Source organism: Bos indicus, chromosome 16 (genome assembly GCF_029378745.1).
Source record: "Bos indicus isolate NIAB-ARS_2022 breed Sahiwal x Tharparkar chromosome 16, NIAB-ARS_B.indTharparkar_mat_pri_1.0, whole genome shotgun sequence".
Lineage (NCBI taxonomy): Eukaryota > Metazoa > Chordata > Mammalia > Artiodactyla > Bovidae > Bos > Bos indicus.
Window position 1 is genome coordinate 40967180 of NC_091775.1, and position 72089 is coordinate 41039268.

Genomic DNA, 72089 nt, shown 5'->3' on the forward strand with positions numbered 1-72089 from the left:
ACTGAAGCGACTTAGCAGCAGCAGCAGCAGTGCTCAGTTGCAACCCTGACTCTGAATCTGACTCTGCAACCCTGTGGACTGTAGCCTTCAAGGCTCCACTGTCCATGGGATTTCCCAGGCAAGAATACTGAAGTGGGTTGCTATTTCCTTCTCCAGGGGATCATTCTGACCCAGAGATGGAACCCGTGTCTCTTGTGTCTCCTGCTTTGCAGGCAGATTCTTTACCACTGAGCTACCAGGGGAGTCCCAATAACTGGCCTGGAATAAACTAAAGACACAAATGACCAGGAAGATTGAGTTCAGAAGTCTGGATCAAAACCAAGATAAATCCTGACACGTATTTTATTTCAGGAAAATTTCCCTCTTCTCTAATGACTCTCGCTTATGGAAGAATTACTTCACATCAAAGAGGTGACCCACCTGGAGGAAGGATTTTTCTTGAGCAACTCAAAGACTGAGGACACATGTGGGATCCACTTCTAATTATTCAAAAGGTTTCTCAGATGGTGGTTCCAGGTGTGTCCCTTACAGTAGGGGGGAGTATGGTGTAGAGTGTGAATCTCTCTGCCTAGGGATCTGATGGGTCTCCCTGGACCCCCAACCTTTGAGAAGCAAGGGTCTGGGATGGAAGTTCATCTGAGCTTGGAGAAGGTTTCTGAGGAACCTGAAAGTCCCTGCAGAATTTCAAGCTAATTGGTATTTGTCTTTGGCTTTTATCAGTTTCTCAAAGGACTCTCTCACTCTCAAATAAGTTTAAAACCCCAAGTTTGATACAATGTATTTTAGGTCTTTCCTGCCCCTGCCCCTGCCCCTCCCCTTTTTTAGGGTCAGGGTCGGTGGTGGGAACAAATCTGGTGGAGTTTCTTTCTTTTTTTTTTTTTTTTTATTAAGAAAGTGATTTCCTTAAAAAAATTTTTTTTTTAATTTATTTATTTGGCTGTGCCAGGTTTTGTTGCGGCACGCAGGATCTTTATTTCAGGATATGACGACAGAGTCGGCAGAAAAACTGCATCTTGTCTCAGCCTGGAGAGGTAAGAAAAGATATTCTTAAACAAAGTAGGGAATGTGGGCTGGTTGCCAGAAAGACAACCCCCAGTTTCTGGGGAAGGTAGAGGGGCTGGAAAACCCCATGGACGGAGGAGCCTGGTAGGCTGCAGTCCATGGGGTCGCTAAGAGTCAGACACGACTGAGCGACTTCACTTTCACTTTTCACTTTTATGCATTGGAGAAGGAAATGGCAACCCACTCCAGTGTTCTTGCCTGGAGAATCCCAGGGACGGGGGAGCCTGGTGGGCTGCAGTCCATGGGGTCGCACAGAGTCGGGCACGACTGAAGCGACTTAGCAGCAGCAGTAGCAGCAGAGGGGCTGGAGATTGAATTAGTCACCAGTGGTCAATGCTTTACCTGATCACACCTACACAATGAAACCTCCATTAAAACCTCCTAATCAATGGTGTTTGGAGAGTCTGAGATTGGTAAGCACAAGGTGTGCTAGGAGGGTGGTGTGACCTGAAACAGCATGGAAGCTTGAACCCTGTTTTATAGCCAGTCAGAATTATGGGAGGCCCAGGGCTTTTGACTGGCACCTGTCAAAAAGTGGAACACAGTCTGTGAGACTGAGCCCTTAAATGCTGAGGGACTCTGGGAAGTTAGTGTCAGAACTGCATTGAGTTGTTGAATACACAGTTGGTGTCTGGAGAATCAGAGAATTTGTTGTTGGTGGTGGAAAATACTCCAGAGTGAGACATTCATCATAGTGATTCTCAAAGCACATTCCCATGGAACAGTGGTGTTTGTGGAGCTGACTGAGGTTTTCTGTGGTGATTGGTATTTGAATAATGATAGTTTTTAAAATTTGCTGGAAAAAAAGTGTAGAGGTTCTCAAATTGTGCTTCATGAAAACAAAATTCAGAGATCCACTTAACACCCAGTCAGAGAGGCACATTCAGTGCCTGACCTGATATGAAATAACATCTGACTTGGTATCAGAGAACTCTGTTCAGCAGCAGGGAGTCCAGGTATTCTAAGACTAGTATGAAAAAGCAAGTAGAATTTGGTTCTGATTTTGATTTGGCTATTTATAAACATTTTCACCATGTGCAAATGTTTGACCATTTCTAAGCCTGAGTTTTCCTTTCTTTTACTAGTTTTTCTTTTCTTTCACCTAGTTTTTCTTTTCTTTCTCTCTCTCTTCCTTTCCTCCTTTCCTTTTTCTTTCTTTTTCCCTCTGTCCCTCCCTCCCTTCCATCAATTATTACCTACTATCATCTATCATTTCCATCTATCCATCTATGGTAGACAAACTTCTCATCAGTATCTATTTTCTTTTACTTCTAGGCATTTAGAACATATACACACACACCCTCCCTCTCCCCCTCCTTCCCTCCCTCACTGAGGAGAGGTGATGACTTGTGCTCTTTTCAGCAGAAACACTGAAGAGCTGGTGACAGTGTCCATCTTGCCTTCTCCCTGCTGACAGTGTAAATGTGATGCCTCAGCTGACTAGGGTCCCTGAATGAAGACATAGTGGAGCCCAGCCATTGTGGACTTTCTGTGCATGAGAAATATGCTGTTGTGTTAGGCCAGTGAGACTTGGGGGTTATTTGTTGCTTAACCCACCTTCACCTGACTAATGCATCATCTTGCCTTGTTCCAAAAAGAAGTTAAAGTAGCTTAAAAGAGAAATTGAGCACAGTAGGATAAAAAAATAACTGAGTAAATTAAGGATAATTTATAATAGCATTTACCTCACAGAATTATTGGGAGAAGACATAAATATTTATCAGTTGTGATTGACAGTAGAGGTAACAATATGAGACTTTAGTTCATTTTTATGTTTGGATCTTTCTTTTGTTTTTCAAGATTTATGACATTCTTTAATGATAAAGAAAAGGGAAATTCCAAAGCTCTTGTTCTTACTTTAAAAAGAACTTCACAAGTATTATACTTTTCAGAAAACAGATAACAATTCAAATATTATTACAAGGGCAATGAATTATTAAATGAATCAGTCAGAAATGGAGAATGTTAGAACTTACAGGTTACATTCACAGGACAAAGTGGGTCTTTCTATATGATGGTCCCTCCCCATCCCAGAGACCTCTTTCACTTTCTGCTGTGCTCAGGGAGCCCTTCCTTGACCCACTTACTTATAATTACAACCCAGTTTCTTCCACCCCACCTACATTATCACCCTAGCTTACTTATTTTTTCCATTGTACTTATCACTATCTGCCATACTACCTCTTTTTAAAATTTATTTGCTATCTCCTCCAACACTGGAATGGAAGCTCCATGAGGACAGAGGCCTTTATCTGTTTCTGTTTGCTGCTGTATCCTCAGCACCTAGAACGGTGCCTGCCATTTAGTGTCAGTGCTCAATAAAGTTTTTTGATTAAGTTATTGACTTGATAGGAGTTTCCAGAATCCTTAGTGTAGGCACCAAAATGGAGAAAATAGCCAATTGCCTGGCACTCTAGAGTTCGTGTGAGCAAGACATACACACCACACTGAGAAATGCCTTCTCCATGTACACCCTCCTTGACCCTGTCGATCCATACCTTCCCTGTCTCTTCCCTTTTCAGTGTTCTGGTTGTGAAAGATGCTACCCACTAGACAGACTTCAACAACAGTAGTAATGAAAAGTAAAATTAAATAATGGTTAACATTTATTGAGCACTGATGATGCGCTTGCTTCAAGGCTAAGTACTCCCATTCATAGTTTAATTTGAATTTCAAAAACTCTAAAGTTAGTACTATTATTGATATTTTCCTTATTTTAATGATGAAGAAATTGAGGCTTGAAGATGACAAATGATATCCTTAAGGCCATATTCTGAATAAGTGGCAATGTGTGTGTTTCAGTTACCTTTGCTCTGTAACAAGTCACCAAAAACGCAGTGGCTTAACACAGTTTACTAATATTTGTCATGGTTCTGTGGGTTGAAAGAGTTCAACTGGCTGGTTCTCGCTTGGAGTCTCATATGATGGACCTCTTTGTATGTAGTTAGATGGGTTCTGAGAGTCAAGATGGCTTTCACATGTCTGGCATCTCAGGTGGGACACGAGGGGACTCTGTCTACATGGCATCTCCCCATTGTTAGCTTAGGCTTCCTCCCAGCACGAGGCCTCACGGTAGTCCGACTTCTTGTGTGATGATTAGCTTCTTATGAATTGTCCTTAGAGTCACACAATGTCACTTCTGTCTCATTCTATTTGTTGCATTGTAACAACTCAGTTTCACTGTGGGAGGTCATAAATACTGGGAGGTATGGGTCATTGGGAGATTATTTTGGAGGCGTGCTATCATGTTGGGATCTCTAAACCAGACATTCTGAACTCCAGCTGCTGCTGCTCCTGCTGCTAAGTTGCTTCAGTTGTGTCCGACTCTGTGCGACCCCATAGACGGCAGCCCACCAGGCTCCCCCGTCCCTGGGATTCTCCAGGCAAGAACACTGGAGGGCGTTGCCATTGCCTTCTCCAATGTAGGAAAGTGAAAAGTGAAAGTGAAGTCGCTGAGTTTTGTCCAACTCTTAAAACCCCATGGACTGCGGCCCACCAGGCTCCTCCATCCATGGGATTTTCCAGGCAAGAGTACTGGAGTGGGGTGCCATTGCTTTCTCAGGAACTCAGGCTAAGAGGTTGGAAACCCATTTATCAAGATAGAATAGCAGGTGACATGTGAAGAAGGAAGCCTTAGCAAGACAATTTAGATTGGAAAAGATACTGGTGAACTCAGATCAGATCAGATCAGTCGCTCAGTCGTGTCTGACTCTTTGCGACCCCATGAATCGCAGCATGCCAGGCCTCGCTGTCCATCACCAACTCCCGGAGTTCACTGAGACTCACGTCCATCGAGTCAGTGATGCCATCCAGCCATCTCATCCTCTGTTGTCCCCTTCTCCTCCTGCCCCCAATCCCTCCCAGCATCAGAGTCTTTTCCAATGAGTCAGCTCTTCGCATGAGGTGGCCAAAGTACTGGAGTTTCAGCTTCAGCATCATTCCTTCCAAAGAAATCCCAGGGCTGATCTCCTTCAGAATGGACTGGTTGGATCTCCTTGCAGTCCAAGGGACTCTCAAGAGTCTTCTCCAACACCACCGTTCAAAAGCATCAATTCTTCGGCGCTCAGCCTTCTTCACAGTCCAACTCTCACATCCATACATGACCACAGAAAAAACCATAGCCTTGACTAGACGAACCTTTGTTGGCAAAGTAATGTCTCTGCTTTTGAATATGCTATCTAGGTTGGTCATAACTTTCCTTCCAAGGAGTAAGCGTCTTTTAATTTCATGGCTGTAGTCACCATCTGCAGTGATTTTGGAGCCAGAAAAATAAAGTCTGACACTGTTTGCACTGTTTCCCCATCTATTTCCCATGAAGTGATGGGACCGGATGCCATGATCTTCATTTTTTGAATGTTGAGCTTTAAGCCAACTTTTTCACTCTCCTCTTTCACTTTCATCAAGAGGCTCTTTAGTTCCTCTTCACTTTCTGCCATAAGGGTGGTGTCATCTGCATATCTGAGGTTATTGATATTTTTCCTGGCACTCTTGATTCCAGCTTGTGCTTCATCCAGCCTGGCATTTTGCTTGATTTACTCTGCATATAAGTTAAATAAGCAGGGTGACAATATACAGCCTTGACGTACTCCTTTCTCAATTTTGAACCAGTCCATTGTTCCATGTCCGATTCTAACTATTGCTTCTTGACCTGCATACAGATTTCTCAGGAGGCAGGAAAGATGGTCTGATATACCCATCTCTTGAAGAATTTTCCTCAGATTGTTGTGACCCACACAGGTAAAGGCTTTGGTGTAGTCAATAATGTAGAAGTAGATGATTTTCTGGAGCTCTCTTGCTTTCCTATGATCCAATGGATGTTAGCAATTTGATCTCTGGTTCCTTTGCCTTTTCTAAAACCAGCTTGAAGATATAGAAATTCTCAGTTCATGTACTCTTGCTGTCTTGCTTAGAGAATTTGAGCATTAGTTTCCAAGCATGTGAGATGAGTGCAATTGGGTGGTAGTTTGAACATTCTTTGGTATTACCTTTCTTTGGAATGGGAATGAAAACTGACCTTCTCCAGTCCTGTGGCCACTGCTGAGTTTTGCAAATTTGCTGGCATATTGAGTGCAGCACTTTCACAGCATCATCTTTTAGGATTTGAAATAGCTCAGCTGGAATTCCATCACCTCCACTAGCTTTGTTTTTAGTGATGCTTCCTAAGGCCCACTTGACTCTGCACTCCAAGATGTCTGGCTCTAGATGAGTGATCACACCATTGTGGTTATCTGGGTCATGAAGATCTTTTTTGTACAGTTCTTCAGTGTATTCTTGCCACCTCTTCTAAATACCTTCTGCTTCTGTTAAGTCTGTACTCTTTCTGTCCTTTATTGTACCAATCTTTGCATGAAATATTCCCTTGGTATCTAATTTTTTTGGAAGAGATCTCTAGTTTTTGCCATTCTATTGTTTTCCTCTATTTCTTTGCATTGATCACTTAGGAAGGCTTTCTTATCTCTCCTTGGTATTCTTTGGAACTGTGCATTCAGATGGGTGTATCTTTCCTTTTCTCCTTTGCCTTTTGCTTCTCTTCTTTTTTTTTTTTTTTTTGCTTCTCTTCTTTTCTCAGGTATTTGTAAGGTCTCCTCAGACAACCATTTTGCCTTCTTGTATTTCTTTTTCTTGGGGATGGTCTTGATCACTGCCTCCTGTACAATGTCATGAACTCTGTCCATAGTTTTTCAGGCACTCTGTCTATCAGATCTGATCCCTTGAATCTCTTTCTCACTTCCACCGTATAATCGTACGGGATTTGATTTAGGTCATACCTGAATGGTCTAGTGGTTTTCCTTACTTTCTTCAATTTATGTCTGAATTTTGCAATATGGGATCATGATCTGAGCCACAGTCAGCTCCCAGTCTTGTTTTTGCTGACTGTATAGAGCTTCTCCATCTTTGGCTGCAAAGAATATAATCAAGCTGATTTTGGTATGGACTATCTGGTGATGTCCATATGTAGAGTCTTCTCTTGTGTTGTTGGAAGAGGGTGTTTGCTATGACCAGTGCATTCTCTTGGCAAAACTCTATTAGCCTTAGCCCTGCTTCATTTTGTACTCGAAGGTCAAACTTGCCTGTTACTCCAGGTATATCTTGACTTCCTACTTTTGCATTCCAGCCCCATATTATAAAAATATACCTTTTTTTGGGTGTTAGTTCTAGAAGGTCTTGTAGGTCTTCATAGAATCATTCAACTTGAGCTTCTTCAGCTTTACTGGTTGGGGCATAGATTTGGATTACTGTGATATTGAATAGTTTGCCTTGGAAACAAAATGAGATCATTCTGTCATTTTTGAGATTGTATCCATATACTCATTTTCAGACTCTTGTTGACTATGAGGGCTACTCCATTTCTTCTTAGTGATTCTTGCCCACAGTAGTAGATATAGTAGTCATCTGAATTAAAATTGCCCATTCCAGTACATTTTAATTCACTGATTCCTAGAATGTCGATGTTCACTCTTGCCATCTCCTGTTTGACTGCTTCCAATTACCTTGATTTATGGACCTAACATTCCAGGTTCCTGTGCAATATTGTTCTTTACAGCACTGGACTTTGCTTCTATCACCAGTCACATCCACAACTGGATGCTGTTTTTGCTTTGGCTCCGATCTCTTCATTCTTTCTGGTGTTATTTCTCCACTCTTCTCCAGTAGCATATTGGGCACCTACCATCTTGGGGAATTCAACTTTCAGTGTCATATCTTTTTGCCTTTTCATTCTGTTCATGGATTTCTCAGGGCAAGAATACTGGAGTGGTTTGCCATCCCCCTCTCCAGTGGATCATGTTTTGTCAGAACTCTCCACTATGACCCATCTCTTGGGTGTTCCTATACAACATGGCTCAGTTTCTAACTCAGCCTGAGTTAGACAAGGCTGTGGTCCATGTGATCAGTTTGGTTAGTTTTCTGTGATTGTGGTTTTCATTCTCTCTACCCTCTGATGGAGAGGATAAGAGGCTGATGGAAGCTTCCTGATGCTGCTGTCTTATAGCTGTGCTCTTTCTTGTGTAGCCATTCTCATGCCCCTAAGACAAATATTTTGGCTGACATATCAGCCCACTACAGATGTTGTTCTGCACACAGAACAGCTCCTTATGATTCCCACATAATCCTTTTTAGCTCAAGGAAGTAGTGTACATGTGCATTCCATTTCCCTCAGATGTTTGCCTTTGTTCCTGATTTCTGGTCTTTGTGATACTCCACTGAGCTGTCAGATAAGCTTCTAATAAATATACTCTCAGCACTTTCCTCAGGGAATTACTCTTTCACGAGCTCTCCCTGCACTGTGTCTCATAATCCTGTGTGTTTGTGAAAATTATTTCAGTGCAACTCCAACAGAGGAGGGCATGGCAGCCCACTCTAGTATTCGTGTGTGGAGAATCTCATGGACAACCAAGCCTGGTGGACTATATAGTCCATAGGGTTGCAAAGAGTCAGACATGACTGAAGTGACTTAGCATGCAAACATTCATGGTGGCCCTATTTTTACCTCTGTACTGCTCTCCATAGTGACTGCACCGATTGACACTCTCATTAATGGTGTAAACGGGTTCCCTTTTCTCCATACCCTTTCCAGCATTTATTGTTTGTGGACTTTGACGATGGCATTCTGACTGATGTGAGGTGATACCTCGTTGTAGATTTGATTTGCATCTCTCTGATAATTAGAGATGTTGATTGCCTTTTCATGTACCTCTTGCCCATCTGTATGTCTTCTTTGGAGAAACGTCCGTTTAGGTCCTCTGCCAATTTCTTTATTGAGTTGTTTGTGTTTTTGATATTCAGCTGTATGAGCAGTCTGTAAATTATGGGCTGCCAGTTTGTAAATGCTGCGCCAGATCTCAAAGCTCATGCCCACACTCACACAAGACCCTCACGGAGGTGCAGGCTACTCTGCCTGACTGTCCAGTTTCATTTCACACTCCTGCCAACATCCATGTAGTCAGCAAGTGTTTATGATTCCTGCTACATTCTAAGTATGTTCTAGGTGCTGAGGGTATAGCAGAGAACAAAACAAAGTCCCTGCCATCAGGGGACTTACGTTCTAGTTAGGGGAGACAGACACAAGCAAAAGTACAAAATGACAGATGGCACCAAGTACCATAGGGAAAGTCAGCAGGGTAAGCTCCTGCCTGGCAGCCTGCAGAACACGCCTTGCTTTCCTGTTCTGCTCTGTGTCTGCTGGGAATGACTCTCCCTTCCTTGGGGCTTAGCTGCTCGAGACCCATCACAACCTCTGAAATATTTTCTATGACCCCCACCCTGCCCATGGAACATTGGTGACCCCCATCCTGGTTTATGTGGCACCTGTCCCTGCTCTCACCACAAGGTTTAAGTATATAATTACTTTTCAGTATCTCCCACCAGACAGTGTGTAATCATTCGAAGACTTCTGTATTTCCTTCAGTTCAGTTCAGTTCAGTCGCTCAGTAGTTTCCGACTCTTTGCGACCCCATGAATCCCAGCACACCAGGCCTAACTGTCCATCACAAACTCCCGGAGTTCACTAAGACTCATGTCCATCAAGTCAGCGATGCCATCCAGCCATCTCATTCTCTGTCGTCCCCTTCTCCTCCTGCCCCCAATCCCTCCCAGCATCAGAGTCTTTTCCAATGAGTCAGCTCTTCGCATGAGATGGCCAAAGTACTGGAGTTTCAGCTTCAGCATCATTCCCTTCAAAGAAATCCCAGGGCTGATCTTCAGAATGGGCTGGTTGGATCTCCTTGCAGTCCAAGGGACTCTCAAGAGTCTTCTCCAACACCACCGTTCAAAAGCATCAATTCTTCGATGCTCAGCCTTCTTCACAGTCCAACTCTCACATCCATACATGACCACAGGAAAAACCATAGCCTTGACTAGACGAACCTTTGTTGGCAAAGTAATGTCTCTGCTTTTGATTATGCTATCTAGGTTGGTCATAACTTTCCTTCCAAGGAGTAAGCATCTTTTAATTTCATGGCTGCAGTCACCATCTGCAGTGATTTTGGAGCCCCCCCAAAATAAAGTCTGACACTGTTTCCACTGTTTCCCCATCTATTTCTCATGAAGTGATGGGACCGGATGCTATGGTCTTCGTTTTCTGAATGTTGAGCTTTAAGCCAACTTTTTCACTCTCCTCTTTCACTTTCATCAAGAGGCTTTTTAGTTCCTCTTCACTTTCTGCCATAAGGGTGGTCTCATCTGCGGTTATTGATATTGCTCCCGGCAATCTTGATTCCAGCTTCTGCTGCTTCCAGCCCAGACTTTCTCATGATGTACTCTGCATATAAGTTAAATAAGCAGGGTGACAATATACAGCCTTGACGTACTCCTTTTCCTCTTTGGAACCAGTCTGTTGTTCCATGTCCAGTTCTAACTGTTGCTTCCTGACCTGCATACAGATTTCTCAAGAGGCAGATCAGGTGGTCTGGTATTCCGATCTCTTTCAGAATTTTCCACAGTTTATTGTGATCCACACAGTCAAAGGCTTTGGCATAGTCAATAAAGCAGAAATAGATGTTTTTCTGGAACTCTCTTGCTTTTTCCATGAGCCAGCGGATGTTGGCAATTTGATCTCTGGTTCCTCTGCCTTTTCTAAAACCAGCTTGAACATCAGGAAGTTCACGGTTCACATATTGCTGAAGCCTGGCTTGGAGAATTTTGAACATTACTTTACTAGCGTGTGAGATGAGTTCAATTGTGTGGTAGTTTGAGCATTCTTTGGCATTGCCTTTCTTTGGGATTGGAATGACCTTTTCCAGTCCTGTGGCCATTGCTGAGTTTTCCAAATTTGCTGGCATGTTGAGTGCAGCACTTTCACAGCATCATCTTTTCAGGATTTGAAATAGCTCAACTGGAATTCCATCACCTCCACTAGCTTTGTTCGTAGTGATGCTTTCTAAGGCCCACTTAACTTCACATTCCAGGATGTCTGGCTCTAGGTCAGTGATCACACCATCATGATTATTTGGGTCATAAAGATCTTTTTTGTACAGTTCTTCTGTGAATTCTTGCTACCTCTTCTTAATATCTTCTGCTTCTGTTAGGTCCATACCATTTCTGTCCTTTATGGAGCCCATCTTTGCATGAAATGTTCCCTTGGTATCTCTTGGTATTTCCTTAATATTTTATAAATATTTGACAATCAAAGGGACATCTTTGTGAAGGTCTTTAGTAAGGGAGTTGCCGGGTGGGAGGAGAATCCTGCTCTCTTTTCTTCATGCTCTTTCCCAGTAAGAAAAGCATTTTTTTCTGCTGTCAAATCACAGAATGGTGCATGTGGTTACCTAGAAAACCAGGTTAAAGGACACACATTGTTTGTGTCCTTTGGTTTAGGGGCAGCTTCTTAATGAGTGTAAAATACTGTCTTGTATTAGTGAGTCAAAGGAGGCAAAGCTGACTTTCCCTGGTTGTGAAACAGATACTAGTGTACCCATCATTTGCACATTCACATATCACATTTGCACGTTCATATTTGCATATTCACACACACACCACACACATAAGATGAAGAACATATGTCCTGTGCCAACAGGCTAGGACTTAACCGTGTGTACTTACTCGGTATGACTTAGGTAAACAGGATGCATATTTATGACTGACAAGCATCAAACACTGATCGCTGCTCCTGGCACAGCTCCACCTCTGACCAGCGCGTCTGACTTGCTGCGCGCTGTGGTCGCATCTGGCTGCCGCCGCCTGAGTTTCCGTGGTTAAAGCATCCTTTGTCTAAAATTCTGAGAACCCCAGTGCCGGTGCCTAGAGGCTGGCTCGGTTTTCTAGAAGACGCAGGGTTGGGGCTCCCTCTGCCCGTGTGCTGCCACCCCTGGAACAAGATGAGGGCTGATTTTCTGTTTCTTGAGTGGAGCACACTCTTGTTCCACTGCACTCTGGAACACCTGAGATCTGGAGCCAGACCACAGAGGGCTGTGGGCAGAGCAGCCTCTGATGTGTCTCATCTCTGGAAACCCTGACTTTCAAGCTGTGTCAGAGCCGCCCCAGAAGAAAGTGACCAGGCTTGAACCCCGGGTGAGGGGAGGAGGAAGGAGTGGCCTTGGGCAGCTGGGCAGCTGGCTGGGAAGCTTGTGCCTTGAAAGGGTGGCAGCAGGGAAAGGCTCACCGATGGGCATTACTTGTGTGTGCCTTACGTTGGAAGAGGAGGGCTAGTCATGGATGGGACAGTCAGGGTTGCAGCTGCCACTGACCTCGCTGCTGGGGAACGGGCAGAGCCAGGCTGGCAGGACTGTCCAGGGGTTCTGATCACACTGAGCAAGGGAGATTCGGGTCACAGATCAAATCTGCAGTTTGTCTTCTCTTCAATTGTTTATTTGCTTCCTATGAGCTTTAAGTTGAATGCACCCAAACTTTTTTTTTTTTTAAACATCAGGTTAAATGAGTGAAGGTAATTCTTTAAGTCCCATGTCAGAGTAAACCTCCTCAATGAAGTATTTCCTCTGCTCCCAGCTCTGTCCATTCCTCCACCCTCAGTCCAAGTAGGATTTATTCCTTTTTAATACAACACTAATTTTAAGGTGTCTAGAATATTTATCACACCTGTAATGCAGTTACTGTTACATGAGGACTTCTCTGCTTCAGCGCGGCTTTTCTAACCACGGGGAGCCTGAGCTGGAGGACTGGCTTGCTCTGTCTGCCTCCCTGAGGTGGGTGGTGAGGGCGTCACACGTAGGAGCTCAGTGATGAAGAAAGGAGCCAAGGGGCTCTGAGATGTGCTCCTTTCCCGGGCCCACTGCGGGTAACCAGCCACCAGCACTGTCCCCATTCAGGGAAGGAGATGGCCAGGAGATCTTTTAAAAATGTTTCAAATAAATGCGGTTGTTAGAACACACAGTATGACATGGCTTCAGAAATGTATCATGGTTTTTTTTTTTTACCATTTGATATTGTTTAATTATTAGGAATATTCAATAGAATGAGTGCTATACATCATATATAAGTATATACAAACACATTTGTGCATGCATGCATATTATATATATTTTTTTAAGTTAGTATTTTATGAAATCATAACTAATCGATGACATCATGACATCACTGTGAAGTCTTTTGACTGCCCCCAACTTTTATAGCCGTTTTATAATCTGAGAGCTACACAAAAGGTCCCCCCACTGGTGGTTTACTGTGTAAATTCCCTGAGGACAGGGTGTAGCTTGTGTCCACTGTATGCCTACGGTGGTTTGTAGTGCCAAGTGCTCGGAGCTGTTGATGGAATGACTGATTGATTCCTGGCTTTATGGTGGCACCTCAGTCTAATTTGTTTTTTCTCTCGACTTCAGATGCGGGGGGTTGGGGAGGAGGGAAGTGGGACTGATGATTATCAGGAAATCAATCAGGAAGGGCAATGAGAATTCAAGCCATCTGCCCAAAAAGTAGGATTGCAGTCAGTCATGAAGGTCTAATGTTGTGCTTTTATCAAAGGACTGATGTCCACCCTGTTTGTTCTGGATAAACACAGGGAGGGACAGAAGTCATAGAAAAGGAAGGACCTTGAGATCGGGGATAGCTTTTATTAAAAAAAAAACAAACTTGGGTTTTGAGCAATAGAGAAAATGTGGCTGATGATGAACCCTGATTCAGACGTCTTCAGGTGCCTCTAAAATACAAATTATGTTCTGGGGACCTGGAAAGCATTGTGGGAGTTAGAGGAGGTGAAACCTCATGAAAAGCAGTTTCATGTTCTCACACTGAATTTCACTGGAAGGTTAGGTGGGTGGAGGTCTCTCTGTCAGCTCAGGATGAGCCATGCTCTTCTGGTGAGCTCTGCTCTGCCACCTGGCAGCCCTCATTTTTCGGGCAGTGTTGACCTTTCCTCTTCTCACGGACTGGCAAGACTTAGGCCAGTTGCCCCAAACACTGTCACTGCCCTTTCATTACAGATCCTACTCTTTTTAAGCAGCCACAGAGATTTGCACTTTCTCTTGAATTGTTTCCTTGCTTCATATGAATGTTCAGTTGAATGGACCCAAACTTTTTTTTAAAGACATCAAATTAAATCAGTGGAGATAATTCTTCAAGTCCCACCCCAGAGTTAACCTCCTCAATGAAATATTTCCTCTGCTCCAACTCTGTCCATTCATCCACCCTTCTTGTTATGGGTTTATTAGGTCTGTTTTGGTTTTAAGTGACAGAAACCCAATTCAAATAGGTTTGGACTTAAAAATAAAATTTTATGGCCCTTGCAGTTTATAAAATTTAGGGGTAGATCTCCAAGAGTAAGGGCCCCTAGAATCAGATACTCTGGTAATATCCTCAGGTACTTACCTTTGCCCGCCTCTCAGCTTTGCTTTCTTAGACACTACCACATAGATGAGTAGACAAGCAGGTCTAGGCCTCCTCTCTATGTTACAAATAACCCCTGAAGAGCAAGAGTACTTCTTTCCTAATAGCTCCAGTAAGGTTCCAGAGCTGCTCAGTAATGGCCTAGCTTGTGGCACTTGGCCAGCTCTGACCCAGTCACTAAGGCCACTAAAACTCATGGTTTACTGACCAAGTCTGAGTCCTGAGTCCATCCCTGGAGTACGATGGCATCCAGGTGGAATCAGCTACAACTGAATCACAGAGACAGAGAGGGTGGAAAATTTCTCAAAGAAAATTGGACTGTTGTTACCAAAAATGGGGTGATGATTACAGAGTGAATTACATTACAGTGAAAAAGTGCAGGTACTCTGTAAAGATTTCTGCATCCTTCCTACATGCAAGAGTGTTCTCTAGAAACATGTCTTTCCATCTAAGCTTTAAGGGCTGGGCTCCTAAAATTGTGTCTCCCATTCCTCAATACCATCCTGGTTCCACTTAAAAGCTGGTATTTTTTTTTTTTTAAGAAAGTTGGATATTTTCTTGCAGAGGGTGTTCATCAAGAGGGAAAATACCATTTCGTTTTTTTTTTCCTATCCAGTGAAATAATCAAGAAGCACAATCTGTGCTCCTCAGTGAGGACAAACAAAGTTTCTGAAACCATCTGGGAACAAAAGATCATTATAGATTTATCTGAATGGAACCAATATGTCATGTGGATGGAGCCCCATATCCAGGGTGATCAGGGTGTTTGGAGCATGTGGTCAGATATACCTGGCCTTGACGAATGCTGGGAGACTGGAGGTTTTGGCCCTGACTCTGCCACTCACAACCTGGGTGAGACTGAGTAATTTACTTCTTTCCTGGTCTTCCGTTTTCTCATCTATAAATATTAGGTTTGGGACATTTTCTCTCTGGGGTACTCCATTTTCTTTCTGAAGTATTTGATTTTTGGTAGACACTCAAAATCCATAATGCTCTTAATTATGGAGTAATTCACTTCTTTTCTGGGCTTCCGTTCTCTTATCTCTAATGTTAGGTTTTGGATGTTTTATCTCTAGTGTACTGCACTTTATTTCTGAAGTATTTGATTTGGGGCTGACATTCAAGTCTACAATCCTCTGGGTTATACCTCCTCCATATTTGTATATGGCAAAACTTGAGCACTGCAAGATTAAATTTTAAAAACTCCTTTCTGCTAGATTGAAGAAGAGGAATGTGAGTGACAATAATGCTCAACACTTCTTTCAGGACAAGAGATGTCCTAAGTCACGGATATCTTCAGATCCAATGTGGGCTAGGCTTAGTTTCTGGGACACAGTCAACCAACTATCAATTGTCCACTGACCTTGTGACATGAAACTGCCCACAAAATGAGCAGATGCCTGCTGTGTGCCTAAACATGGAGGATATGAGACAGGAAGGGAGAGAGACATTTGTGCACAGGAAACAAGAAATTGTGTCTATTTCATGTTTAATCATTCTGAGATATTTCATTAATAGAAATGAAATACTGCCAGCCACGATGCTCATTTCAGTTTGGAAAGCTCTTTTATCTCAGATTTCCAACTGGACAACTAAGAAGTTATACTGGATGATCACACTGTTGAAACCCAAGGCAGGTCCATGCTAGATAGAGAGTGAAAGAAAGAAAGAATGAACTGATGGCTGGATGCTAAGATGAATTTCAGTTCCAGCTCCATGGCTGTGAGCACAGGGATCTCTCTTCAAGAGGGAAGACAGCACATAGGTACAGGAAGATATGAAAAAAAGTGGAGAAAACAGAAAATACGTGTCTATAAACTGGAGAAAGGGGCTATGGGACAGGAGAAGAGATGTTTGAACCGAGAGGTCATAATACTTAGCTTCTGCCCCTGAGACCTGTGAAAGGAAGTGCTTCCTGCCACCCTTTGACCACTTCCTCAGTGTCCCTCCCACCGCAGTCCCCTTACTCTTCAACTCTGTGGAGTTGGAGTTGAAACAATTGACCGAAGGAGTGTTGTGGAAATGAAACTGCTTTAGTGGCCATCGTCACTGGGTTCTTGTCTGTATCTTTATTCTCTGCCCAGCCCTCTCTGGGCCCTCCCTCTGTCCTGTGTGGTGGTATGGGTTAATCTGAGCCCAGGGAGAGTGAGCAGGGCCGTTGCAGGCTGTTAAACACACTCACATGTGCACACACACACACATCCTAACTTGTGTGTGAACCTGCATTCTGTGTCAGCTGTCAGAATGTAGGTTCACACACGGGTTAGGGTGCAGACGTGAGAGCAAGCCTTGCTGTGCAGGAACAAGGATGGTGCAGAGCTGCAAGATAAAGGAAACCCCAGCACCTCTGCTCTCCCCCCGGAATCCCTACCCTCAGAGGGTTGGAGCCCGAGGAGTGCCAGACCCAGGGCTGAGGTCTCCCTTTCTGTACGGTCCAATTACCTTGATATGTGAGTGATATGTGAAGATGAAGTGCATTGTAGGATTGGGGTTCTCACAAGTTAGGTATCTGCAGAGAGGAAGTTGATTCAGCCAGCGGGTCAGTCACTGTTCTGGGGATGCATTTAGGTATCTCAGTGTCCGTGAAAACCAGTTCCGTGAGGGGCAGGACAGACCTGCTGTGGACAGCAAGATGCAGAGGTTAACCTCTGTATGGTGATGGGGGCAGGTTTCTGGAGCTGGCAATAAAAAGACAGGCAGGCTGGCCTCTGCAGTGGTGAAGCATGGAACAGGAGATGCCAGGTAGGTGCCTTGGTAGATCGATGGGGCATTTACCAGGGGACTGGAGCAAGGTGCCAGGGCATGGCCCTGGAAGGAGAATCTGGCAGGGCAACAGGCCTAGGGAAGACAACAGCGAGCAAAGCAGGCCCGAGTGTGAGAGGAATGGGCATGAGGGCAGGGCTTCAGGGATGGGGGAACAAAACCCCATTCCTGGATGCAGTGTATTATGGACACTGGAGCTGGACAGCCTGTGTTTGAACCCAGGCCCTGCCACTCTTTTGAAAAATGATTTAATCTTTCTGAGCTTTGGTCTCCTTATTGCCAATGGGGATATTTAACCTAACTGGGTTATTTTGAGGAACTGATATGATAATCTACATAAAGGATCTGATTCAGTATCTGGATACTCTGTGACACTCAGGATCCTATTTTTTTGGCTATAGTTTATTATTTTATTTTTTTGAATAAGGACTTTCTCAGTTACCCATTGTCTCATAAAAGACACAAGAGCTAAATATTTTTATAGTGGCATACCAGATATACTCTCTTCTAAAAGTTACAGACATATGTTCTATTTGATTTTTAGCAAAGGTTAAGAGAATAGATGTTTTATTGGATGCTCACTATGTATTTTTTCATTTAATCATCAAATCACCACATAAAGTATATTGTCATCATTACCCCCATTTCACAGATAAGACATCTAAGGTACAAACATTACATAACTTATTCGTCATAATGTAGTTTAGTTATAGGTACAGATTTAAGCCCCGGTGTGACACTAGATAAGCATTGCTTGGGGCACCAGATGGTTGCTGGTCGATAAGAATAAGGGTATGAAGTTAGAGCACGGCCTGTAGCCCCAAGGTGACAGGAGAGCAGGTCTCCTGTTATTTCCTGTTCAGAAGTTGGTCTGGTCCCAGAGCTCAGCCTGCAGTGTCACCACCTATAACGTGCAGTAAGTTTTGGGTGAAGAGGTTAGACGGATTATGGAGCCATTGGGGCACCAGAGCTGGGAAGTTGTCTGCCCTCCCTTGGCTCCTTGTTGCTTAAGGACTGATGCTCCGGCGTGCTGACTCGGGGCTGGCCAGCCCACGGAACATGGGAAGGACCAGATGGCGCCACGCAGTAAGTGCTGTAACTGTGTTCTTCCGCGTCTTGGTTTTTGTCAGCTGCAGCTGATTTTCTGAGGATTTAGTTTCCTGTTTGGGTGGGAGATGCATTAAGTCCATTTTGGACTGATTTTTAAGAGCAGCAGCTTTCAGCATTTCAGTTTTAGTTTTCTGGATGACTTTGTCCTTATGGCACGGGATCTTGGGAATCTGATCATGCCCAGTGTCCACGCACCTGTCTCCCTCTTTTTGTCCTTCTTCTTGCCAGTCCCTCCAGTCTCCTTTCCCCAGTTTTCAGCCTCCCTTTCCTCACTAAATCTTTATCTTCTGGCTCGTGGCTCTTTCACCTCCACCTTCCTCTGTCCACACCTTTTCCTATCTGTCTTTTGATCTTTTAACCAACTTCTCCCTTATCATATATAGTCTTTGGAGTAGAGGGGACCTCAGAACATCTAGTGCAGCCTGAGCCCCAGCTCTCCGCCAGCACATCGTTATCCCAAGCTTAGGAATCTCCCGGAACTGGGAACTGACCCCAGCCCAGGGTGGCTCGAGCCGTGCTTACAGCGCTGTGACTGTAAGCACAGTGGGGCCCCACTGATGAAAGAAGTTGTTCCCTCTGCCTCTGAGAAAGTGGAACCTTCTACTGTTTGGTACTAGTTCTCCACAGGTCTATCTAGACAAGCAATACTCAGGGGATATTTATTGAACATTTCCTGTGTGCCAGCCTCTGGGCTAGAGATTACGGATTGCAAAATTGACTTGAAAGTGTCCCAAGAGTTAAGATGCTTTTGTTTAGGAAATAGACTAGATTTCCAATGACATGGTGTGTTGAGTGCTATAATAAACAAGCTGCAGGAACCTTGAAGGAGGAGGAATTCACTGTGCCTGGGAAGGCCTCACAGAGGAGCTGATGTCTGAGCTGACTTTGGGAAGAAGAGTTTACCAGGCAGGACTTGGGGATATGGGGCTCCATCAGGCAGCTTGACTAAGATCAAATAGAGTGAGGTATTTAACTGGAAGGAGTGAAGGAATGGATTGGACTGATAGATTCCCTGTGGAGACGGAAGAAAAAATCACGTGTAACATGATGTAGAAACCACACACAGGGAGGTGCGAGGAGGTCAGGGAGCAGGAACCCTGAGGAGTAGAGGTGTGGGGGTCCAGCACTTCCTGTTGTGAGAGGATGCTTTGCTGGGTTCCGGTTACCTCTTCTGTTAATAGAGGCGACAGAAATACCAGGCTGTCTGTCTTGTGGTGGAGACAGTAGGGGGTGGAGTCTGAGCATTCAGTCCAGGTCTCAGTCGTGGAGTACAGTGCATTTAGGGAGGTAAGGCGAGCTGAGCAGTTGCGAGTGTGGCTTCAGACACAGGTAGACCTTATGAAACAGGAGGCATGGAGAAGTGGGGACTAGGAGTTTAAAAGTGAGAACAAGAAACTTCCACATGGAATTCAGGTTCCCTAGAATGATAAATAGGGATTTTGATGGTATGTATTTGGGGAGGGGAACTTATTTGTCAAAGGCATGTGAGAATTTGCAGGGATGAGGGGGAAGTGATGAGAGGAAAAACCTAGCGTCACAGTGTGGTCTGGTAGGAAGACCTGAATTCATGTCTAAGCTCAGCCTCTTCATAGGTAATTTAGCCTCTCAAATCATTTGTAAAATGGAGATAGGATAATTCTTATCATGGAGGGCTGCTTGAGGGTAAAATAAGGTAATGTATAGAGTTCTTGCTTCCATGGGGGCTCAGATGGTAAAGAATCTGCCTGCAATGCTGGAAACCTGGGTTTGACCCCTGGGTTGGGAAGATCCCCTGGAGGAGGAAATGGCAACCCACTTCAGTATTTTTGGCTAGAGAATCCCATGCACAAAGGAACCTGGCGGACTACAGGCCATGGAGTCAGACATAACTGAAGCAACTTAGCATGAAAATGACCACAGGGACAGAACTCACCAAATTCAGAGCTCCTGAAGGAGTTGTGTTTGACCATGGCTTTGTCTTTGCACCCTTCCATGCTGCTTGGCTCCTGTTAGGTGCTCAAGACATGTATGGATGGAACTGAACAGAAACAAATGCTTCCTGTGTTTCATTTCCAGATGTAGAAGGTGTGGTAGGGAAGCACCAGGAGATAGGGTGGGATTTCTTCCTAGTTCTTCCTCCATACTGGTTGTGGTTTGGGGAGAATCCTCTTACCTCTCTTGAGCTCAGGTCCAAATCTGTGAAGTTAGGGACGTGAGTCAGTCAGCTCTTCCCTATTCCAGCATTGATGTTCTAGGACTTTACTGTAAGGTTTCAGACTGGTCAGACATTGCTAGTTTGCAAAGAAAGCTCAGTGGAGAATACCTCATTTATCAAATTGCAAACTGGTACAAGGCCTAGGGCTTTTCACTTACTGGGGTGTGGCTGTCCCGCCGTCGGTAATAGACAGTGAAACATATCCAGACTCAGAGGCAGTAGGCTCAAATTTTCTTCTCCTGAGACCCTGAGGTTAGAAGGCTCTTCCAGCTGCATAGCCCTGACTAACATCTGCTAGACACTCAAAGGAAACAGTGGGTGACAAAAACAACGACTTTGACATTTAAGTCAGTCCTTAGTACATGTGACCGTCCCACAAACCCACCATGGCACCATGATAAATGTGAGAAGCATTTCAAACATCAATAAAGGTTCTTAAAAGAGCCCACAAGACCTAGGTCTTTCCAGTCTTTTTGCACTTCCAGTTAATCATTGAGCTATAACTGGCATATAGCACTGTATATGTTTACGGTATACAACATAATGATTCGACATCATTATGAAGACATCATGAAATAATTATATACATTATATATACATCATGAAATAATTATCACAAGTTTAATGAACATCCATCATCTTTTATAGATGCAAAATTTAAGAAGTAGAAAAAAATTTTTTCCTTATGATGAGAACTGTTGGGATTTCCTCTCTTAACAACTTTCATATATAACACAGTGAAAGTGAAAGTTGCTCAGTTGTGTCTGACTCTTTGCCACCCCATGGACTACAGCCTGCCGGGCTCCTCTGTCCATGGAATTCTCCAGGCAAGAATAATAAAGTAGAAAGCTGTTCCCTTCTCCAGAGGATCTTCCTGACCCAGGAGTCAATATATAACATACAGCAGTAATTATATTTATTATGTTGTATATTATATCCCTTATACTTATCTTACAACTGGAAGTTTGTCCCTTTTAACTGCCTTCATCCAGTTTCTCCTCCCCCCAAAACGCTGCCTCTGGTAACCACAAATCTGATCTCTTTTTGTATGAGTTTGTTTGCTTTTAGTGCCATGAGCTACAATGCCATGTTAGTTTCTATTATTTGATATTTCTATATATACTAAAATGGTCACCATGATAAGCCTAGGTACAATATGTCTGCATACAATGATACTGCACGATTCTTGACTATAGTCTCCTCACTGTACACTTCGTATCTGTGACTCACTTATTTTACAGCTAGAATTTTGTACTTAATCTCCCTTACCAGTTCCTCCTCACCTGCCCCAACCCTCTTCTCTGGCAACTACCTGTTTTTGCTCTGTATATAGGAATCCGTTTCTGTTTATTCATTTGCTTTTTAAAAAAAAAAAATTTATTTATTTATTTAACTGGGGGATAATTACAATACTGTGATGCTTTTTGCCATACATCAACATGAGTCAACCATAGATATATGTGTCCCCTCCCTCTTGATCCCCACTTCCACCTCCCTCCCTACCCCGTCCCTCAAGATTGTCACAGAGCACCAGCTTTGGATTCCCTTCATCATACATCAAACTCCCACTGGCTCTCTGTTTTACATATGGTAATGTATATGGTGGTGGTGGTTTAGTCACTGAGTCATGTCCGACTCTTGTGAGCCTATAGACTGTAGCCCCCTAGTCTCCTTTGTCCATGGGATTTTCCAGGCAATATGTTTCAATGCTGTTCTCTCAAATTATCTCACCTTCTCCTTCCCCCACTATGTCCAAAAATCTATTCTTTATTTCTGTGTCTCCTGCTTTGTTTTTTAGATTCCACATAATAAGTGAAGTCAGATAGCACTTGTCTATCTCTGCGTGTCTTATTTTACTTAATATCCTCTAGGTTCATCCAGGTTGTCACAGATGGCAAGATTTCATTCTTTTTTATGGCTGAGTAATTTTCCCTTATATATATCTTCTTTATCCATTCATCTGTTTCTGGGCACTTAAGTTATTTCCATATCCTGGCAGTTGTAAAAAAAAGGTTGCAGTGAACATAGGGGTTCATATGTCTTTTTGAATTAGTTGTTTCCTTTTCTTCAAATAAATACCCAGGAGTGGAATTGCTGGATCATATGGTAGTTCTGTTTTTAATTTTTAAAGGAATCTCCATACTGAGTTTCATAGGAGCTGCACCAGATTACAGTTCTGCCCACAGTGCCTGGGTGGGAGTTCTCTTTTCTTCACGTCCTTCCAAGCACTTGTTGTTTGTTGTCTTTTTGATAATAGCCATTCAGACAAGTATGAGATAATTTCTCATTGAGGTTTTGACTTGCATTTCCCTGATGATTAGTGATATTAAGCATCTTTTCATGTGCCTGTTTGGAAAAATGTCTGTTCAGATCCTCTGCCCATTTTCAATTGGTTGGGTTGTTTGTATTTTTGATGTTGAATTGTGTAAGTTATATATATGTGTGTGTGTGTATGTGTGGTTTGTGTATGATATTAACCCCTTATTGGATATATTTTTTTGCAAATATCTCCTTCCACTCACTCCCATTTAGTAGGTTGACTTTTCATTTTGTTGATAGTTTTCTCCATTATGCAAAAGCTTTTTAGTTTGATATAGCCCTATTTGTTTATTTTTGGTTTTGTTTCCATTGTCTGAGGGGACATATACAAAGAAAAAAAAAAATTCTACCATGACTGATGCCAAAGAGCTTATGGTTTTTTCTAGAAGTTTTGTGGTTTCAAGTCTTAAGTCTTTAATCCATTTCAAATTTATTTTTGTGCTTTGAGAGAGGAATCTAGTTTGAGTTTTGTACTTTAAGAGAGTAAGCCAGTTTGATTCTTTTGCATGTAGCTGTATAGTTTTCCCAACACCATTTATTAAAGAAGCTGTCTTTTCTCCATCATGTATTCTTGCCTTCTTTAATTACCCATAAAAATGTGGGTTCACTTCTAGTGAAGTCACTCAGTCGTGTCCAACTCTTTGCGACCCCATGGACTGTAGCCTACCAGGCTCCTCTGTCCATGGGATTTTCCAGGCAAGAGTACTGGAGTGGGGTGCCATTTCCTTCTCCAGGGGATCTTCCCAACACAGGGATCAAACCCGGGTCTCCCGCATTGTAAGCAGACACTTTTACCGTCTGAGCCACCAGGGTTCACTTCTAGGATATCTTTTTCCCACTGAATTATGTGTCTGTTTTTGTGCAGAACCATACTGTTTTGATTACTATAACTTTGAAGTATAGTTTGAAATCAGGGAGCATAATACTTCTAGTTCTACTTTTCTTTCTTAAGATTGTTTTGACTATTGGGATCTTTTGTGTTTCCATACAAATTTTAGAATTATTTCTTCTAGTGAAAAATGCCATTGATATTTTGCTGGGGATTGCATTGAGTCTGTAGATTACATTGGGTAGTATGCTCTTTTAAATCATATTAATTCTTCCAATTTATGAGCATGGGCTATCTTTTCATCTGTTTGTGCTGCCTTCAATCTCTTTCAACAGTGTCTTACAATTTTCTGAGTACCATTCTTTTACCGCCTTAGTTAGACTTATTTTTATTCTTTTGCAGTGCTTGTAAATGGGATTGTTTTCTTAATTTCTTTTTTGATAGTTTCTTGTTAGGAAATAGAAGTGTGGCAGACATCTGTATATTAATTTTATACTCTGCAACTTTACTGAATTTATTGATGAGTTCTAGTATTTTTGTGTGTGTGTGTGGTATCTTTAGGATTTTCTGTGTATAGTATCATGCCATCTGCAAACAGTAACAGTTTTACTTCTTCCTCTCCCATTTGGATTCCTTTCATTTCTTTTTATTGTCTGAGTGCTGTGGCTAGGACTTCCAACAGTATGTTGAATACAAATGGTGAGTGTGGGCATCCTTGTCTTGTTCCTGATCTTAAATGAAATATTCTCAGCTTTTCACTGTTGAGTATAATTTTGGCTATGAGCTGGTCATACATGGCCTTTATTATAATAGTTCAGGTATATTCTCTCTATAGCTGCTTTGTGAGAGAATTTTTTTTTTTATCATAAATAGATGTTAAATCTCATCAAAAACTTTTTATGCATTTATTGAGATGATCATATGATTTTTATTCTTTAATATGTTAATGTGGTATATCACACTGATTGGTTTGTGGATACTGAACCATCCTTGCATCCCTGATATTAAACCCACTTGATCATGGTCTAAGATCCTTTTAATGTATTGTTGAATTTGGTTTGTTAGTATTTTGTTGAGGATTTTGGCACCATGTTTATCAGTGATACTGGCCTATAATTTTCTTTTTTGTGTGATATCTTTGTCTAGTTTTGGTATTAAGAAGATTCTGGCCCCTCATAGAATGAGTTAAGAAGCTTTCCTTCCTCTCCAAGTTCTTGGAATAGTTTGAGAAGAATAGGCATTAACTCTTCTCTAAACATTTGGTAAATTTAACCTGTGAAGTCATCCAGTTTTTTTTTTAATTCATCATTCAGTTTTATTACTGGTAGTTGATATGTTCATATTTTCTATTTCTTCCTGGTTCTATCTTGGCAAAGTGTCCATTTTTTGGTGTTCAATTGTTTCTGGTAATCTCTTATGATCCTTTGCATTTCTGTGGTATTGGCTGTAACTTCTCCTTTTTTCCCCCTGGTTTTATTGATTTGGGCCCTCTTCTTGATGTCTGGATAAAGGTTTGTAAATTTTGTTTACCTTTTCAAAGAACCAACTCTTAGTTTAATTAATCTTTCTATTGTTTTTTTGGTCTCTATTTCATTTATTTATGCTCTGATCTTATTTCTTCAGACATTTTTAGTCTTAATAGATATTGTCCTATCCTGTCTCCTACTGGCCTATGGGCAGTGGGTTCTCAGCCCTATAAACTTGGGAGCACTGCTCACAGAGCAGTCTTGTTTCACAATCCCTCTTACATTGTGTCCTTTTTGGATTAGAATTTTGGCTCAATACCAACAGGCTGTGTGACTTCAGGCAAGTCCCTTAATCTATTTAAGTATCAGTTTCTTTATCTATATTCATATAATCAGCATACATTTATTGAGTGCCTCTAATACCAGACACTATTCTTGGCTTGGAATATTTATTCATTTGTCTTTGAGAAATTAAAGCAATTGGTCACTGATAAGATTTAGGGAACCAATGTATGACCTCCGACACTGTTCCCAGTTGTATACTATGTATTTCTGTGTTTGCATACAGAGACTGAGAGGAAAATATGGCCAGTGAGCAGAGGCATACCTAACTTACCATGTCAAGGTCAGCCACCAGGGTTCTAACTGCAGGAGAACAAGATGAACCTCCTGAGAGAAATAGTAATACAATGAAATGGTATTAAAACCTTTGAGCAAGAGAGATGACGGAGTCTCTCCCTGGCTTCTTGGGACATACTTTGGGTGGAAAGGAGGTCATCTGGAGGCAGGAAAGACCAATGAGTGCTTGGGATCCAGTTGGATTATTAATGGTAACAGGTGCCTTTGGTAGTAAGTCTATTCCTCTCAAATGTCTTTTGGCTTGTCTCAGGTTTAAAAGCCAAAAGCTGATGGGAAATTTAGAAAGTGAAACATAATTTGAGCATTCTGTAAAATCACTTTATGAGGAGCCTGTAAAGAATTTCAGCATTTATTTATTGAGTGCATATTAGTTGCCAGGCACTGTGCTGGGCTGGGTGTACAACTGAATGCAATGTGATTTTATACCTCCTATAGAATAGTGATAAGTACCAGAAGAGGGGGAAAAAATCCCAGAGAGAGAACACTAAATGGAATTATCTCCTTTAGATGAAGTGGCAAGTGAAGACCTCTTTGAGAAAGTGATATGTAGTTTAGCATTGAAGGGTTCTAGCACCTGGTCAAATAAAAGTGGGGCAGAGCTGGGGCAAAGAGCCTTCTAGGCACCATCTTAGGCATAGATCCTGAGGCAAGGAAGAATTTGCCCCATTTGATGAACTGAAAGGCCAATGTGGCCTGTGTGTAGTGAGAGAGGAAGGGAGTAGAAACGGTTAAGCTGGAGAGCTGGGAAGAGCCCAGATAATGCAGAGTCTTGGAAGTCATGATAAAGTGTTCAGATTTTATTCTAAAGGCAATAGGCAGCCACTGAAGTGTTACTTTTAAGAAGCAGACTTACATGATCAGATTTACACTTGCATCAGTGACAACCGAAGAAGTGACATGACCCACCTCAGTGGAAGATGAAGAAATACAATGTTGTCATGATTCCATAATAAGTCAATGACAGGCTGATAGCACGTGTAGGGTATTATCAGGCTATGGAGCACGTAACATCACTGAACGAGGCTGCAATAGAATCTTAATTCCCACTAAATAGTCCTGTTCATGACCTGGGACCCTCTTGGAATTATTAATTCAGTCAACATATGTTGAGTTTTTACTCAGTGATGTTGAACAAAACAGACACAGTGTACCACGTGTAATTTGTTAATACTTAGTACTACCCCTGTCTCTATCCTCTTCCCCATTCCCAGGAGCACAAAGCTGAGAAATGACAATTCTTCCACTCCATTGCAAGTGAGAGTCCAGTTGGATTCCACCAGTGAGAAGCAATTCCATGAGATTTGGAAAGTAATGGAGGAGAAGCCACTGGTTGTCACAGTAGTTACTGGAAAGTGTTTGGGGACAGCAGAAGTGGTTTGGGTTTTTCCTACAGCTTTCTGCTGTTCACCTAAAAATCACCAGTATCAGCGTTGTTGGAAGCTGAAACTACTGGTTGTAGCATGAGTCTGAACTTCAAAGTTTCCTAAAGTTGTTCTTGCTGACTTTTGTTTGCCCAATCTTTAATTCCTGTATTAATCCTTTCCCCACTTTGCATACTTGGAGTGGCTTCTGTTTTTCTGTCCAGACTCCAGTTGATACACAAAAGACAGGGAAAAAATGAGAATAGTCTTGACATCCAATAATACTGTTGCATGGAGTGGCGGGGATGAAGGATAATTTTGGCCCCACTGCTGCTGTCATCCACGTCTCCAGATTGTCCCCATTCAAGTTGCTGTGACCTGGAGAAACAAGAGTTGTGCTTGATCGCTTATCCTCTAATTCAGTCTTTTATACTAGAAAAGAACATCAAAGTTACCTTTATCTTACAGACAAGAGATCAAATTGAAGCACAGAGAAAGTTGTGGTCATCCACCTCCTGAAGTGAGTTAAAAAGCCTTCAATATCTTACAGATTTTCCTGAGCCAATCAGATTGTGAAGTGGGAGTAGAAAAGGGCCACTGATAAAAAGAATAGAAAAAGCACACTCTTTGCAGATCAAATAGACTTAAAGGTGACTGAAGCCTGGCTCAACCTCTTGCCAGGTTTACTTTTCTTCTCTGAATCTAATCTAATCTAATCTAATAATCTAATTATTCTGAATAATTAGAGATAATGAGATAATATAATATGAGATAATAATGAGATAATATACTCATTTTCATAGACTTATTCTGCATATTAATGATGATGATGACAAATAATAATTACTGCTAACAGTTGTAAAACGTGCTGTATTCCAGACACTCTCCTAAGTGCCTCATGTGAATCAACTCATTTAATTAATCCTCACAATAACACTAGAGGCAATGGATGTAAAGAATATAGCAGAGCTGACAAGATGACTTACGAACATGTATTTCTGACTCTGACCCTTGAAACAACTCCAAGAAATAGGCAGTGTCTTGATGGGCCTGAGAAACTAACATCAACCTGAGAAGCTCTTGAGGGGAGAAGAAGGGGCGGCTGCATCTCAGTGTACATGTGCGTGTACGTTTACAGCAGCTCAGGGGAGAAGAGGGTCAGATGTCACACGGAGATGGGCCAGGCCAGAGCTTTATGAGTCTGTGTGTTTCTCTTTCCTATCTTGCTTGGTTGTCATTTTGAGGCAGATAAGCAGCAGTGGATGCCCAGAAGCACTGGGGGAAATATCAATATAGTGCTGGAATCTGGCTGAGGTGGGGAGGAGGAGTCAACAGCAGGTATAGATAAATGACTCCAGCTGAGGAAGAAAATCTCTTAAAAAAAAGAGCAATGTCAGGCAGACCCTCGGTAGATTTTCTTTGGCAAGGTAGGTGGCAAACAGGGGATGATTTACCCCAGATTATAATGCCAGAGGCTCTTCCTCCTAAGGAGGGATGCACTGCCAATTCCCTAAGCTCCCTAGGAAGGGCATAAATTACTCCTGGATTCCTGGGCTTTAGCCACCTCCACCTCTTCCCTCCCTCTAGCTCCCACACACATGCTTCATATTATGCTCCATGAGAACTGAAACTTGCAGGAATGTGTAGCTCGCAAGGAAAAGTGATCAGACATATGATCTTTCTAAAAGAAAGACACCACCAAACAAGTTATACCAGGCAAAGAAAATTAACAGACCATAGAAAATAAGTTTAAAATAAGCATAAGAAATACCTTCCAAAAATATGAAGGTAAAATACCGACAACATTAATCAAGGAAAACAATTCAAAAAGAACTGGTGGGAAATATTGGATTTGAAAACATGTTATAGTTGAAACAAAAATCTTAATGAATTTGTTACATTTTAGAAAAGATATAGCTGAAGAATGTCTTGGATGTATTACTGAGCTGGAAGATATCTGAAAACTTCAAAGCATCAAGAAAGTAGATAAAAATTTTGAAAGAAATCTTACTTGCAAATCTTTGGGGGAAAAAAAGTTAGATTTTGAAATGTATACCCAGCTAAATTACCATTTAAATACTAGTACAAAGGCCCCGTAAGGATCCATCACAACCCAGAATTAAAATTCTAGGCAGCAGGAACATGAAGAAGGTGATGGTAGGGAATGGGACTATTGTTTGCTCTCTCTTCTGTGAATTTACCTTATGTGGACTACTTCAATGGACTTCCTTGCCCTCTGGCTTCTGATTGAATTTGCCTAATGGGAAGCCCCAGCAGAAGAGAAGAATCTATCCTATTGTGAAAGTGAAGTGAAAGTCGCTCAGTTGTATCCGACTCTCTGCGACCCCATGGACTGTATAGTCCATGGAATTCTCCAGGCCAGAATACTGGACTGGGTAGCCTTTCCCTTCTCCAGGGGATCTTCCCAACCCAGGGATCAAACCCAGGTCTTCTGCACTGCAGGCGGATTCTTTGCCAGCTGAGCCACAAGGGAAGCTTGTGTAGTAGGACAGATATTTATTCTCCAAGTACACCTTGGACTGGCTGCAATTCTTGACTTGAAGTCACAAGTCCTATTAGGCTGTCTTCTCCATACAAGTCTGCCCTTCTTAGGTTCCAATAACTTATCATTCTTCTTAACTAGTGGTCATAACAACCCTGTTCCTTCTATTGATAAAAGAGTATACTGTTTTCTTTTTGATTTCCCTACATCTTACTTATATGGTTGTCCTTTTTGCTAAGCCCTTCTCAAGCTATCCTAATTTCTGTTCCATCTGTTTGCTGATGAGATTCTGATGATATAGTAGGAAACTTTATTGACAGTGGCATTGAAACATGTGTAACATGTATGAGACGAGTCACCAGTCCAGGTTCGATGCACGATGCTGGATGCTTGGGGCTGGTGCGCTGGGACGACCCAGAGGGAGGGTATGGGGAGGGAGGAGGGAGGAGGGTTCAGGATGGGGAACACAGGTATACCTGTGGTGGATTCATTTCGATGTTGGGCAAAACTAATACAATATTGTAAAGTTTAAAAATAAAATAAAATTAAAAAATAATAATAAAATAAAAAAAATAAAAACAAAATAAAAACAAAACCTTAGAAAAACATCATACTTATTATGAGAAACTTTAGAACAGTCTCTCCATGATTAGGGATAAGAGCTAGATACCCATAATAAAAATTACTGTTTTATATAGTTCTTGAGGTTTGGGACAATCCAAAAAGAAAAGTAAAAGAATGAGGCATAGGATTAGAAAGGGAGATTAGAATTTACCATTTTATCCGCTAATAATGTTATGTTAATAGGAAAGAAAACCCCAGGAGTCAATAGGCACACTATCAGAAATAAAGAGAGTTCCATAAGTTTACAAGAGTCTAAATTATTACAGAATGAAGAGCATTTATTTAAGTCAGTTAGAGTCATTTGCAACTATGAATGACTATGAACAAAACTAGTAAGGTGATGGAATTCCAGATGAGCTATTTCAAATCCTAAAAGATGATGCTGTGAAAGTGCTGCACTCTATATGCCAGCAAATTTGGAAAACTCAGCAGTGGCCACAGGACTGGAAAAGGTCAGTTTTCATTCCAATCCCAAAGAAAGACAATGCCAAAGAATGTTCAAACTACCACACAATTGCATTCATCTCACACACTAGCAAAGTAATGCTCAAAATTCTCCAAGCCAGGCTTCAACAGTACGTGAACTGTGAACTTCCAGATGTTCAACCTGGATTTAGAAAAGGCAGAGGAACCAGAGATCAAATTGCCAACATCCACTGGATCATGGAAAAAGCAAGAGAGTTCCAGAAAAACATCTGCTTTATTGACCATGCCAAAGCCTTTAACTGTGTGGCTCACAACAAACTGTGGAAAATTCTTAAAGAGATGGGAATACCAGACGACCAGACCTGGTTCCTGTGAAATCTGTATGCAGGTCAAGAAGCAACAGTTAGCACTGGGCGTGGAACAACAGACTGGTTCCAAATTGGGAAAGGAGTATGTCATGGCTGTATATTTTCACCCTTATTATTTAACTTATATGCAGAGGACATCATGCGAAATGCCAGGCTACAGATTGAAGCACAAGCTGTAATCAAGATAGCTGGAGAAATATTAATAACCTCAGATATGCAGATGACACCACCCTTATGGAAGAAAGCAAAGAAGAACCAAAGAGCCTCTTGATGAAAGTGAAAGAGGAGAGTGAAAAAGTTGGCTTAAAACTCAACATTCAAAAAACAAAGATCATGGCATCTGGTCCCATCACTTCATGGCAAATAGATGGGAAAACAATGGAAACAGTGACAGACTTCATTTTAGGGGGCTCCAAAATCACTGCAGTTGGTGACTGCAGCCATGAAATTAAAAGATGCTTGCTCCTTGGAAGAAAGGCTATGACCAACCTAGACAGCATATCAAAAAGCAGAGACATTACTTTGCCAACAAAGGTCTGTCTAGTCAAAGCTAGGGTTTTTCCAGTGGTCATGTATGGATGTGAGAGTTGGACTATAAAGAAAGCTGAACACTGAAGAATTGATGCTTTTGAACTGTGGTGTTGAAGAAGACTCTTGAGAGTCTCTTGGCCTTCACTGAGATCCAACCAGTCAATCCTAAAGGAAATGAGTCCTGGATATTCAATGGAAGGACTGATGCTGAAGCTGAAGCTCCAATACTTTGGCCACCTGATGTGAAGAACTGACTCCTTGGAAAAGACTGATGCTAGGAAAGATTAAGGCAGGAGGAGAAGGGGATGACAGAGGATGAGATGGTTGGATGGCATCACTGACTCAATGGACATGAGTTTGAGTTAGCTCTGGGAGTTGGTGATGGACAGGGAATCTGGCGTGCTATAGTCCATTGGGTCACAGAGTCATACACAACTGAGTGACTGAACTGACTGGCTGGACTATAGCCCACCAGGCTTATCTGTCCATGGGGATTCTCCAGGCATAATAATGGAGTGGGTTGCCGTATCCTCCTCTAGGGGATCTTCACAACCTAGGGATCAAACCCAGGTCTCCCACATTGCAGGCAGATTCTTTATTGTCTGAGCCACCAGGGAAGCCCATGAAGGGGATTAGTGCCCTAATGAGAGCCAGAGGAAATCTTGCTTCCTCTCTCCACCCTATGAGGATACAATGAGAAGTCAGTCATGTGCAGTGCAGAAGCTACAGTCTTTTAATGACTTAATCTTGGAAGTGCTATCCCAACACTTGTGCTTTATTCTATTTGAAGTGGGTCAGCAGGTCCAGTCCACACGTGACGGGAGGGATTTATGAAAAAGTGTGAATGCCAGGAGGTGGAGGATCATTGGGGTTGTGTAGAGGTTGCTTACCACAGAATCTAAAAATACCCCAGAAAATGATGTCTATTATCACAACAAAATTACAAAATATCAAGCAATTAATCTAAGAAAGAATGGATAAGACCATCCTGGAGAAAAAATTTAAAAGCCATTAAGGACAGATGAAAAGCTGTCAATAGGGCAAAAACATTGTAAAGAAAACACTTCACCTAAATTTGTGCAATTACAGTAAAAAGAATCCAGTAGAACATTTTAAGACCATGCTAGTTTTCTTTTCTAAAGCAGAGACATTACTTTGCCAACAAAGGTCCATCTAGTCAAGGCTATGGTTTTTCCAGTAGTCATGTATGGATGTGAGAGTTGGACTGTGAAGAAAGCTGAGCACCGAAGAATTGATGCTTTTGAACTGTAGTGTTGGAGAAGACTCTTGGAAGACCCTTGGACTGCAAGGAGATCCAACCAGTCCATTCTAAAGGAGATCAGTCCTGGGTGTTCTTTGGAAGGACTGATGCTAAAGCTGAAACTCCAGTACTTTGGCCACCTCATGCAAAGAGTTGATTCATTGGAAAAGACTCTGATGCTGGGAGGGATTGGGGGCAGGATGAGAAGGGGACGACGGAGGATGAGATGGCTGGATGGCAACACTGACTCGATGGATGTGAGTTTGAGTGAACATGAGTTGGTGATGGACAGGGAGGCCTGGTGTGCTGCAATTCATGGGGTCGCGAAGAGTCGGATACAACTGAGTGACTGAACTGAACTAACTGAACTGAATAGATATAGGAGAGATTAAGTATACTCAAGTTTTTTTTGAAAAAGAGGATCAAAGGGAAAATTTTGCCATACTAGCCTCAAGACATTTTATAAAGCTATAATTTTGAGAACTGTGTGACACTAGTACTGGAATAGAGAAAGAAATCAACGAGACAAAGATAAGAGCCCAGAAAAAGACCCAACTATAGGTACAGACTTCATATATGATAAATATACTGTGATTCACTGGGAGAAAAGATGGATTATGTTAAGAAAACTGATTCACATGTGGAGAAAAACAAAGATGAACTCATGCACATCTCTTTAAATCTCTCTGACTGGCAATCCTACTTGCTGAAAGAAATCACCAACTCTGAGTCTTTCTGCCCCATCCATCCTCAACAAACCCTGGTTCCAGACTCAGAGATGCAGGTAGGAGGGTGAAGGTGAGAAGGAAAGAAACTCTGCTGGCTCTTTGATTTATTTATTCAGTGCATCTCCCAAGAGCAAATACACAATTTTTTCCCTTTAGTGATCACAGAGTTAACATCTATTTGTAAAAGATAATTTTTGCTAATTCATAAGGTTCTGGTAGAACCCCAAACTATGATGGGCCCCTGTCATTGTTTGTCAGGGTGTTTATTTTGCTAGGAACTTTACCAACTTGCGATGCTTGGGGTAGCATTATCAAAGAGTGGCACCCAGGTTTAAGACTGCTCCCTTTGTCTCTGTTTCAGTTCAGAGTTCTCTCTAGGGTTGGAGGGCATTGGGGTTTGGGGGCAGATATTAGGATTCTGATTCTGCCTACCACAGAATTAATCAAGAAGCAGGACAGAGGAAAATGTGAAACTACGGCATAATTCCTATTGAATAAGTCTAGAATTTTCTGTGGGAGTTTGAGATAGAAAAGCAGCATGGTCTTAGCCTGAAACAGGAATCCATTGGTACATCTGTTCACTGGTAGCATCTCTCAGGATACTGGACGTCAGACATTGACTTGTAGTTTTTGCTGCAGTCTCTCTTCTCTCCCCTGTCTTTTATTCTTAGTGAAAGAAGGTAAATTACATTAAGTCTACAGCCAGATAATTTGTGGGAAGATACACTATATTTTCCCACAAACACAACAAGAACAGTAACATTTGTTGAGTGCTTACTTTTATGTTGAGGACTGTTTTAAGTGTATCAAGTGCTGTGGCTCAGTTAATTCTCATATTGGTCTGTGAAATAGGTATTATTATAATCACGCCCATTTTTATAGATGAGAAAACTGTGGTGCAGAGGAGGGAAAGTGACCTGTCCAGCTCACATAACTAACAAGTGCAAAAGCTGGGATTTGAACCCAGGAAGTCTCACATCAGAAGCACACAATCCTAACCATTTTTCTAATCTCCCCATCCAGGATATGGGGGGTTTTTTCCATTGATTTGAATCTTTGCCATTCTCAGGAAAATTTTTATAGTTTAAAAATATGATTCTATACAACTGCTCTTAAGGATTACTTCAGGATACTTTAAGGGTTGTGTTTTGGTTGTACATAAGGTGGAACTCTTAAAATTATGTTTTTTGATTATTAATTATAAACTTACTATTTTTTTTTGCTTATGAAGAAACCCATATGTGAATTTAAAAGCATGTTAACTCTGCCCACCTGTAAAAGAGTGAGAACACTGTGTCATGTTAGGAAAATTAAAATGGAGGAAGTCTTGTTTAGGCTTCAGAAGCAGAACAGGCTTCTGACCGGCTTCTCACCTGCCTGGACACTGCTCAGATTCCATGCCTGCCTGCATGCACAGCAAGTAAGGCAGCACTTTAGATAAGAATGGGAGCAGGTCTTGGAATTCTTGAGCCCCTGAGGGTCAACAAAACCCACCCCGGGGCCCAAGAAAATCCTAAAATGCACAAGGTGAAACAGTCGCTCAGTCGTGTCCGACTCTTTGCGACCCCACGGACTGCAGCACACCAGGCCTCCCTGTCCATCACCAACTCTTGGAGTTTACTCAAACTCATGTCCATTGAATTGGTGATGCCATCCAACTATCTCATCTTCTGTCATCCCCTTCTCCTCTTGCCGTCAATCTTTCCCAGCATCAGGGTCTTTTCAAATGAGTCAGTTCTTCGCATCAGGTGGCCAAAGGACTGGAGTTTCAGCTTCAGCATCAGTCCTTCCAATGAATATTCAGGACTGATCTCCTTTATGATGGACTGGTTTGATCTCCTTGGTATCCAAGGGACTCTCAAGAGTCTCCTCTAACACGACAGTTCAAAAGTTATGAAAACCATAGCTACAGTTTTAAGTGCAAATTGATGATGGTTATCAGTTTGCAACCTGGGATTGTAAGTGGGAGCCCTTGAAACTGCAATTTGGAGTCTCATCCATGGGATGGATGCACTACCCAGGACCCTGCCGGAGCCAGCCGGCAAAGGCGATCAGGTCCCGAGAACGTGCACGGCGGGGCTAAGAAAGAAACTAAAGCAAGAGACTACAAAGATGGGGTCGAGAGGTTCAGACACGTCACCACGAAGGGACGCAGTCTGACACCAACTTTATTCAACATCTCATATTTATACAGAAAAGCGTGAGAAAGACAAGACAGTTGACATTTTTTCTTGGTTGGCCTATACATGTTACAAACAGTCACAAGAAATCTTGAGAGCATGGGAATGGCTCCCTGTTATTATTTCTTACACCAGATAACATTTCTCTGTGCGTGAGAAGTTTGCACAGAACTCCAGGTGCCTGCAGTAAATAAGCGCCTAATCTCTGGGGTGGCGGGACAGAGAGCTATGTTTGCAAGCAAACTCTCAAGGACTGAGGCAGCTCCCAGAGCTGTGTCCTTCAGACAAAGGACCCCGTTCTCATGGGCAGCTCCCCGCAGGACCCTTTCCCAAATGGGACTCCAGATTGCTGTTAATGAGGGACTTCCCAGCACTGTTCAAGTCTGGATATAGGTCAGCCCAGTTCGGTGATTATATGCTGTTATTTTTCTCTATTGTTTCTATTTCTCTCCTTTTAATTATTATATATTGAAATTAAGTCAAATGATCTCTTTCGTTGTTTTCTTGTTGTTGTTCAGTCGGGTCTTCCTCTTTGTGACCCCATGGACTGCAACATGCCAGGCTCTTCTGTCCTCCGCTCTCTCCTGGAGTTTGCTCAAATTCATGTCCACTGAGTCAGTGATGCTGTCTAACCATCTCATCCTCTACCGTCCTCTTCTCCTTTTGCCTTCCATCTTTCCCAGCATCCAGGTCTTTTCTAATCAGCCAACTCTTCACACCAGGTGGCCAAAGTATTGGAGCTTCAGCATCAGTCCTTCCAATGAATATTCAGGGTTGATTCCTTTAGGGTTGATTGGTTTGATCTCCTTGCAATCCAAGGGACTCTCAAGAGTCTTCTCCAATATCACAATTTGAAAGTATTAATTCTTCAACTCAGCCTTTATGACCCAACTCTCACATCTGTACATGACTACTAGAAAAACCATATCTTTGACTATATGGACCTTTGTTGGCAAAATAATATCTCTGCTTTCTAATATGCTAACTTTGTCATTGATTTCCTTCAAAGGAGCAAGGGTTTTTTAATTTTATGGCTGCAATCAGTCTGCAGTGATTTTGGAGCCCAAGAAAATAAAATCTGTCACTGTTTCCACTTTTTCCCTTTCTATTTGTCATGAAGTGATGGGACTGGATGCCATGGTCTTAGTTTTTGAATGTTGAGTTTTAAGCCAGCTTTTTCACTCTCCTCTTTCACCCTCACCAAGAGGCTCTTTAGTTGCTCTTCACTTTCTTCCATTAGAGTGGTGTCATCTGCATATCTGAGGTTTTTGATATTTCTCCTGGCAATCTTGATTCCACCTTATGATTCCTCCAGCCTGGCATTTTGCACGATGTATTCTGCATATAAGGTGACAATATACAGCCTTGTCATACAACTTTCCTAATTTTGAATCAGTCAGTTGTTCCATGTCTGGTTCTAACTATTACTTCTTGACCTGCATACAGGTTTCTCAGGAGGCAGGTAAGGTGGTCTGGTATTCCCATCTCTTTAAGAATTTTCCAATTTGTTGAAATTCACACAGTCAAAAGCTTTAGGGTAGTCAATGAAGCAGAAATAGATGTTTTTCTGAAACTCCCTTGCTTTCTCCATGATCCAACAAATGTTGACAACCATAACAGAGGTAGCAAACAGAGATGCCTAAAGGGCCCAGGAAGGCCATTTCTCACAGTGAGGTTCATGGGAAACACAGTGGAGGGTGTGCAAGCCAGGCAGCCTGGCACACCCATGTCCTGTCCTTGAGAGCTGCAGCAGTGGCCCAAGTCCAGCTGACTGGGTTTGCAGACAGGGCCTCCAGACTGCCCAATATTCTAGTGTTTCAAACCCCAATATGACTATAACATATATGGACTATCCCAATTTTTCTGAATGGCCTACACAACAAAAATTTATTTTCTCAGTTCTAGATGATAGAAGTCCACGATCAAAGTGTTGGTAGGGCTGGTTTCTCCTAAGTCCTCTTTTCTTGGTTTACAGATAACCACCTTCTTGCTGTGTTTACAGATAACCACCTCCCTTGGCCTTTTGTCTGTACACATGCATCCCTTCTACCACTTCTTCTTTTTTCAAGAAGTATTTATTTATTTATTTTTGGCTCTGCTGGGTCCTTGTAAGTGCATGGGCTTTCTCTAGTTGTAGACAAGCATGGGCTTCTCGTTGCCGCGACTTCTCTCATTGAAGAGCATGGGCTCTAGGGCATGTGGGTTCAGTAGATGCAGCTCTAGGGCTTAGTTGCCCCATGGCATGTGGGATCTTCCTAGAGCAAGAATGGAATATGTGTCCCCTGTATTGCAAGGCAGATTCCCAACCACTGGGCCACAAAGGGAGCCCTCTACCTCTTCTTGTAAGGACATTAATCATGTTGGGTTAGGGTCCCACTCAGACTACCTCATTTAACCTTAATTACACCTTAAAGGCATTATCTCCAAGTACAGTTACATTGGGGATTGGGATTCGGTGCTTACACTTTGGAAGAACACTATTCAGTGATAACAGCAGTCCACTGTGAGTCTCAACAGTAATCTTTTGCCCCAGGCATCTGTGGTTGGTTTATCTTGTGATACTTAAAGTATCGCAATGGCTATTGCTTTTCTGGTCTGAGTTCTAGGTTCAGCAAAACAGAGATGAATGTCTGCAGTATGGACTATCCTGTTTTTTGAGGAGGACAGTAAATAGAAATAAACAACATTATAAGGCACAAGCAAAGCAAGTCTGAGGACTCTGTGAGGCATATGGGCCACTGGTTTGCAGTCTCTGATCTGTTATAGAGTAGGCAGGCATGTTGTAACCTGTAAACTATGGTGCTTTGCTGTGTCAGCGTAAACAGTATTTGGGTGTGGGGGAGGGATGGCAGCAGGGGGTGATTCCCTCCTGCCAAAGGTAAGACACAGAAGTGACTCCTCTGGCCATGACTCGGTGCTTTCGCCCCACAGGCCACTCTCCTTGTAGCTGAACAACGGCTGGAGCCCACAGAGCTGCTCTGATGCTACCCCCTCTCTCAGGGCCTGAGGACAACGAGCCCACCCTCCCAGCCTTTGAGGGAGCAGGGCAGCAGCGATTGGGGTTTTGAAAGCTTTCATCATAAAGTTGTGGGCGGAAACTTCCCGGGGGGGTTTGCTCTGAGTTTCTTGAGGCTTCTCAGGGTCAGATGCAGAGTGAGTGGGTGTCTCTTTGAGAAGCCGAAAGAGAACGAAAGAGAGGTGTTTCCCTCAGTTCTGGAAACTCTATAAAGAGAGAACCGGCTTCCTTCTCTTGAGTAGTCAGAAACAGGAGTCTGGCCTTTGACACCTGGGCCTCCACACGACTGAAGAAGAGGAAAACCCTGGGCTGGGGGCTGGCCTGAGGCACTGGATGCCATGCAGCAGCCCTTGAATTACCCATACCCCCCAATCTTCTGGGTGGACAGCAGTGCCAGCTCCCCCTGGGCCTCTCCAGGATCAGTCTTCCCCTGTCCGTCCTCAGTGCCAGGAAGGCCGGGGCAAAGGAGGCCACCACCACCGCCACCCCCAACACTACCGCCACCGCCACCCCTGCCTCCACTACCGCCACCACCTCTGAAGAAGAGGAGGGACCACAACACAGGCCTGTGTCTCCTTGTGATGTTTTTCATGGTTCTGGTGGCCCTGGTTGGATTGGGGCTGGGGATATTTCAGCTCTTCCATCTACAGAAGGAGTTGGCTGAACTCAGAGAGGTAAGCTGCCTGGGGGATTGCCACACCCTGAAGGTGCAGGGGTGGGGGATGGGGTGAAACTGCCCTGCTGAAGTGGGGGAGGAGGGCAACAGGAATCCACATGGACCACACTTGGCTTGCAGCGTACTTCTCAATCCTTTCTTCCTGTCTTAGAAATGAATCACACTAGCCATCCTATTCTACCTGCAGAGAAATGGGGGCTCATATGGGTGGAAGGAGTATTTTCTATCTTGGGAGGGATCAGGATCAAATTAGGACTGGCAGTTAAGAGTTCTTCCTTTCTCAGTTGGCTGATCATCTGAGAAAGGAAGACCTTTACTACCTACCTCATACTTGATTCAACAAAGAAAAGGAACTTGGCATCTGAGAAGTGAATTTGTTCAAATGCACAAACTAAATTTCCCTGGAAGTGCTTAAAAGTATTAGAACTATTTCAAATCACAAAACTGAGGCATGGACAGGCACAATTGCTTGGCCAGAGTCTGAGTTAGGAGAGGTTCTGCGTGCTTAGATTTCCTTTCCAGTGCTTAGTTTATTTGACAGTTCTTCCTTTGCTTAAAGAGCTTCATAGTTATTATATATCTTTTCTCTTTTGCCAGTCCACCAGCCAAAGGCATACAGCATCATCTTTGGAGAAGCAAATAGGTGAGTTTTTTTATGCTTGCACACTGAGTTTCTAAAAACAGTCCTCAGCACCGAACCATGTTGGAGGAGTACCTTGAATTCCATCTTATTCTTGGGCACATATAGACTATGGAAGAGAAATCCTAACCAATTCCAAAATCTCATGTCATTTTGGTTCTTGAAACTGCCCTAAAATATGAAGTGAGTTTAACTGTTCAAAATTAGTTTAGTTAAGTATCACAAAAAAATTCAAAACTAATTTCTGCTTGAATTTGGAAAGAGAAACACACATGTACAACCCTGGACCTTTGCCCCCACAAGGAGCTGGCTCCAGGCCTGCCCCCTTCCTCAGGCCTCCTGATTCCCATGCACAGGGCGGCGGCTATAGCTCCTCAGGAGAGAAGGGGAGGTGCAGGCAGACACAGCTGTTGCTGGGAAAGATCCTTGCTCTCCTATTTAAACTCTATAAGAGATTACTTAAGAGTCAGATCTGATTTAAATTTTAATAGGTTATATTTAAGCTTTTACAGAGTGGGCAAGCAGTCATCCACATTAGGGTGGTTCTCTTGCAGCCGCTGGAAAGCTTGGAGGAAAATGTTAGGCATTTTTCAGAGGGTAGTCCCACTTCACTCGGAGACAATCATGCACTATTTTTGATAATAAAGGGAAATCCTCTATGTGACATCCAGGACAGGAAGATCACAATGTTGAACGTCGGCCTCTTAAAGTTTCAGGACATAGTTTGGGAAACTGTGGATTTAGAATACTCATTAAACTAAGATGGAAAGGAGCTTAGAGAACATCCAGTCCAGTCATCTCACCTTTCAGAAGAGAAACAAAACACCAGACAGATTAGTAATGTGCCCAAGACCTCTGGGCACAGAGGCTGGAATGGGGCTGAGAAGGAACTCAGGCTCCTGATGCCTTGTCACCTCCAGCTCTTACCAGTACATGCTCTGGCCCTGTGACACAGGGAAACTCCTACTCCTATCTGTCTCTGATGGTCATGGAATGAGAAATAAAGATGACAGGCAAGATGCCTCTGCAAAGAGAAGACAGCATTGGTCATCTAGTCAGGGAAGCCTGCTCCAAATTCTCAGGCTGTGCCTGAGAAACCCAAGACACCCTATTGCCCTGGAAGGTAGGCTCTTGTAGGAGCTATTGGTAAGGTCCTCTGGTTTCTAATTCTGGGTATGAACCTGTAAAGAGAAATTCCAGATGTACCCAAGCAGAGTACAAATGTTCGTTAGAAGAATAAAGCTTCTGGAGGATTTCTAATATAAAATAGCTTTGAAGATCAGTGAAATGTGGCCGGTAAAAGGGGTACCAAATTACTCATCTTTCAACACTCTCTAGAGTCCTTTTAGTGATTAAAAATCAAGTTAGCAGATGAGTCAGATCAACCTGTCCCAATAACAAGTATTAAGTATCTTCCTTAGGCCAAACCAGATGGGCCAGAAATTGGTGTGTTATCACATAGAAATCAAATTAGCAACTCTACTAATGAGATAAGAGATGCAAATTTTAAAAAGGGGGATACCTAGGTTGACCCATCTAATTAGTGAAGTTTAAAAAAATAAAGCCCAATTGGCAAAAAATGTGAGTGAAAAGGGTCTGCTTAGTGACAGTCAGTGGGCATGTAAATTGCTGCTGCTGCTGCTCCTAAGTCACTTCAGTCGTGTCAGACTCTGTGCGACCCCATAGGCAGCAGCCCACCAGGCTCCCCCGTCCCTGGGATTCTCCAGGCAAGAACACTGGAGTGGGTTGCCATTTCCTTCTCCAATGCATGAACGTGAGAAGTGAAAGTGAGGTCGCTCGGTCGTGTCCGACTCTTATCGACCCCATGGACTGCAGCCTACCAGGCTCCTCCGTCCATGGGATTTTCCAGGCAAGAGTACTGGAATGGGGTGCCATTGCCTTCTCCACTATACCTTCTCTAAAGAGCAGTTGGGAAAAATATATCAAAGGATTAATACTGTTAATTTACCTTGTAATCTCATCACTAAAGCTATCTAAAGAAAATAAAATGTGTCTGAAAATTTATAATAAGGATGTTCACCACTTTCTTAGAAGACTATTTCTAATAAACCATTTAGGAGACAGTTAAATGCCACTCAATAGGAAATTAGTTAAACACATCACAGTGTATTCACACAAGAGCATAACATGCAGCAACTAAAGCTGTATACTAGAAGGACATTCAATATCATAGAGATTGTCCATGTTGTTAGATAAAAAAACAAGTTATAAAACAGTGTATTTCATTTAATATTCACTCTTTAAATACATATACATATTTTCATATTCTTAGTAAGCATCTAGAAGGACTTATACTCCAACAGGTTAACTGGGAGGTACTTACTACTGTAGATTATTTAAACTTTCTTATTTGGTTCACTGTCATTTTTCCACAGTTAACTCACTGAATCTTTTATTCTTTCACAAATGTTCTTGGAGTGCTTCCTGCATGCCAGTCTGGGTGTGGGTTAGTGGGTGATAGCAGAACAAGAGAGACAAGGGGCCTGCTCTCATGGAGCTCTTAGCATGCTAGAGAAGATAAACAAAAGCAAGCAAACAGACAACAGACTTTCAAGCTGTGCTAAATGCAACCTAAGATAGAATGGTCTGGAAAGTCCCCTCTAAGGAGGTGTTGTTAATGTGAGTGTGTGTATGTGTGGCGGAGGGGCCGGGGGTGTGGGAGGCTGGGAAAAGCAGTCCAGCTCTGAGAATGTCATGTGCAAAGACCCTGGAGCAGGAAACAGTCATCCTCAAAAGTGTAGGGTATATTTCTACTTTATTTATTCCAGCATTTATCCAGCAGATATTTTTATTGAGTACCTTCTATGAGACCAACACTTGAGGGATATAAAGATAGGCAGCATGTGGTTCTCTGTTCCATTTCCTGTCAGTTTATGGCTGAATGCCAGATAGCTGCACAGATGGTTTGTGGTATAGGAATGTAGAAGAGACTCAGTTTTGCCTTTCCTGTTCGCTAACACCTCACTCATGATGTGTGGTCTTGGGCAGCTACAGAGGGAATGACTGCTCACATCATAGTCTCGGTGGGAGCATGCGCACATCATATGGAGTTTTACAGGCTAACCGTGAGGAGCCTGCTGTGGATGAGCACTCTTCTATGCAACTTTCTTCAAAGTCTAAGTTAGCTGAACTCATTAGCCAAATGGTAGTGCTATTCCACTGAAATATCTCAAGTCAGAGAAATAGTATCTATTTTGAGAACTGTTGTCTATTTTCAATCTTTCAATTTAATTTAATGCACATATACTGATTGCATGCCCTGGGTTAGAAACTGAGCTAATTACTCTGGTAGATGAAACATATAGTAAGGAATTTGCTATTTATTTGGAGGAGTAAGACCAGTCATCCAGTTACCATTGAAAAAAAGGTGAGTCAGAATGGACAAAATAGGGTGAAGCCAGAATGCTTCCAGGTTTCAGTGGAGGGAAAAATCATATTTGATTAGAAAGGCTTGGGAATGTTTTCCAGGAAAAGAGATATTTTAGGTGGTGTTTGTAGTGTCAATAGGAATTTGACACAGAGATCAGTTTGGGAGGGCATTCCAGGCAGGAAGAGTAGCACGGACAAAAGCACAGAGGCAGGAGGCTGGGTGTGCTCAGAACTGTTGTGTGGCAGTGTCCAGGGTAGGGGAGTGAGCCAGAGGAGGCTGGACAGATGGGCAGAGAGCGTGTGGTGGGGAACACCTGTGTGCAATTACCTGTTTAATGAGGAGTCATTCGCGGTGTTTGAGACCTTAGAGGAATTAATCTGGGGCCAACTGTAGAATGCCGCTGGGGAAGACCTAGTGGCCTGGACATTAGCAGTCTTCTTCAACCTTTGTCCTGTAGTCCTGAGGGCAGCAGAGCCAGAGACGCAAGAGCCCGGGATTTGGACTCAGGAGACCTGAGTGTTGGTCCCACTCTGACACTGAGTTAGCGGGTCTTCTTGGACAAGTCACCCAACTTCCAAGCTCATTTTGGCATCTGTAAGGATTGCCGCCTCAAAGGATTGTTGGGAGTTATAAATGCAGTAACTTATATGGAGGGCTTTATAAACTGACCTTTATATTGTTTTGTAATTTATAATTTATGCATGTCTATCTTAATTTGACTCCTTTTTACCTGTTTCTGAAATATAGGCTGCTGTAAGTCCTGCAGTTTGGACTTGAATGATTAGTGGATGTTAGACTGTTGCCATTTATGCTTATAAAAATATCTTTTATTTAAATGCCCTGTTTAGAGTCCCACAAAAAAGAATAGTAGTTATGTCACTTTTACATGTATCTTTCATCTCTCTATAATACAGGTCACCCCAGTCCACCCTCTGAGAAAAAGGAACTGAAAAAAGCAGCTCATTTAACAGGTCTGTATCTGGAGGGCCATCTTGGGAAAGCCTTTGGCAAAAAGCAGAGTAGCTGGTTGGTTTCCGTGACTGTGCTCTGAGGGAGATGATACTTTCCAGTGACAGTATTTGAAACCCAAGAGTAGTCACATCTTTCTAGTTACGTCAACACCACACACATGCACACACACACACACACACACACACACACACACAAAGGGCGGCTCTGGGCAAGGCCCTGCTCTAAACAGGAGAAATGGAGCTGCTTATGACATGATCCCTGCTCATAAGGAGCTCACTCTCTTCACTCGCTCCAAGGACCCTTGGGGAATTTGGGACACAGGTCCAAGAGGTGAGAGCTGGGGAGATGGTGAACAGTGAATTATTTCAATATGTGTTTCCCTGGTTTTCTGGGAGAGCTTTACTCTGTCCATGCAGAAATAGGAGAAGGGAGGCTGGGTCCTGGCACACGTGGTCGTGCCGTGGAGTGACATGATTTGATAGCAAGACAGTGGGGGCACTGTCAGTGTGAAGTCCACCAGTATCTGCAAAGTGGATGCGTATCACAGAAACTGGCATGCTGCTGTCCCTGAAACTATGTCAGCAGAGGCTGTAAAATGATCCAGTTTAGATCAACAGATATTTCTTAAGCACATGCTTTGTGCCAAACCTGGGGCATGTGGAGTTGAATCACACATGGCACCTGCCTTCAAGGAGCTTACAATCTAATAGGGAAAGACATGAAAGGTATGAAAGCAATATTTTCAGCATTCTCTGCTTGAAGTAGGTATGTACACCATGCTGTGCAGATACAAAGGACAGGGGATTTTTGCCCATACTGAAGAATCTTTCGTGTAGGTGAAGAGTTGGACTAGATGATTCCTAAGATCCTTTCCAACTTTAGAACTTCAGAGTTCCTTGGATTTGACTTCTCCTCTCATGAAGAGACTCAAACTCTAGCAATCTGGATGCTAGTTCTGAACCTCTGTTCATAGAATCTCTGTTCCAGAGAGCTAAAATCATCCTAGTCTTTTCTCACTGCAGCTGGTTAGAAACATATGTTATTGTCCCAGTTGTGTGGATGATAAAATCGAGGGAGTCAATTTGATAAACGTGCTGAAGAAGTTCAGTAACAGGTCAGGTCTGACCCATCACCCAGTTCTCTGTCACTTAGGGAAAAAGCATTTGCTCAAGGAATGGTCCACAGTTTTGCCTTGAAAGCTTGATCTGTGGGATACATGAGCATTCCTGGCTGAAAGCTCCTCTCTGGTTTGATTTCAGGCAAGCTCAACTCAAGATCCATCCCTTTGGAATGGGAAGACACCTATGGAATTGCCCTGGTCTCTGGGGTGAAGTACAAGAAGGGCAGCCTTGTGATCAATGAAACTGGGCTGTATTTTGTGTATTCCAAAGTGTACTTCCGGGGTCAGTCCTGCAACAACCAGCCCCTGAGCCACAAGGTCTACTCCAGGAACTTTAGGTACCCCCAGGACATGGTGCTGATGGAGGGGAAGATGATGAACTACTGCACTTCTGGCAAGATGTGGGCCCGCAGCAGCTACCTGGGGGCTGTATTCAATCTAACCAGTGCTGACCATTTATATGTCAATGTATCTGAACTCTCTCTGGTCAGTTTTGAGGAATCTAAGACATTTTTTGGCTTATATAAACTCTAAGAAAAGCACTCTGGGATTCTCTCCATTATGATTCCTTATTACAGGCCCTGAGAATATTGTCTTGAATGAGAGTTTTCTGAAGTCCACTTGAGGTCATGAGCGAAGACATGAACCAGGAGGATCTTGAGACCACAGAGTCCAGCAGGTCTACAGTTCCTTATCTCACCTAAGGTCCACAAACCAGACAGGAGGAGGACTGTGAGCAATGAACATGAAACTCTGGGCTGCCATGTGGAGGTGCAAAGGCAGGGAAAAGTGACTACCAGTTGCTTGTGTCAGCAACTACACTCATCTTAAGTGGCCTAGTGCATTCGGACACATTGAAAATGGCACCTTTGAACTCACCTCTTGGGGTGGGTCTACTGTCTACCTCAGGGGAGGCTGTCTTTCATGTATATGGATATGACATGAATGTATAAGGGATGGGAAAAGAGGACCAGGCTTGCATGATAAGCTAAAGAGACTGAAAGGCCAGCATCCCACTGGCAGCATCTTTATTTCTAGATGTACAGTCTGAGCCATCAGGTCATGTTAACAGAGAAGCAAAAGAAATCTTTTGGGAACTTAATGCACTCCCTATACAGCATGTATATTTCCAGTGCAATTGTAGGGGTGTGTGTGTGTGTGTGTGTGTGTGAGTGTGAGTATGTGACTAGAGGGTTACATAAGTAGAAAGAATGTGGAAATTGGGAAGGGCATGTTAGAATATGGGCTGCATTTGATGGTAGATTTTGAATGCTTTTTGGTAACCAACTCTAATAGTCCTCAAAGCTCTTTGATTGTCAGTTATTAATGCTGTTTTCCCATAATATAACCATATTTATATGTATTTTGTACATTTTTAATGAAAAGAATACCCATAACAAAAACTATATTTTATAATATAGGTAGGCATTATAAGTGTTCTATTTGGAAATCACTAAGGTTTGTATCTTTTCCTTATTATTTCTTTTCTCCATGGCTTCCTCATTCATTATGACTTAAGCCCACTTAAAGAAGAATATACTAGTGTGAGAAGAGTTATGAGGCAGACCTTTGCATCTTTGCCAGGCTCTCCTCTCCTCACTATATTCTCTTTCCCTTCTTTCTCCTACTACCCAGTTTCCATTACCAATATTATTGCCAGTGTTAAGCTCACCTATTTCCCATAGATTTGATGACAGTTTGTCTTTTCGTGGTGGCAGAGACATGGCACAATGGAAAGGGCATAAACTTTGGGCCTAAAAACCTGAATTTGAATCTTCGTTCCTCTACTTAATAACTATGCAGGTCACTTGACCTTTTTTGGACAAAAGTGGGGTAATACGTACATAAAGTATCTGATACATAGTGGAATGTCAAAAATAGTATCTGCCATTATTAATAAGGGGAGGTACATCATTCTCCAGAAGAAGCTACAAATCTGAGAGATCCATCCAAACACCTGTTTCTTGCCCTCTCACCTTGGTCAGTCACAATGACCTTTTCCTATTTTGTCCAAATGCTTATTACCATGACTTCTCCTTATATTTTGTCACTGTTAAAAATAACACTTCTGTTAAAATTTGACTTCAGCACCTTATTTTCACAACACAATCTCCTGTAATTCCAACTCAATTGGTCCAACATTTTCTCTCCTAAAATATATATTTTCCCATATTTGACATTCAATTAATAAATAATATCATTTTCTTGCTTATCTATCAACTCCTTCTTTATCTTCACTCTTTTCCATGATCTGTCATTACAATTAGTACCTTGGAAAGACCCTGAACTCCAAAATACTCTGTTACAGTCACTATTTTCCTCTTGTAAAAATTTCATTTTCTTTATGCTGGCATCCTAGCAGCTGGATGTTGCTGGAGAAAAATAACTCCAACTGATTGATTAGTTTCATTTTATTTTTATCTATCATCTACTTAAATCAGCCAATCAATTATTTATCCATCAGTGAATTATTTCTGTCTTTTGATTTATTTGAATAGGTAATACATGCACATGGTACAAATTGTAAAAGGTGTACGAAGATATAGGATGAAAGTAAGTCCTCTTCTCGTCCTGTCCTGTGGCTCCACCTCTGCCCACAAGGAACATCACTGTCTCCTTCTGTAACTTTTGCGAGATGGTCTATACACAAATATGACATCACTTTATGTCAGGGTTTCCCAGCCTCGGTTCTGTTGACATTCTGGGCTCCTGATTCTTGTTGTGAGGGTTGTCCTGCCTGCACATTTAGTATGTTTAGCAGTATCCCTGCCTGCTACCCTCTAGATACCAGTAGCATTCCCCTCCCGCCCTGTGTGATAACCAAAAATATCACCAAATGAGGCCAAATGTCCCCAGGCTGGGGGTGAGGAGACAAAGTCCCTCCTGGTTGAGAACCACTGCTTTTTATTAGTGATCAGAGATTTCAAATCAGCATTCAAAGGCCCACCACTTTTTCTTCAGTTTCTTCATGAGCATTTTTTTTTTTTTCACTGTTTGAGACAATTACATCATGTCTTTTCCTCTTGTAAACCAACCACATCCCCTCCTCCCACCATGGAATCTCACTTCTACCACTGAAACACAAACCCACCTGCATCTGAATGATCTCTTTCTTCCATCCAATACGGAGGAGGAAGAGGACCATTTATTTGTGCACTAGACTCATTTCCTCTTCCCTGCTTTACCTGTTTAAAAATTTTCTTCTTTCTTCTTGATCTTCAAACTAGCTGTCTATGAAATAATGCCCACTAGCATGTAATACATATATACTCACGTATTCCCTTTCACTAAAAGATAAATCAAACCACAAAACAACCCAAACCTTTCTTTAACCTTCCTCTTCCATCAGTAATGGCTTCGTTTCTCATTTTCCTGGTAGAGACAAACATCTGAGAAGGTTCTTTCCACACACATGAGCTCCATTTTTTTTTAGCCAGGAATCTGGCTAGGTTATTTATTTGACCATTTAAAAAAATCTGTTTTTTTTTTTTTTCCTGTTAGAATAAAAGTTCCAAAAGCAAGACCTTTTCTGTTGTGTTTGCCTTTGTATTTATTCCAGATTACCTAACTCAGTGCCAGCACATATTGCTGCTGCTGCTAAGTCGCTTCAGTCGTGTCCAACTCTATGCGACCCCATAGATGGCAGCCCACCAGGCTCCCCCTTCCCTGGTATTCTCCAGGCAATAGTACTGGAGTGGGTTGCCATTTCCTTCTCCAATGCATGAAAGTGAAAAGTGAAAGTGAAGTCGCTCAGTTGTGTCCAACTCTTAGCGACCCCATGGACTGCAGCCTGCCAGGCTCCTCCATCCATGGAATTTTCCAGGCAAGAGTATTGGAGTGGGGTGCCATTGCCTTCTCCGCCAGCACATATTAGGTGCTCAATAAATATTTGTTGACTAAATAACTTTAATCATAAGGCAAAGGCCTTTCAGTGGATATGTTTTTCAGAGTAGTGAATCCATAGCTGTGTTGCCTCATGGATGTGTGTGCATGTTTATCCATCTTTGACTAGATTATCCAATGGTAGTTTGAGGCTACAGATGAAAAAAAATTGTGCATCTTAATTCATGGAATTAGAAAACAAGAAAGATCTAATTGGTCCTTGGAATTACCAGGAGCTTTGGGGAGAATGTTGAGGAAAATTTTTAGGTAATTAGAGCTGAAACTGTCATTTGGAAGATACTCAATACATATTTGTTTTCCCTGGTAGTTCAGACAGTAAGGAATCTGCCTGCAGTGCAGGAGTCCCGGGTTCGATCCCTGGGTCTGGAAGATCCCCTGGAGAAGGGAATGGCAACCCACTCCAGTATTCTCGCCTAGGAAATTCCATGGACAGAGGAGCCTGGCAGACCATAGGGTCTCAAATGATCGGACATGACTGAGCCATTAACACTTTCACTTTTTTCAATATGTATTTGTTGAATAAATTAATGAACAAAACAAAAGGTCCAGGTTGGAGTACGTCACCTGATCGCCTTAAAACTCTTCTGTTGATTAATCTGCTTTATATGGTCAGGTTTCTGACCAGGTACCTCTTGGAGAAAGTCAGAGAGGTATTCACCCTTCTTTTGGCTGATTGTACTCCCAACCCTCACAATGAATTTTCCTCATCAGTTTCTTCTTCATATGGCTCCATCCATTGAAGTAAACTGGTTCTGATGGTCATGGGAAGTTGGCTGGACCATTTTTAGGGGTCAGTGGGCCCTTCTAGATAATGGTATTAGAGCAAAGAGGAAAGAGGAATGGTGCTGGGCATCCAGAGGGGACCTGATGCCATTAGCTAGTTGTGGTACTACTGGCCCTTTTACGCATCTGAGTCTGCTCTGCTAGGACGCCTTTGGGATTTTCTGAGGACAAGTTTGTAACTTACTATGCTTTAAATATTCATTTCAGGGAAGAGGTACTAACAGTTTCTTTAGCTATTTTTCTGTAAGCAGGAATACAAGGGATGTCAAAACTCTAAAACTTTTGGAATGTGCTCAACAAAAATAGAGTCAGCCATCGTTCCCTTATGAAATGCTAAACCCAAAGTAGAACACTTATTGAAAAAAAAAAAAGGTCACCTCTGGTTCAGTAGTTTGAGGTTTTCTTTCTTTTGCTTCAAAGAACTAAAAACGTAGAAAACCATATTTTTTTTCTTAGCCCCCCAGAGTGGTGACTTTGTATCCTCTGAAGTAGGTTTTGACTTACCACAGCTTTTCAGAAAAAAAAGCTTTACTGGGGCCATCACTGTGAGAATGACTAACTTGAAACAACAGATCATTGGAAGACGTTGAATTGGTTAAGAAGCTGCCTCCTCAAAGCCACACTGTAAGATTTCCTTAAAGAGGTTAAACCATAGACATTTCTTGGTCCTTATCTAAGAAAGAGTGCTGTTAAATTGTATGTTAAATTACATTTTTTCAAAGGAGTTTGGTTAAGTTCTGATGTTAGTAGAAACAATTTTTTACTTTCTCTTTGTGTGTATGTATTTGTGTGTTTCTTTTCCAGGGTTTTGAATTATCCAGAGGCAGAATGAGGTAATCCTAGGAAAGCTGAATTAAAGCCCATTCCTTAGGGCCTTCAGACTCAAAAATGGACATTATTCAGAAATAATATAACTACTGATAGTAGCCAGGAATCTTTGGGATTCATCTAGAAACCACCAGCCTTGGAAATATAGACAGCTAAGTGGGTATTTTGCTCCTTACATTTCACCCAGAGGGTAGAAAAGCATCACCTCAATGACAACTTTCTTGCTGTCGCTAAAGTTTTCCCTTTGCTGGCAGACATTTCTTCACTGTTCTACCTGGTACATCTTTAGAGAAAAGTGCACTGGGCCTGTCTCTTCTCTTTCTCGGAGACCCCTTCAATTCTATGGGGTTATCCTTTCTTCTCTTTCTCAGTAGAATGACATGAACCTCAATCACATTCTGTTGAAAGTTGTCTTCTGTTCTAAAAGTTGTCCTAAGTTTTCTGAAAATTTCAGGAAAGACCTCCATTCTTTGAGCGTCCACATGACATTAACAGCAGGTTTCCTGGCTCTCACCTGGATTCTGGCAGTGCATGTTCTCTAAGGTACTCCTACGGTGGACCATCTGCGTTGCCCTCAAGGCACTCCTACCACAGGTTGCTGGGTGTACACAAATTTTATTGACAGTTTGGGGCTAATGGATAGAGATTACATTATACACACAGTGTAAGTTACACCTAAAATTGAGTGTTAGACATCACCAGCATCCCTCAAATTTGCTGCAGTTATTTCCTTAAATGTGTCACCCCAAATCCTAGTACTTGAAAGGAAGCATACGCTCATTCATTCAAAAACTGTTCAATGTCTCCCATCTACCAGAAACTATCCAAGATACCATGAGTACGACAAAAAATAGTCTCTTATGGAGTTATGTTCTAATGGAGACATGGTAAATAGACAACAGAAAAGAAGCAAGTGTCTAGTTAGTTATGGGCTCCCCAGGCGGTGCAGTGGTATGGGTGGCAGTGCCTGCCAATGCAGGAGAGGCAAGAGATCCAGGTTCAATTCCTGGGTCAGGAAGACTCCCATGGAGAAAGAAATGGCTACCCACTCCAGGATTCCTGCCTGGAGAATCTCACGAATCTCCTCCTCTCAGAGGAGCCTGATGGGCCACAATCCATGGGGTCGCAAAGAGTCGGACTTGACTGAGTGACTGAACACACACAGTAAGTGCTAATGAAGAAATTGTAAGGGAGATAAGATGGTGGAGAGGGGAGAAGAAGGAGGGGATTGTTTGATAAGTGCTGAGGGGATACCACTCAGAACACATGAAGCAGAGAAATTAAAATGCAAAGGCATAAGACGAAAAAGGTATATGGTTGGAGTGGAGTGAGTTGATGAAAACTGGTTGGAAAGGTTACCAGAGGCCAGATGATGTAGGGCCTTGGGAACTTTGTAAAAGAGTATGGATTTTATTCTAAGGGTCATAGAAAGGCTTTAAAGGGCTAGAAACAGAGAGTGATGTGACCTCTAGTTGTTTATGAAGAACAACAGCCTCTGAGTTGGGAGGACAGTTGTAGGCTGCTTTAGCACTCCAGGTTGGAGAGGGCAGTGGCTTGAACCAGGGTACTGAGAGTCAATTTGATGTTAGTGTTAAACAAATTTGTTAATGGATTGGATGTGGGACATGAGGGAAGTGACAGTTCTTTCATTTTTTGTCTGAGCAATTGGGAGGATGCTGTGCCATTTACATAGTATGGTTTTGCTACTCTCGAGTAGGAGGTACAGTTTGTGTTGGAGTCAGAAAACTGTTGTCTGGGGATTCTCTCATGGCTCAGTGATAAAGAATCCACCTGCCATTGCAGGGGACATGGGTTTGATCCCTGGTCTGGGAAGAACCCACAGGCTGTGGAGCAACTAAGATCATGTGCCACAACTACTGAACCTCTGCTCCAGAGCCTGGGAGCTGCCACTGCTGAGCCCACGTGCCACAGCTACGGAGGCCCGTACACCCTAGAACCCGTGCTCTGCAACAAGAGAAGCCACTTTAATGAGAAGCCTGTGCACTGCAACCACAGAGTAGACCCAAGAAACGCCCATGCCGCAGTGAAGACCTAGCACAACCAAAAATAAAAATAGACAAATTAAAAAAAAAGAAAACTCCTGTTTCCTGTTACACATCCTTGGGTTTGTACCAACAAGGACTAGCTCTTCACTGATAGCTGACAGCATAAAGACCGACCAGCCTTTAGGTTCTGCTTGAGTTCTTCTCATAGATATACGTGTCTCTATCATGGCCTTAAGAAGGAAGGAAGACAGGGTATATTAAGATTGCCATGTATAAACCTGAAATTTCCCCAGTTGCCAAAAATTACTCATTGCAGATCTTAAGTCAATAAGTAATCTTCGAAATAAGGCAAACTTTCTTCTAGTGTAGAAGTCCCCTTTGCCGTATTTCCAAATGGAACCCATTTCCAAACATATTCTCTATTTGAATAGTTTCAGAAGAGAGGACTCACTGAACTGTGAGGGAACCCATTTTTGTACTGGACTACATTACATTTTAGAAAGTTATTTCTTAGATTGAAGTCCTCTACACACTGGTCATAGGTCTTTGCTGCTTAATACTCCTGTAGAATTTTATGGCTTGTCAAGCTCTCTCATGTACCTTATCTTGTTTATTTTTCACTAAACTCTGTAAGGTAGATTGTTATCCTTATTTTATACACAAAACAACTGAAATCCTGGAAAGTTGTGAGCCTTGCTAAAGGTGACGTGGCTAAGAAATGGTGGAAGTGGGACTTAACTGTAATTGTCTAACCCTATGTCTTAAGTTCTTTCCACATGCAAAGAGATTTCTTAAAACTGTATCATAAAATGACACTCAACATGAGCCTCATCTCATTAATTTTCAGTGATTCATTATCTCCTTGCATTTCAATATGAGTCTCTTTTTGCCTAGTACCAATATTCTTCATTATATCATATTGTTATCTATAACATACTTTATATTGATGTAATCCTGTTGATTTTGGGATAATTCTGATGTAACTCTGTTGATGCGGTTCACAGAGTTTCAGTGCTGAGACTTGCTGTTTGATTCGTTTTTCATTTCTTCTCTCTTCTGTATTCTTTAAGAGTTGCCCCTACTGCCCCTCTGCCAGCACATAGCATCCTGGTTTTAATAAGGTGACAGGGAAAGAGATTGAGCTTGGGGTCAAAGGCCTGGGTTTGGGTTCAGCCTCTTCTATATGTGGGACCTTAAGTAAGTGACACGAACAACTTGGGATTCATTTGTCTCCTCTGTAAAATAAGAATGCCGATTTCTGTTCTTATGACTTTATAGGAATAGTGTTAATGCCAAGGGGAACAAGGCTACATTGTGACTTGGAAAATCACTCCTAGGTAAGTCATCGGAACTGCTATGTTCCTCAGCAACTTTCTTGATATGTATGTGTGCTTAGTCACTCAGTCATGTCTGACTCTTTGCGACCCTATGGACTATAGCCTGCCAGGCTCCTCTGTCCAGGGGGATTCTCCAGGCAAGAATACTGGGTTGCCATGCCCTCCTCCAGGGGGTCTTCCCAACTGAGGGATCGAACCCAGGTCTCCAGCATTGTAGGCGGATTCTTTACCATCTGAGCCACCAGGAAAGCCCCAACTTTCATGATAAAGTCACTTAAAAACTTTCTTACTTGCTTAAAAAATCAATTATCCATAATCCTATCATGTATGAATCCCATCAAACATAAAAATACTATTTAGGAACAATATCTGGGTAAATCTCATTCTGAGCTATGTAAATAAAGTAATAATATCTTATGTCTTCATGGCCTTTAAAAACATTTTCTCACATGTCTCTTGTTTTTATTGTTTTAAAAATATATGAAGTAATACACATAAAAGCAGTTGGCATGTATCAGATTCTCTATAAAGTTAGTTGAATATATTGAATGTTTTCTATGCTCATTATGGCTTCTCTGGTGGCTCAGAGGTTAAAGCGTCTCCAATGCGGGAGACCTGGGTTTGATCCCTGGGTCGGGAAGATCCCCTGGAGAAGGAAATGGTAACCCACTCCAGTATTCTTGCCTCCAACGCGGGAGACCTGGGTTCGATCCCTGAGTCGGGAAGAGCCCCTGGAGAAGGAAATGGTAACCCACTCCAGTATTCTTGCCTGGAGAATCCCATGGATGGAGAAGCCTGGTAGGCTACAGTCCATGGGGTCGCAGAGTTGGACACGACTGATTGATTTCACCTTCACCATGCTCTTTATATTCACAACCTAGGGTGATCCATTTTGATGCCTATTTTTTAAGCCTGACATATAATTAAATAGAGTGATTTAATTCTATTTAACTCACTTTTGACTGGTGGTATATAACACTTTAAGCTTTTTGCTATCTTGCTGCTGCTGCTGCTAAGTCGCTTCAGTCGTGTCCAACTCTGTGCAACCCCAGAGACGGCAGCCCACCAGGCTCCCCCGTCCCTGGGATTCTCCAGGCAAGAACACTGGAGTGGGTTGCCATTTCCTTCTCCAATGCATGAAAGTGAAAAGTGAAAGGGAAGTCGCTCAGTCGTGTCTGACTCTTAGTGACCACATGGACTGCAGCCCACCAGCCTCCTCCATCCATGGGATTTTCCAGGCAAGAGTACTGGAGTGGGGTGCCATTGTCTTCTCCACTTTGCTATCTTATCTATAGCTAAAACCCCCTGCTTAACTCAGGGCTTCTTAGGAGACATGAACTGCTAAGGAATCTACCTTCTCCAGCCGCTCATCACAGAAGGGATAGAACTCCTTACTGCTTTTGTCCTAGCCTTGGCTTTCCATGGGTGAACAAAGTGACAAAGTGAGTTACCAAGAGGCACTCTTGATGTTATTGAAGTCTGAAAGTGTCCACTCATGTAAGATACCATATGCAAGACAAGAACCTTTGCAAAGGAAGCTAGAGAGTTGTAGAGGCATCTGTTGATACCTCAAATGTTTCTCTGGGCAAGGATCTTTTAGTTTCACTTGGTTTAGGTCTCAGTCTTGTTGTACACCTCACCGTAACACCACCACCCCTGCACCACTTCCAGTCTCTGGAAGGGAACTTGGTACACATTTTCTGGAAAGGAAGATTCTATAAGTTGCTCCTGCTTGAAAGAGAAGGCAGGTGAAAGATTCAGGAAGCTACAGAGTTCTCTGGCCTTAAGTAAATGAACTAAGAATCTAGATCTTTGTAACAGATTGAAAACTGTAGATTAAAGAAACTGGGGATTCCAATAACATGAAATGTGTCTTATTCTCACCCATATCTTCATTGAGAAAAGAAAACAGCATTGACTCAGATGATGAGAAAGAGACCCAAAGGTGTCAAACAGAACTCTCGAAGTGTGAACTACAAGGAAAGATAATTCAAACCTCAGCATCCTCTTTGCATCATCTGGTGGGTTGTGTTCTGGCTTCTAAGAAATTCTGGAAGCTTCTGCAGGGGTCTGGAGGGTGGCAAAGAGAAGAACACCACACAAGGGGCTGAGATGGTTCATATGTCTTTTGGGTGGCAAAGTGACTCTTTCTAACTTTCCAGAAGAACGTGAAAAAATTGCTCTGTTCTGAGATTGGGAGCAGGAGTATAATCAGTGTTCAGGTAGCTGAAAGTACATTTGAGAGGAAGATGAATACATTTTTTCTGCCCTACTTCTAAGTCCATGTTGTCATATCTTATGGCTCACAAGATGGGTAAGAATACCCCTTTTACTGAAAAATGTGTCCCTGTGCTTAGCCACTCAGTCATGCCTGACTGTTTGCAATCCCGTGGACTGTAGCCCACCAGTCTCATCTGTCTATGGGGATTCTCCAGGTAAGAATATTGGAGTGGGTTGACATACCCTCCTCCACCACCCAGAAATCAAACCCAGTTCTCGCACATTGCAGGCAGATTCTTTACCATCTGAGCCACCAGGGAAGCCCAAGAATACTAGAGTGGGTAGCCTATCCATTCTCCAGGGTATCTTCTCAACAAGGAATCAAACCAGGGTCTCCTGCATTGCAGGTGGATTCTTTACCAGCTGAACTACCAGGGAAGCCCTTTGCTTAAAAATAGTGGGACACTTATCACATGACTTAATTCTTGCCCTAAGCCAAGCCATGGAGTATGTAAGTAGAAATAGTAGTTGTAACTTATTGACTCCTTTTTGTGAGGATTATGCAAAGTGCCCAACATTTATGTTTACTAATCCCCACAGCAGCTCTACAAATCCATTTTGCAAATGACCAAAAACAGATTTAGTCTTGGAGAGGTTAAGTAACTTTCCCAAGATCACATGGTAAGAGAGCTAGGATTCAAGACCAGGCTTTTATGATCCAAAAAATCTTAACCAAAGCAAGATCATATCGCCCCATTATATTACCAATATTCTTCATTCATTCAACAAACATTCATTAAGCAACTACTAGGTGCCAATCATTGTTCAGAGGATACAATAGCAAACAAGTCAGGTAAGTTCCTCACTTCTTTTAAACTTACATTCTAGTTGGGAGCATGAGTGGTGGAGAAAATAAACAGACAAGTCAATAATAAATACTATAAATTTATAGTATTTATAAATATTATAAATACCATAAACACTATACAGAGAATTACCAGAGGGTGATAAGGTAAAGAGAGACTAGAAAACTATGAGTGGGAAGGCCTTTCTGAGAAGGTACCATTTAAAATAACAAGGGCCAGGAATGCGAAGATGAAGCTAGAGTGCATTGCAAGCCGAGGCAACAACTTTTTCTGGGCTTACTCTTGGTATTTTTGAGTCCATAATGCATCTAGAAATATGCTGAGTTTTTTTAAGGGCTTAAATGACAATAGGTCCACTAGTTACTTGATAACTGTCAGCCTAAATAAAAAGGTAAACTGAGGCAAGCTCAAGTTACTAGAAATTAGGTTTATTTGAGAACAGTAGAGGAATTGCTCTTTGGGAAGCATGTGCTGTAGCAAGCTATAGGCAAGTCTGTTGAGGATTTAGGGTGAGCTGTATTTATGAGCAAGGAGTGTGAAGAAGGGGAAGTTCAGGGAGAGTCCAAGAAACATGTTTTTTGGCTTGAGGATGGAGAGAGATTCTTGGCAGATGTTCACTGGTCAGGTAATAAGTCTCAGTCTTTCATAAACCAGACGTTTATAGGAAGTCAGTCTCCTGGTTCTTAAATTCCATTCCTCTGAGGGCGCATGTGTGAGATCCACCACTGCGTACCCTCCAGTTCCATTTTAGATTGAAATCTTTTCACACAACTAAATATATCCCCCAAATATTTCCATACTTCTCCCTGGCGCTGCTCCTAACTTCCTCCTTGTTGAAAACCACTGTCAAAAGTGATGGCTGTAAAACAGGAATGGGCTCAGCAATTATTAAGAGCAGGGACAGCAGGAAAGACCACAGGGCTGGAGTCTGGGGATGGCAAGAGATGATGCTGAAGAAGTAGACAGGAGCCCAGATGATGCAGGGCTTTCTAAACTGGGGTGAGGGGTTTAGGTTCTAGTGGAAGCCACTGAAAAGCATAATAAAAGGAGAACTGGAGAGAAGTGGAAAGTTTTGATCTGTTAGTTTTAGTAGTAAAATTTTCAGGTCTGTTGATTGGGTGTTGGGTGCATGGAAAAGAGATGAATCAAGGATTACACCTACTATTTTCTACTCTGTTTCCTTTACAGCACCTATTGTAATGATTTCCTAGACTTTTTTTTTCCTTTGTGTATTTTTCCAATTAGATCCAGGTCGACTTTTATTCTGGTGCTCAATAACATTGTGTTGAAAAAATGATTGAACAGAACAATATGGACATCTCTTTCTCTGAGCATACAGATCTACCTCTTTCTTTTCTTTTTTTTTTTCTGTTTTCATTTTTTAAAGTCTTTGATTTGTTATAATATTACTTCTGTTTTATGTTTTCGGTTTTTGACCTGAGACATATGGGATCTTAGCTCTCTGAAGAGGGAGCGGACCTGCGCCCTACTGCATTAGAAGGCAAAGTCTTAACCACTGAATGGCCAGGGAAGTCCCTCATTTATAAAGTTTTTTTTTTTTAATTGGAGAATAATTGCTTTACAATGTTGGGTTGGTTTCTGCCACACAACAAGTGAATCAGTCATAAGTATACATATGTCTGTACCCTTGTGCCTCCCTCCCATCTCCCCTACCCCGACCCCAAATCTCCAGGTCATCACAGAACGCCAGGCTGAGCTCCCTGTGTTATACAGCTACTTCCCACTAGCTATTTATCTTACACATCTACCTCTTTCTTCTTAATGGTTGTGTGCATAGACCATCAGCACATCTTGAGTCATTTCTCTATGAAGGGACATTTAATTTGTTCCCAAAGTTTTGCTGTTTCAAAAAAGCTATAATGACTATGTTTACATATGTGTTTGTGTATTTCTGTTAGTATTTCTTTAGGATAGAAAAACTGAATTGGAAGGTATAAGCTATGTAGTTATGACTTTCAATGGGTATTATCAAATTGCTCTGTGAAAAGTTGTACTAATTTTCACTCCTACCCACACCAGGTGAGAACACCTTTTCTCTATACTGTAAGCTTTATTTATATTATCATTTCTTTTTTTTTTCCTGGCTTTTTAATTTTTTTATTTTTTAACTCATTTCTAAAACTTTTTACATTAGCAGGCAAAAAAATGCTCTCCATAATTTGCCTTAAAATATTTTCGAAGTTGAAACTCTTTAATTTTTGGCTTTATTGCCATTCGTAGTTCTTCTTCAGTGAATTAGCTAATATAATTTACTTTTAAAAATTAAGCTGTTGTATTTTTTTTACTAGTTTACGACAGCTCTTTGTGTGTTATGAATGTGGCTCTTTCTTTGTCAGTTACATGTATTACAAAGGTGTCTTCCCATTGTGTCATTTGTCTGTTAACTTTTTCCATGTAGAAATGTTTACTTTTTAAAAGCAAATCTATTGTTTTCTTTATAGCTTCTTGTCACACTTAGACTTCCCTCGCCTTCTACTTACAGACACATGTCTCTGTTTTCTTCTAATAGAGAGCTTTCACTGTGCTTCAGTTCCATAACAAAAATCTACTTTTATACAGTTGAGATAAGTAGGACACAGATTTTTCAAATCAGATAAGTCACACCTAGCTTTAATTTCCCATTCATTTAAAAGGATAACACAATCTTAGACTAAGCTTCGCTTATGCTTGGGTTTGTTTCTGTTTAAAAAAAAGGGAAAAAAAAGTCAACAGGCCTAAGATGGAACCACTTGTCCCCAGAACAGCAAACCTAGACTTAATTGCAGCTTCTACTTCTCTCAGGAATGGAATTTCTGGAAATTTCTGGTCAGCACTGATGAGGTAGCTTTGCTTGAAACTTTCTTTTCTTTTGCTAATAACCTCTTTGTCCTGTTCCATTTCTGTAAAAGCATCCATTTTATACAGCTCCTTGGAGAACTCTCCTGTTTACTAGATGGTGTGCAGCTCAATTCATGAGTTGTTGGATAAAGCTAAATAGAAAGCAAAATTTCTCAGTTGAATTTTATATTTTAACTGTTCCAAACTCTCTCTTTTGTTCCTTTGGTCCTTTTGTCTGTTATTGGGCTAGTCGTTCTATTTTGATAACTGCATCTTTATGACTTTTTGTTGCTGGCAATTTTTATATATTTACTCTTCATGTGGAGTTTATAATCAACTCCTCCAGTGCCTCTCCCCTCATTCACTTACGTGCCAACTCCTATTGAACTTTTGATTGGAATTATATAAAATTTATTATAATTTAATTTGGAGGGAATTTGACTGCTTTACACTATGAAGTCTACCCTTCTAGGAAAATATGCTGACCTCTACGTCAGGCAATTTACACATTAGTTTCATTGTATCCTCATACTAACATTATTATTTGGATATTTATTATCTCTTTTTACAGAGGAAGAAACTAAGTCTTAGGTTAGTTTAATTGTTCAAGTTCATATAGCAGAGAATGGGTAAAATGAAAATTAAAACCCAGGTCAGCAGACCAGCAGGTTTCCAAAACTGATATCCCTTCCACTCGTGTATTTGTCTCCAGTGTCGGACGAGGAAAGAAATGGGGAAGGCCTGAATTAGAGTAATAGCAGTGGAAAAAATAAGAAGCCTGATTTGAGAGATGCTTAGGATTCAGTGATTTACTGGATTTGGGGTAAAGAGAGAGATAAAGCTGGGGCATATAGGATTAATGGGTTGGGTGGTAGAGACACTCACCAAGAGATACAACATAGGAGAGGAGCAGGGTCTCTGGGGAAAGTTGTGAGTTTCGTTTTGGACATGTAGCTTTTGGTGTCATTCAGAGGTGATTGGAGGTCTGCATGAATTGTAGTGGAAGGATAAGGACAAGGAGAGATGAAGATCCTAGTAAAGGAGTTGTTTAAATCATCCCCCAGGCCACTAGACCCCTACAGTTTTTCACTGGTGAGTCAGGCCTCTGAATCTTCATGGGATGCAGCTCCCATTGTCTAGAGTGTTTGTGTCTTACCAAGGCCTTCAAAATACCTGCCATTTCTTGCTTATCTCAACTGACTAACATGGTGCCACCTGCGGAATATACTAATATATGTTCAGATGGTCCAAGTCCCTTTAAACTAGATTATGACAGAGGGAGAGAGTATCACCTTAGAGCAAAGCCATAACTACAATATATTGTCCCTTCCATGGGAACATGAACTGTTTCTGCCCTGTTTTGATAATATGGAAAAGAATTCTTTGACCAGATCAGTGATAAACTCTTTGTTGTCGAGACAGTGCCAGTGTGCTCTAACTAAAAATGGCATGTCTGTCACCGCAGCTGCATGTAGAGGTAGTATGGATGGAGTTTGTTGTGGCCCAGTGTCATCCTCTAGGATCCACATGGTTTCCTTATGAATCAGACATGAATTAAATGGAAATACGGTGAGGACTACCACTCCTGTCGTCCCCCTGCCTAGCATGCAAGATTGTTTTGATTGACTATCTCAGCTGAAAGGTAACGGTGGTAGAGTTTGGTCTTCCCACCATAATATGCCACTTTGTGAATGACTCTAGTTTGCTCTGATGGCTAAGAGGAGGAGGTGGAAGCAAATTTTAATCTTTGCAAGTTTTTTTTTTTTTTCTTGTAAGGCAGAGGCCTCTGTGTCATCTTCAAGCAAGGGGGAATGTTAATTTTTAATATGGAGGAGTGGGCCTCTTCTGCAGGCCCAGAAAGGTCAAGGGAATCTGATGTTTCAAGGATTTTTAGAGTACTGACCTAAATGTCCTATTTTCCAGTCTCAAGGTACCATGCTTTTTGAAGCAGGGTCCTTCCTCTGGCATCCTGGACTTGTCAGAGTTGAGATTTTAAACTTGTCTGGAGCACACTGAGGTTAAGTGAAATTGCTCAGTCGTGTCTGACTCTTTGCAACCCCATGGACTGTAGCCTACCAGGCTCCTCTGTCCATGGGATTTTCCAGGCAATAGTACTGGAGTGGATTGCCATTTCCTTCTCCAGGGGATCTTCCTGACCCAGGGATCGAACCTGGGTCTCCCGCATTGTAGACAGACGCATTACCGTCTGAGCCACCAAGGTTAAGACTGGGACCCAATTCTCAGATTTTTTTAGAGCTCTAACCTCCAGCTTCAAGGGTTAGTCTTTGATGTTGCCCAGGAGGCCCTTTGACTTTCTCATTCCTTAGCACTATCGACATTTTGAGCATGAGAATAAATCTTTGTTGGGGATGATATTGTATTGTGTGCTAATGGGTGGTTAGCAGCATCGTACGAGAGGCCAGTAGCAACCTCCACCCCCTACCCTCCCAGTTGTGGCAACCAAACACGTCTTCAGACAGTGTCAAATGTTCCCTTGTTGGGGCAAAACTGACTGTGTAGGGAACCACTGCCTGAGATAAAAGGACGTTAGGGTGGGGCAAGCGGATATTATGTGCCTCAACTACTCTGATGTAATATGCCCTTCACCCCCACCCCCAAAACATGTTGAACCTGACTCTGTCCAAACCTTAGAGCACACTTACACCACAGTGGGTAGCACGGTGCACTGCCCACATCGCTTCAAGACCAAGGCACGCATTTTCAAGCAAGGAGAATGTTGACCGTGGAAGGTTCACAGCTGATGGAAATTGCCCTCAGCTGAAAGCAGCTGCCTTCTGCAAGGTTTCACACCCTTCCTGTAGGTGTGTGCATCAGGGTCAGGCCGACATGATGGCACAGTGTCACTGCCACAGTCTAAAACAACCAGATTCGGAAGGTGACATTCTGCATGATTCCATTCATACGATATTTCAGAAGAGACTAAAACCACAATGGCAAAAATCAAATCAGTGGTCGCCATGGCAAAAAGGGAGTGGGGATTGATCACAAAGTCATGTGAGAGAACTTTTGGGGATGATAGAAGCATTTTATATCTTTATTGTGGAGGCAGTTATATGAGTGTGTGTGTGTGTGTGTGTGTGTCAAAATTCATAGAACTGTACACTAAAAAGAGAGAATTTAACTGAATGTAAATTTACTTGATAAACTTAATTTGGAAAAAATATTAAAAAACAAAACAAAACAATTTTGAAGGGCCATTCTATTCCCAGAGCTACCCATGGGATAAGTAGTGGCCTTTGTCACAACTTCTTTGCAGTTCAATTTCTCCCTTTGTCTAGTCTTGCTTCTTTCTCTCCCAGAAATGTGGTATTCCTGAGAACAAACACAAATGAGATCTTCCACAAATCTCTCTCTTGGTGTCTATTCCCAAGGAACCCAACTTAAGAAAGGCTGTCTGAGAAGGCAGACAAAATAGGATTTTAGAGTTGGAGAGCCCATCAGCTGGCTGGCAATAAGAATCCTGTCGCTACTGTTCTAATAGACGCTGGCATGTGGTGAAAGTGAAAGCTGCTCAGTCATGTCCAACTCTTCACGACCCCATGAACTGTAGCCCACCAGGTTCCTCTGTCCATAGGATTCTCCAAGCAAGAATACTGGAGTGGGTTGCCACTCCCTTCTCCAGGGGATTTTCCTGACTGAGGGATCAAACCTGGGTCTCCCTCATTGCAGGCAGATTCTTTACCATCTGAGCTACCAGGGAAGTGATGAGACATGTGGTGAGTAATACAAAATTGCTTAAACTTTTCGTACAGAGTGAAGAAAGAAAGAGAAAAGCAAACATTGTATATTAACACATGTATGTGGAATCTAGGAAAAATCGGTACAGATGAAACTATTTGCAGGGCAGAAATAGAGATGCTGATGTAGGGAGTGGATGTGTGAACGTGGGGGTGGATGGGATGAATTGGGAGGTTGGGACTGACGTATGTGCACTGCCACATGTAAAACAGAAAGTTAGTGGGAAGCTGCTGTATAGTACCGGGAGCTCAGCTCAGTGCTCTGTGGTGACCAAGAGGGGTGGGACGGGGTGGGTTGGGAGGGAGGTCCCAAAGGAAGGAAATACACACACACACACACACACACACACACACACACACACAGCTGATTCACTTCATTGTACAGCAGAAACTAACATAGCATTGTAAAGCAACTATACTCCAGTTTAAAAAAAAAAACAAAACTTTTGTTGGGAACTGAGATGGGATACAAGTGAAGAGAACATACTGACAGGTGCAGTATCCCAAGCATTTGAGAAGTTCAGTCAGTTCAGTCACTCATTCGTGTCCGACTCTTTGTGACCCCATGGACTGCAGCATGCCAGGCCTCCCTGTCCATCACCAATTCCCGGAGTTTACCCAAACTCATGTCCATTGAGTTGGTGATGCCATCCAAACATCTCATCCTCTGTCAGCCCCTTCTCCTCACACCTTTAATCTTTCCCAGCATCAGGGTCTTTTCAAATGAGTCAGCTCTTTGCATCAGGTGACCAAAGTATTGGAGTTTCAGCTTCAACATCAGTCCTTCCAATGAATATTCAGGACTAATTTCCTTTAGGATGGACTTGTTGGATCTCCTTGCCGTCCAAGGATGTGAAATTAGAAAAAGACAGTAAGAATTCTGATGATGAGAAAAGTTAGTAGTGCTGAGGTTGAGAATGCCTGATCTAATGGTTTCAGCTGCAGATGATTTTTCCTTGAGTCAATAGTTGATTTGCCATTTCCTTCGAGGATCTTCCCAACCCAGGGATCAAACCTAGGTCTCCCACATTGCAGGCAGCTGCTTTACCCTCTGAGCCACCAGGGAAGCCATCAGTAGTTGATTAGGGTTTACAAATTCGGTCATTTTGAAAGGTTGTTGTTGAATCACGCGAATACACCGGGATTCTTGGCCCCCGGAGGAGAAGAATTCAATCCGGGGCCAGAGACGAGGCTTGATCACTCAGAGCTTTTGTGTAATAAAGTTTTATTAAAGTATAAAGGAGATAGAGAAAGCTTCTGACATAGGCATCAGAAGGGGGCAGAAAGAGTACCCCCCTGCTAGTCTTTAGCTGGATGTTATATAGTCACTAGCAGTCTGTTAATGAAAGAAAGGAATGTCTTAAAATTCAGAATGGCACCAGGCCCCTCACCCGTAAGATGCATTTTGGGATAATCTTGGCACCAAATGGTTTATCCTGGGCCATAAAATGATTAACTTGAATCTTGAAGAAGGGCAGACCACCATACAAATAGTTTCATTTACGTAGATTAGGGGAACAATATCCATACTGGTTTGTCAAGTAGGTTCTGGGCCAAGAGGCGGAACCGACTTGGAGACAGAGTTCGGGGTAAAGGCATAGTACATTAGCATAGCTTAAGACAAACATTTCCATAAGAAAAAGGCATTGGTTATCTCTAGGCTCAAGAATAGCTAACTTCAGGCGAAACCAGGTGTCATTATGGCAACACAGTATTTTAAGAGAAACCTCCCTTTAAATTTGTATAGAGAAGGAAAAAATATTGCTAGTTTGTTTCCTCCTGCCGCTTAAGAGAGATAAAAATGTCTGACACTTGCAGGCTATTTCCTCCATTTGGAGACCCCTGGCCTTCCTGCCTGTTACCCTCTCAATTTCTTCCACATTTATTAAATGGAGTACTGTAAAAAAAAAGAGCTTTTAATGATTACCTAGGTTTACTTGCTTTCTCTAATTTTAGGAACAACCAGCTCTGGAATAATACAGTTGCAATAGTCAGAAAATCGTTATAGTTTTCACTTTAGGCCTAAATTAAATACAGATAAAATGTAAAAATGAGAATCAATAAGATTTGATAAACAGTTCCTGAAGGTAGGAAGAAGTTATAACGACTCTTGGTTTTCTAACTGAGTGTATAGTGGTGCCAGACATTAAATAAAAGAGAACAACAAGCATGAAAGATTTGGAGTTATTGAGTTTGAGAAGTTTAGCAGATTGAATATCATTCACTTCCTTTTCTCAGCCTCTATGAGAAAACTGCTCTTCTTTGAGCCTTTGATGGTGTTCTTGGGTGCGTGGCTTGCAACTGATAGAATGCAGATGAAAAGGACAGCTGCCCTTTCAAAGCCTAAGCCATAGCAGCATTGTGTATTTGTGCTCAGGGAAGGCACTTCTACCATCTACCATGAAAATAAAAAGCTCTTTCATTCTGGGTCCCAGAACAAAACACATACAGAGCAGATCTGAGCTTAACCCACACTTTGGAGCAGAACTTCCTAGCCAAGCTCATTCTAGATGAGCTGAACGAACTACAATCAATCTGCAGATTCATGAGCGTGAGAATCAATGTTTCTTTACTATTGAATGTGTGGTAGTTTGTTACGTGGCAATAAGACAGAAACAAAAACCCTGAAGGACACACGTGAAAATGCACAGTATGGATCTGGATATGCAGGTCTCAAAATTAAGAGAGGATCACAAAGGAAAAAGAATGGTGTAAGAGAAGAACCAAAGTCAGAACCCTGGGGAACATTGACAAATTGGCCATTTGTCATTTGGACATGCTCAGTTCTGAGTACTGAAGGTATTTTCTGCTGTGATTGTATTATATACTTTAGGTATAAATGTGGATATATATGTATTATGTATTACTGTAAGAATTACCTGTATATTCTGCCCAGCCAGTTACAGCTGTGATATATACACAGACTCTGGATTACTCATATATGATTAAATACCGATCTGTATTTTTCACCACAAAGTCTGTATTTTTCATTGCTGTGCATGGGCTTTTCTCTAGTTGCAGTGAGCGGGGGCTACTCTCTAGCTGTGGTGTGTGGGCTTCTTAGTGCAGTGGCTTCTCTTGTTGCAGAGCACAGGCTGTAGAACGTGGGCTCAGTAGTTGTGACACAGCATGTGGGATCTTCCTGAACCAGGAAACAAACGTATGTCCCCTGCATCAGCAGGCAGATTCTTAACCACTGGACCACCAGGGAAGTCCCAGGGTTGGTCATCATATTATGATTTTAAAAAGGAAATTGCTCTTGCTTCTATTCATTTTACATCCCAGCTTCTTTGGTTGCCTGAATTTTGCCTCCTTAACAAAACTTCTCTCCAGACTTCCAGGTCAGTTTCCATTAGAAGCCACTCAGTGTGTCAATCTTTGAAACTGATTAGTCAATTTCTCTTTCCTCAATATTCAGTTGAGAAAATTTTGTTTTTTGCTTAGGGCACTGAAGAATCTATTTTCTTCTGCAAAGGTTGGAGGCTCCTGTTTTACTTTAGTGCTCTCTCTTTTCTTCTTCTTTCTCCTCCTCACTCCCTCTCCTCCCCTTTTCTTCTTCCTCTCTCTCCTCAATGAACGCTCCCCCCTGAACTCCGCCATTCTGCTCCTTTTTGTAGGGACATTTTCTAGTTCCTTGAGGTACTAAGAAGAGGGTTAAGAGCTGTTTTTGCTCTTGCACCTCAAATTCTACAAGTATAAAGGAAAGTTTTTTTGCTTCTTAGTTTTGTTTGTTTGTTTTTAAAAATAGTGTTGATAACACAATGTTCATCTTTTAAATGCTTTTAAATGTTCCTGTTAGCTACCAGAATCACAATAGCATCATTGACCACAAAACATGCTTTCATTCTAATGGGGCCTGGAGCCTCTGCTCTAAGTCTAGGTGGAGACAGACACAGAATTGCATGTAAACAAAAGTTCATGAAGTGCGTTGCAGATGCTCTCCTCCAGCCAACTCTTCAGAGCAACTTCCTGTTCTCATGAGGAACAAACCAGAATGAATTGCTTTATGTAGACAGGATAGGAGAAAGATAGTGTCATTTTCTCATCTGAGATTATGACTTGATACTCATCTACTTAGTTCAGATCTTTAACAGAAAGGGGAAGTTCTGATAAAAAGCTAGTTATGAGGGAAGATGATGCATTTAATTTTAGAAACATTGAATTTCAGAATCTAGTGAGTTTTTGGAACACAGAATCCAGTTTTGAAGTGCGTATCATTAGGCTTTGAACACATGGAGTTTAAGGTTCAGCGAGATTTTCCTATGGAGGTGTCCAACTGTCAGAGCTGACATAGAAGAGGTATCAGGGCCAGAGTTACAGATTTGGTCATTACTTGTATGTTTGAAACTTTGTGAGGTGATGGGGAAACTCCTGGACTGCCAAAGCAGGGATTGAGGATTGAGCCTTGGGTTATACCCAATTTGGTACATGGAAGGAGAAAGTGAAACCAAGAAAAAAAAAAGATGAATAGATATGGTAGGGAGATTGTGACAATATAGCCTTGTGCATGCAAACACCGATAGAATTCTGAGAAGGCATGTGTGCTTATGTAACTAAGCAAGGGCTTGTGTGCCCACAAGGCAGAAAGCCAAACTCTGGTACCAATTATTTGCAGCAAAGCAAGGATTTATTTGCAGGGAGTCAAGCAAAGGAGTGGGAGACAGGACTCAGAGCCATTCAACCTTGGTCTTTCAGTTAGGGATATTGTTAAGGGGAAGAACAGAAAAACTGGGATAAATCATCATCCTGTGACATTTCTTAGTCATGTTTTTAGGAGTCAAGAAGTGTCCAGTTTATGATTCTCTAGCCAGGTGGCCCAAGGCTTAGGGGTCTCTGAGCTCATCTTGTCCTGGAAAAGCAACTTTAGTTTGTATATTAATATTGAAATATAACAATAGCAACTTTAGACCATTGACAATATTTACGGACAACTGCAATCTTAATCATCTGATTCTGGTTGATTAGTGGTCAGCACAGAATTGAGGTCAGGGGATAAGAAAGGGAAAAAAGTTCTGGATAGAAAGATGAATCACAACTCAGTAAGAGAACTTGTTTTCAGGAGGACTTGTTTTCAGTTATGATTGTCTGCCACGAGAAAGAGACCAGTAGCACAAAGGCTGAGTAAAAGCCATCTGATTAGGTGATGAGGAGGCACTGGGAACCTTTGAGAGATGATTCAGTGGAGTTGTGTAGACTAGAAAACAGTGTCAGCAATTAGGGGGAGATTCATTGATGAGGAAATGGAGGAGAGGAAGACAGACAACTTTTCAAAAAAATATAGACAGGAAACAAAAAAGAAAAAGAACTCCAGGATTAAAGTCAGATGTACCTACCCTGGTAGAAAAAACTCCAGGGATCCTCACTGCTCTGACATTGGACTACTTAGGATTTTGTGATATTTATCACCTTTTTAAAAATGTGCAATTTGTTCTATGAAGACCTACAAGAACTCCTAGAACTAACACCAAAAAAAGATGTCCTTTTCATCATAGGGGACTGGAATGCAAAAGTAGGAAGTCAAGAGATACCTGGAGTAACAGGCAAGTTTGGCCTTGGAGTACAAAATGAAGCAGGGCAAAGGCTAATAGAGTTTTGCCAAAAGAATGCACTGGCCATAGAAAACACCCTCTTCCAACAACACAAGAGAAGACTCTACACATGTACATCACCAGATGGTCAATATCAAAATCAGATTGATTATATTCTTTGCAGCCGAATATGAAGGAGCTCTATACAGTCAGCAAAAACAAGACCAGGAGCTGACTGTGGCTCAGATCATGAACTCCTTATTGCCAAATTCAGAATTAAATTGAAGAAAGTAGGGAAAACCACTAGACCATTCAGGTATGACCTAAATCAAATCCTTATGATTATACAGTGGCAGTGACAAATAGATTCAAGGGATTAGATCTGATAGACAGGGTGCCTGAAGAACTATGGATAGTGGTTCATAACATTGTACAGGAGGTGGTGATCAAAACCATCCCAAAGAAAAAGAAATGCCAAAAGGCAAAATGATTGTCTGAGGAGGCCTTACAAATAGCTGAGAAAAGAAGAGAAGCAAAAAGCAAAGGAAAAAGGAAAGATACACCCATCTGAATACAGAGTTCCAAAGAATAGCAAGGAGAGATGAGAAAGCCTTCCTCAGTGATCAATGCAAAGAAATAGATGGAAACAATAGAATGTGAAAGACTAGAGATCTCTTCAAGAAAATTAGAGATACCAAGGGAATATTTCATGCAAAGATGAGCACAATAAAGGACAAAATGTTATGGACTTAACAGAAGCAGAAAATATCAAGAAGAGGTGGCAACAATACACAGAAAAACTATATAAAAAAGATCTTAATAACCCAGATAACCACAATAGTGTGATCACTCACCTAGAGCCAGACATCCTGGAGTGCAAAGTCAAGTGGGCCATCACTACAAACAAAGCTAGTGGAAGTGATGGAATTCCAGCTGAGTTATTTCAAATCCTAAAAAATGATGCTGTTAAAGTGCTACATTCATTATGCCAGCAAATCTGGAAAACTCAGCAGTGGCCACAGGACTGGAAAAAATCAGTTTTCATTCCAATCTCAAAGACAGGCAAGGCCAAAGAATATTCAAATTACCGCACAACTGCACTCATCTCACATGCTAGCAAAGTACTGCTCAAGATTCTCCAAGTCAGGCTTCAACAGTACATGAACCAAGAACTTCCAGATGTTCAAGCTGGATTTAGAAAAGGCAGAGGAACCAGAGATCAAATTGCCAACATCCGTTGGGTCATTGAAAAGGCAAGAAAATTCCAGAAGAACACCTACTTCTGCTTCATTGACTATGCTAAAACCTTTGACTGTGTGGATCACAACAAACTGTGGAAAACTCTAAAGAGATGGAAATATCAGACCATCTTACCTGCCTCCTGAGAAATCTGTATGCAGGTCAAGAAGCAACAGTGAGAATTGGACAGGGAACAATGGACTGGTTCCAAATTGGGAAAGGAAGGAGTACATCAAGACTGTATATTGTCACCTTGCTTGTTTAACTTATATGCAGAGTACATTAAGCAAAATGCTAGACTGGATGAAGCACAAGCTGGAATCAAGATTGCAGGGAGAAATAGCAATAACCTCAGATATGCAGATGACCCACCCTTACAGCAGAAAGCAAAGAGGAACTAAAGACCCTTTTGATGAAGGTGAAAGAAGAGAATGAAAAAGCTAGCTTAAAACTCAACATTCAAAAAATGAAAATCATGGCATCCGGTCCCATCACTTAATGGCAAATAGTTGGGGAAACAATGGAAACAGTGACAGACTTTATATTCTTGGGCTCCAACATCACTGCAGATGGTGACTGCAGCCATGAAGTTAAAAGATGCTTGCTCCTTGGAAGAAAAGCTATGACCAACCTAGATAGCGTATTAAAAAGCAGAGACATTATTTTACCAACAAAGGTCCATCTAGTCAAAGCTATGGTTTTTCCAGTAGTCATGTATGGGTGTGAGAGTTGGACTATAAAAAAAGCTAAGCACTGAAGAGTTGATGCTTTTGACCTGTGCTGTTGGAGAAGACTCTTGAGAGTCTCTTGGATTGCAAGGAGATCCAACCAGTCCATCCTAAAGGAAATCAGTCCTGAATATTCATTGGAAAGACTGATGCTGAACCTGAAGTTCCAATACTTAGGCCACCTGATGTGAAGAACTGGCTCATTTGAAAAGACCCTGATGCTGGGAAAGATTGAAGGCAGGAGCAGAAGGGGACAACAGATGAGATGGTTGGATGGCATCACTGACTCAATGGACATGAGTTTGAGCATGCTCCAGAAGTTGGTGATGGACAGGGAATCCTGGTGTGCTGCAGTCTATGGGGTTGCAAAGAGTTGGACACGACTGAGTGACTGAATTGAACTTAACTGAATTCATTACAATTTCTCTTCGAATTTTAAAGAAATGCTCACTTTGATACCTAATTGTATTTTCCTTGTTTTGTATACTACTTTATATAAGTTTCTTGTTGTCCACACTTGGATCTTCTCCAGCAAGGATGAATGTTCATGTAACAGACTTCTTTGCTCCCATCTTCTTGGATCCAAGAACAGTTTTGGTAG

General features: G+C 42.0%; 1 protein-coding gene across 3 annotated transcripts; it reads left to right on the forward strand.

The window, feature by feature from the left end:
- Positions 1-889: 889 nt before the first annotated feature.
- Positions 890-48975, forward strand: FASLG (Fas ligand). 3 transcript variants are annotated; one of them, XM_070768184.1, is made up of 5 exons: positions 890-1031; positions 38571-39329; positions 39929-39974; positions 44277-44333; positions 45594-48975. In XM_070768184.1, the coding sequence occupies exons 2-5, from the start codon at positions 38994-38996 to the stop codon at positions 45986-45988; spliced, it is 834 nt and encodes a 277-aa protein (XP_070624285.1). In that variant the 5' UTR covers positions 890-1031; positions 38571-38993; the 3' UTR covers positions 45989-48975. The 3 variants fall into 3 exon arrangements, with proteins under 3 accessions (XP_070624285.1, XP_070624284.1, XP_019832524.1); XM_070768183.1 differs by lacking the exon at positions 890-1031 and adding an exon at positions 16863-18186; XM_019976965.2 differs by lacking the exon at positions 890-1031 and having other exon boundaries at positions 35970-39329.
- Positions 48976-72089: the final 23114 nt, after the last annotated feature.

What these genes read in the sequence shown, in the direction of transcription:
- FASLG (XM_070768184.1), top strand. Translation starts at nt 38,994, where the DNA reads ATGCAGCAGCCCTTGAATTACCCATACCCCCCAATCTTCTGGGTGGAC. An exon ending in AGTTGGCTGAACTCAGAGAG is followed by an intron (nt 39,330 to 39,928) that starts GTAAGCTGCCTG and finishes CTCTTTTGCCAG; the next exon opens with TCCACCAGCCAAAGGCATAC. An exon ending in ATCTTTGGAGAAGCAAATAG is followed by an intron (nt 39,975 to 44,276) that starts GTGAGTTTTTTT and finishes TCTATAATACAG; the next exon opens with GTCACCCCAGTCCACCCTCT.